At 46.5% G+C, this 72089-nt stretch overlaps 1 protein-coding gene across 2 annotated transcripts; it reads left to right on the top strand.

Moving 5' to 3' along the window:
- The first annotated feature begins 18355 nt into the window (after positions 1-18355).
- On the top strand, positions 18356-67616 carry CXCL9 (C-X-C motif chemokine ligand 9). 2 transcript variants are annotated; one of them, XM_068271114.1, is made up of 5 exons: positions 18356-18864; positions 47510-47794; positions 50889-51015; positions 58128-58211; positions 67060-67616. In XM_068271114.1, exons 2-5 carry the CDS (start codon positions 47734-47736, stop codon positions 67082-67084), a joined length of 297 nt encoding a protein of 98 aa, XP_068127215.1. In that variant the 5' UTR covers positions 18356-18864; positions 47510-47733; the 3' UTR covers positions 67085-67616. The 2 variants fall into 2 exon arrangements, 1 of the variants encoding a protein (XP_068127215.1); XR_011026624.1 differs by lacking the exon at positions 47510-47794.
- The last annotated feature ends 4473 nt before the right edge of the window (positions 67617-72089 follow it).

The raw sequence follows: 72089 nt of genomic DNA, 5'->3' as shown, positions 1-72089 counted from the left end.
TTGATGAGCTTCAAGAGGTAGTCACCTGAAATGGTCTTCCAACAGTCTTGAAGGAGTTCCCAGAGATGCTTAGCACTTGTTGGCCCTTTTGCCTTCACTCTGCGGTCCAGCTCACCCCAAACCATATCAATTGGGTTCAGGTCTGGTGACTGTGGAGGCCAGGTCATCTGGCGGAGCACCCCATCACTCTCCTTCCTGGTCAAATAGCCCTTACACAGCCTGGAGGTGTGTTTGGGGTCATAGTCCTGTTGAAAAATAAATGATGATCCAACTAAATGCAAACCGGATGGAATAGCATGCCACTGCAAGATGCTGTGGTAGCCATGCTGGTTCCGTATGCCTTCAATTTTGAATAAATCCCCAACCGTGTCACCAGCAAAGCACCCCCACGCCATCACACCTCCTCCTCCATGCTTCATGGTGGGAACCAGGCATGTAGAGACCATCCGTTCACCTTTTCTGCGTCGCACAAAGACACGGTGGTTAGAACCAAAGATCTCAAATTTGGACTCATCAGACCAAAGCACAGATTTACACTGGTCTAATGTCCATTATTTGTGTTATTTAGCCCAAACAAGTCTCTTCTGCTTGTTGCCTGTCCTTAGCAGTGGTTTCCTAGCAGAAATTGTACCATGAAGGCTTGATTCACACAGTCTCCTCTTAACAGTTGTTCTAGAGATGTGTCTGCTGCTAGAACTCTGTGTGGCATTGACCTGGTCTCTAATGTAAGCTGCTGTTAACCTGCGATTTCTGAGGCTGGTGACTCGGATGAACTTATCCTCCGCAAAAGAGCCAGTTTCTTTGTAGCATTTGATGGTTTTTGAGACTGCACTTGGGGACACTTTCAAAGTTTTCCCAATTTTTCGGACTGACTGACCTTCATTTCTTAAAGCAGTGTTTCCCAACCGGTGTTCCGCGGCACACTAGTTTGTCGCGGGATGTTGCCTGGTGTGCCATGCGGGGATCCCCAACCTGTGGTCCGTGGGACTGTCCTCTTCCTCCCCCCCCCCCCCCCCCGTCCCCGCGGCCGCCGCTTTTATTACCTTAGCAGCGTACGCTCTCCCCTCTCCGGCGCGTGTATTTATTCAAGCAGCGTATCTCCCAGGCTGCTCTGTGTGATGCGCAGGAAGCAGGGCTCGGTTACCATAGTAACGGCGATGCATATCGCTGTTACAGGAAGCCGCTGCTCTGCTTCCTGCCGCATCACACAGAGCAGCCGGGAGATACGCTGCTTGAATAAATACACGCGCCGGAGAGGGGAGAGCGGGCGCTTTTAAAGTCGCACAAAAGTTAAAATCGCACAAAAGTTAACATACCAGTGCGTTAGGGGACATCTCCTATTACCCTCTGACACAATTTCGCCGCTCCCCGCCGCATTAAAAGTGGTTAAAAACTGTTTTAAAAAGTTTGTTTGTAAACAAACAAAATGGCCACCAAAACAGGAAGTAGGTTGATGTACACATAGAAAATACATCCATACACAAGCGGGCTGTATACAGCATTCTGTTTTAATCTCAAGAGATCATTTGTGTGCTTCTTTCCCCCTGCAGCTATCTTCCACTGAAGTGTTAGGCTGTTTCTTCCTGCAGAGTGCAGACAGCTCTGCCTGTATGTAATTCCTCAGTATGTGAAAGCCCAGCCAGCTCAGAGGAGGATTTATCCAGCTTGTAAAAGATAATAGAGCAGAGAGAAGCTGCACTAATCTAAATAACACACAGGCAGTGTGCAGAGAGGGGTCTGGAGGGGGGAGATGCATCACAGAACCACAACACTGAAGAACTTGGCAGCCTTCCAGACACAGGCTGACAAGTCTGACAAGAGAGAGATAAGTTGATTTATTACAGAGATGGTGATAGTAGAACGTGCTGCAGTAAGCCAGAACACATTAGAATAGATTTTGGAACTTGTAGGATGGAAGAAAACCGGATGAAATTTTTGTTACGGAGTCTCTTTAAGGTTATAACAGCGGCGGGGACGGGCGGGGGGCACCACCCACCCATACTGGCTATACCGGGGCACTATACTGGCTATCCTGGGGCACTATGCTAGCTATCCTGGGGCACTATACTGGGGCGCTATCCTGGGGCACTATACTGGCTATACTGGGGCACTATTCTGGGGCACTATACTAGCTATACTGGGGCACTATACTGGGGCACTATACTGGCTATCCTGGGGCACTATACTGGCTATACTGGGACACTATACTAGCTATCCTGGGGCACTATCCTGGGGCGCTATCCTGGGGCACTATACTGGCTATACTGGGGCACTATTCTGGCTATACTGGGGCATTATACTGGGGCACTATACTGGCTATCCTGGGGCACTATACTGGGGCACTATACTGGGGCGCTGTCCTGGGGCACTATACTGGCTATACTGGGGCTCTATACTGGCTATCCTGGGGCACTATACTGGCTATCCTGGGGCACTATACTAGCTATACTGGGGCACTATACTGGGGCGCTATCCTGGGGCGCTATACTGGCTATACTGGGGCACTATACTGGCTATACTGGGGCACTATTCTGGGGCACTATACTAGCTATACTGGGGCGCTATACTGGGGCACTATTCTGGCTATACTGGGGCACTATATTGGCTATACTGGGGCACTATACTAGCTATACTGGGGCACTATACTAGCTATACTGGGGCACTATACTGGCTATACTGGGGCACTATACTAGCTATACTGAGGCAACTAAACTCCCTTTACTGGGGCAACTATGCTAGCTATGCAGCCGCACCCCAGCCCCCCCCCCCCCCATAGCCTGCTGCGCACGGCACTGTCCACTAGGTCGCTCAAACACCCGCCCCCCCTGCCCCCCCCAGTGTTCCCCGGGCCGGAAAAGGTTGGGAACCACTGTCTTAAAGTAACGATGGCCACTCATTTTTCTTCACTTAGCTGCTTTTTTCTTGCCATAATACAAATTCTAACAGTCTAATCTTAGGACTATCAGCTGTGTATCTACCTGACTCCTCCACAACGCAACTGATGGTCCCAACCATGAGGCGGGGTGAAACATTTGCCTCAGGCGGCAAACTTCAAAGGGCGGCACCCGCCCGGGGGGGCCGGCCGCCGAGCCGGAGGGGTAGCGGGCAGGTCGGGGGTATTGTGCCTAGCGGTGGGGAGGGGGGTCGGACCCCCCCTCCCTCGCCTGGGTCCCCCGATCTGCGCTCCCCTCCAGCCTGTAATTAGTAAGCTGCTGCCAGAAGAGGCACGGGCGGGGAGGACTCACCTTTTCCGCGTTCCAGCGAGCGCTCCACTGACGTCACTTCCTGCATCGCCGCCCACTGTATTGTAAGTGGACGGCGATGCAGTAAGTGACGTCAATGGAGCGCACGATGGAACGCGGAAAAGGTGAGTCCTCCCCGCCCGTGCCTCTTACGATCTGGCAGCAGCTTACTAATTACAGGCTGGAGGGAAGCGCAGATCGGGGGACCCAGGCGAGGGAGGGGGGGGGTCCGACCCCCCTCCCCACCGCTAGGCACAATACCCCCGACCTGCCCGCTACCCCTCCGGCTCGGCGGGCGGCCCCCCCCCGGACGGGGGGGGGCGGCGGCGGCAGCAGCTCTGCCAAATTTGCCTCAGGCGGCAAAAAGTGACGGGCCGGCCCTGGTCCCAACCCCATTTATAAGGCAAGAAATTCCACTTATTAAACCTGACAGGGCACACCTGTGAAGTGAAAACCATTTCAGGTGACTACCTCTTGAAGCTCATCAACAGAATGCCAAGAGTGTGCAAAGCAGGAATCAAAGCAAAAGGGGGCTACTTTGAAGAATCTAGAATATGACATATTTTCAGTTGTTGCACACTTTTTGGTTATGTACTATACTTCCACATGTGTTAATTCATAGTTTGGATGCCTTCAGTGTGAATCTACAATGTTCATAGTCATGAAAATAAAGAAAACTCTTTGAATGAGAAGGTGACTTTTATTTTTTAGTTCAGGTTTGCTTTAAGGTGTCCACCTACAGACACCGAGCTATGGAGGAGTATGTAAAATAAGTACCTAGTCCTAGGATTATCACCAATAGGAATAAGTGTGCACATTTGTATACAGTTTCTAACAATACAGAAAGCAGAGTATCAGCTAAAACACAAAGCAATAAGGAGGCAATGTTATTGTCTGCACATACTGGGCTTGATTTTTGGAGTCGGGTCCTTTTACACTTAATAGTTAACTGAGTTGCTCTCAGTTATAACTGAAGGTACAACTACCTTTCAAAATAATGCCTATGTTTTCCTATGGCTTCGTTTGCAGTATACGCATTTTAACTGGTAGCTTTTTCACAATGCACTGCTGTAGACTGATAAAACGCATCACTTTTTCAGTGTATAGTGTAATAAAGGCCCTAGGATTTAAATTTCAATCCTTCAACTTAGGCCAATGTTGTAGCAGCAATTGGTTCCAGAGGACGGGAGCGCAGCAGGGACACGTGCGGCTGAGGCATGCATATGCAGAAGGCAACAACTGGTAGTGACTAACCGGATTACCAGGAGTCGTAGCACCAGAACGGGGGACCAGAGGAGGATTGCAAGGGAAGTCCCGGTGCTCATAGGGCTGAAGGAAGCCCAAGGTAAGTATAAATAATGGCCAGTGTACCATCTCTGGTACACTTTAATAAGCAATTGAATGAATAGACATCCCCGCTCAAATATAATTGTAAAGTAAAGGGCATGCTTTTTCTGGAAGATCAGTTTTTATTGTTGGAGGAGGAGAGGTTCACTGCATAGGGCTAGTGATAATGGTAAGTGCATAGCAATGGAATAGGAGAGGCACTATTCTGTCATAGAGGCTGTTTTTGGGGCAGTGGTGGTCATGACATAACAGGTGGTACAATAGCACTGGGAGGGTAAGTTGTATTATGTTGCATAGCAGCATTTTGTGGGGAATCATTATGCTGAGGGGAGTACACTGGAGGGGCACAGCTGAAACACAGTGGAGGCTATGATTATGCCACACCCTCACCTCAACCAGGGCCAGATTTCTGGAAAGACCACAAAGGCCCAGGCCTTGAGAAGCTGCAGCTTAAGGGGGCCCCTATAAGTGAAATAGGGGCTGCTACATGTGAAAGAGAAGTCTGAAAATGAGGAGAAACACATGAAAAAGGGAAGCTGATGCCCAAGGGAGCTGTGCATGAAAGAAAGGGTCTGCTCATGGCCGTATCTATTAAGAGGCACTCGTAGGCACCGGCCCCTAGCGGCTCTTTGAAGGGGGCAGCGGCTGCTTGACTGCACTGCATTTTTTTTATTATTTATATCTCCTTCATTGGGGTCAAGTCCCAAGAGGGGTAAGTGGTTGGGGGGGAGAGGTTGGTAGCGTCCCTCATATGTCCCCAATCCAGCGGCGAATCTCGCTACTCTCCTTCGCTGCCTGGGAGTCACCATGGAACTGGATGCCAGGCGGGGAGAGCCGCTTAACGTCCGTTGCCATGGTGACTGTTCCAGGCAGCATGACGTGAGCAGCGCGAGATTTATCGCTGGGCTGGCTAGGGTACATGGCCAAAATCCTGTCTCTCCCTCCCAGGCTCCTAGAACTCCGTTCGCTGCCCAATCGCATAACTGAGAAAGAGCCTGTGGCTCAAAGAGCAGCCGGAGTTCTGAGGCTTTGGCCGCCCCCCCTTTTTCCTCCTCCCCCTCCAGCTCCCTGATGCTGAGAGAGACGTCAGGCGTACTCACGCTGGCCTGACGTCTCTGCATCTGGCACCATGTGTGGCACCTGGCCGGAAATACAAGAGCTGGACAGAGACGAGGAGACCGAGCGAGTGAATGATTGAGCAGCCAGTCATGACAACAGAGAGAGGAGCTGCGGCCCAAGTCTGCCAGTGAAAGCCTCTAGCCTGCCTCACAGACACCCAGAGGGACATAGCTGCCATAGCCAGCCCAGCAGAGTGCACAGAGCCTGCCAGGCACGACAGAGGGAGAGTAGGTAATGTACAGCGCTCTGTCGTGTTCCTTTTGCCCATACTCCTTCTCTCTTTCTTTAACACTGTAACACTTTCTGTACCTGTCTATCTGCTTACCCTATATCTCTCTCTCTCTCTGCCCACCCTCTCTAACCCTCCTTCCAACTCTCACAAAAATGCTGCCCACTGTACGATTATTTTCTGCTGAAATGTTACACTCATTGCGATTATTCTCTGCTGAAATGTTGCACTCATTGCGATTATTCTCTGCTGAAATGTTGCACTCGTGATTATTTCTCTGCTGAAATGTTGCACTCATTGCGATTATTTTCTGCTGAAATGCTGCACACATTGCTATTATTTTCTGGTGAAATGCTGCCCACATTGCGATTATTTTCTGTTGAAATGCTGCACACATTGCGATTATTTTCTGCTGAAATGTTGCCCGCGTTGCAATTATTTTCATTGGTGGCAGAGGGCAGGCAGCAGCAGCAGCAGTGGTGGCAGGTTGACTCACTACCTCCTTCTCGCTGGAGGACTTCCGATCTCTAAGAGCTTTTTGCAAATTCCTGTGTAAACAGGAAGTTGCTCTTAGAGAACGGAAGTCCTCCAGCGAGAAGGAGGTAATGAGTCATCCTGCCGCCACCGCTGCTGCTGCTGCCTGCCCGCTGCCACCAATGATTGCAGGAGGGGGAGCGCTGAGAGGAGAGCCCGAGGTGAGGGAGGAGGGGGGGAATTTTCCCCCTCCCCACCGATCTGCCACACTCTCCTCTTATGCTGCGACTCCTCCTGCCCCCCAAAAGTCCCTGAGCGGGCCCTGGGTGGGGGGGAGAGGGGCCGGATTATTTATTTTTTTTGCAGGGGGGCCTGGTGATTTATAGGTACGCCCCTGCTCAGTGATTACTAGTTATGCCCCTGACTACTACCTAAACTGGGGACACCAATAGACCTGGCTATCTATACTGGGGACATCTATAGTATGTCTATACTGGGGACACCTATAGACCTGGCTACTTTATACTGTACTTATACTGTTTATTTATATTACGCCAACATATTATGCAGTACTTCACAGAGTACATAGTCATGTCACTGACTGTCCTCTGAGGAGCTCACAATCTAATCCTGCCATAGTCTAATGCCCTACCATATTATAATGTATTTACATAGCACTGGCATCTTCTGCAGCACTTTGCAGAGAACATAGTCATGTTACTGACTTTTCTCAGAGGAGCTCACAATCTAATATCTACCACTATTTTGTGCAAGAGAATACTGGCTAATGTGTGTGTGTGTGTGTGTGTGTGTGTGTGGGAGGGGGGGGGGGGGGACATTTCCTACTTGCTTTTTTAGGGTCACTTTACTCATATCAAGGGAGAAAACACGGCCCCACTGACGTTGGGTTGCACTCTTACTAGGAAATTTTAATTGGCCACACCCACTGTTTGTTATGGACAAGCCCACTGCATTCTGTGGCCACGCCCATTTTTGGTGCGCCATGCAAAGTACTTCTGCAGGGGGGGGGGGGGCGTCATACGTTTGATGTGCCTAGGGGAGCCCTGGTGACACCTGGCCTTGGGTGCTAGAAAGTACAAATTCGGCCCTGTCTGCACCTGTCCCTCTACCAGCTCTGCTTCTGGTGCCCTTACTGGAAGATGCAAACTCACAATTGAGTGGGTCCTTTCTTCATCTATTGGCTGGATCAGCAGAGCACATCGCATATTGGCCAGCCAGATTCCGAAGTGGCCAGACTTTAGGCTCTTGCTATAACATAAACTGTACTCATATACTTATAGATTTGCAGGAGATTTGACTGTCAGATAGATTCCTGTCAGATGCCTGTCAGGTCGAATCTGACAGGAATCTATCCGATGTGTGCCACACACTAGGAAGAGATTTCCAATAGACTTCAGTATGAAACTATTGCAAATCCATCTAAATGCATTGCTATGCTATTTGATCCAATGCAATTCTATGGGCCATCGATCTGCTGCCAGCAGACGAACGGCTTAGATTTTCCATCTTGACCAATCAAGTAAATTTATCGAAATTGGTCAGAAATCAAAGTCAGGCGATCATGCTGCCTGCTGCATCAATTTCTAGCCGTTTCGATCAGAGCAGTTGAATCGGCCGTATATCGATGGCAGTAATTGAACAGTGTATTGATACCTTAAAGCTTATACACACGTACCAACAATCTATCCAACTATCTTCCAAGCTTGTCTGTTGAAAGATAAGTTTGGCATGTGTACGGCTGGCAAACAACCAGATGACCAACTGATAACAGATTGTTTGCCAGATCCAACCGTTTGATCAGTCTGCCCAACTATCATGCAGGTTGGAACTTGTGTACAAGTGTTTTGAACAACTTTGTTGTTTTTGAATGCGGACATGTGTGCAGTGTGTCATTTAGCTTGCACGCATAGTATTTAAGCGAGCTGGATGTTTAGTTGGTTGGCGTGTGTGTACGAACTTGTAAGGTAAACAACTTGTGAGGTTGGTCATGTTGTGTGGTCGGTTGTGCATTAACCACTTCACTACTGAGTGTTTTTTCCAGAGCCAGTTCTCTCATGAAGCAAGTGAAACACTTGCATCAGGCATGGAGACTACAGGGGCAGCATGTTTGTACTGTGTGTTTACACTTACAGCATGTAGTCAGAGTAGGAGGAGAAGCGAGAGGCGAGTGAGCGAGGTGAAGAGGTCATCATTGGGGAAAAGCAGCTTGTTGTGCTGTGTGAGGAGTCTGACAATGAGTGAGGATGGGGGAGGCAGGAGAGCAGCAGTGTGTCATTTGACTTGCACAGCAGAAGGGAGGAGGTGGCACTGCTGTCCTGACTGAGGAGGAATGGAGGATGGCCAACTGGTTGGGGGTGAGCAGTTTGTCACAGACTCACAGCCAGAGAGCCATCCAGTGTATTATTGTGTTGAGCTGCAGCATGTCATGTCTCAAGTTGTTGCATATGCTCCCTTGCTGACTGAGACAATTAAATGAAGCAGAGTAAACTGTTGGGTGCTGTGTGATCATTCCAAATTGGGGGAGAGGGGGGCATCCTCACAAGTTTGCCTCAGGCAGCAAAAAGTCTAGAACTGACCCTGGGTTTTCCCCTGTACAAGATCAATTTTCACCTTTTAGCACTCCTTCCATTCATTCACCTATAACTTTATTACTACTTATCACAAAAAAAGATCTATATCTTGTTTTTTTCACAACCAATTAGGCTTTCTTTGGTGGTACATTTTGCTAAGAATTATTTTATTTTAAATGCAATTTAATGGTAAAAATAAGGAAAAAATTGAAAAAATTCATTATTGCTCAGCTTTCAGCCTTTATATTTGTATACATGCTGTCATAATTAAAACCCACACATTTTATTTTCCCATTTGTCCCGGTTATTGAAACATTTAAAATATTTCCCTAGTACAATGTATGGCACCAATATTTTATGTGGAAATAAAGGTGCATTTTTTAAATTTTGCGTCCATCACTAATTACAAGCCCATAATTTCATAAATTACATTGATATACCTTTTGGACATACATATTAAAAAAGTTCAGTCGCTAAGGTAAATATTTATGTATTTTTTTATTTGTCTTTTTTTTTAAATATGCATGTTATTTATTTAGGTAACTATGTGAGAGGGTGGAAAGTAAGGGGTTAATTTGAAATGTGTATATGGGTGTCAGGCTTGTCTGGTCACCTGCTGTGAGTCAGAATGTATGCCCATATGAATGCCATACAACCCAGCCCTAACACCTGCGAAAGCTCCTGCCTAATACAAACTACAATACCCTGCAGGCAGATGTAGCATACAAACTGGCGAACAGCAATCACCAAACATAGCAAGGCAATGTAACTGTAACGATCGGTGTCAGCACACAGAGAGAATCTGATTATTGGTGATCTGCAGTATCACCAAAAATACAGATATATACCTGATTATTGATGATCTGCAGAATCACCGATAATCCAAGTATAGCTAACCTCTGGACACCTATGTAATGTGAGTGTTTTGGTGCAACAGTAATTACTTTGAGTGAGACCACCCGAGGAGCAGGTGGTCTTCGGCAGTATGGGCAATACTGCTTAAGAGAAGAGCAAGAACCTTCCAGCAGCCTGAGACCTCCACAGGGGTGGAGTCCCAGGCTGAAGGTAGGAAGGACCTATGAGTGAGTGACACCTGAAAGGTGGATGTCACTAGCAGGTCTGGAGACTATCTCTTAAGGAGAGAGATAGCTCTCGAGGTCGGGCAAGCCAGGTCGGCAACACACGGACAGATAAAGTACAGAGGCAGTAGACTGATTCGGTATCCAAGGCAGGCAGGGTTGGCAACAGATAATCAGATAGGCGAAGGTACCAAATCAGAGAGCAGAGGGATAGTCAAGAAAGCAGTATGACATAACAGATATCAAACAATGCCTAGTCTTGGATGTGAGGTCCGTGGTCTCTACACCCTGGAATTAGTCTGGAGTATAAATAGTAAGATGGTACACAGTATCCCTAGTCTTGGGTGTGAGGTCCGTGGTCTCTACACCCTGGAACTAGTCTGAAGTATAACACAAGGATAACACAAGTTCCCTAATCTTGGGTGTGAGATCCGTGGTCTCGACACCCTGGAACTAGTCTGAATAATAACACAATGATAACACAAGTTCCCTAATCTTGGGTGTGAGGTCCGTGGTCTCGACATCCTGGAACTAGTCTGAATAATAACACAATGATAACACAAGTTCCCTAATCTTGGGTGTGAGGTCAGTGGTCTCGACACCCTGGAACTAGTCTGAATAATAACACAATGATAACAGAAGTAATCTGGCTCAGTGTGAATTCCCAGGTCCTCCTGGTTCAAACACACACCGTGTGATCTGACTAAGGTCTGAGTGCTTCCACGTAAGTGTTCGCAACGGCAGACAACCTGAAACTGGCCAGCAGTGACTATATATAGGGCAGCGCTCTCCGGCGCCACCCATCAGCGATCAACCAATAGCCACTTGCCTTGAGGGCAGCTGACCGACCTGGTCAGCTGATCCCTCCTTGTTTGTCATAAAGGTTCTGCCTCTCAGCGCGCGCGCGCGTATTCCTCAATCTCTGTGAACTAACAGACCCAGCCACACCAGACGCACACTGCTGCGGACAAACCGCCGCGCTGGACGTGGAATCAGCCGCCTTGCCACCAGTACACGTGGCGGCTTTTCCGCGTTCTCTCACAGTACCCCCCCCCCCCCCCCCCGAGGAGTGGACTCCGGACACTTTCCACCAGACTTTCCAGGGTGCAGGTCAAGGAATTCCTTCTTCAATTCCTCTGCTTGCATACGACAGTCTGGCACCCAAGTTCTCTCCTCTATGCCGTATCCCTTCCAGTGCACCAGATACTGCACGGAGTTCTGCACAAGCCGTGAGTCCAGAATCTTTTAAATCTCATACTCAGGTTAGTCATCAATCAACACAGGGGGGGGCGGAGCGGAATCCACGTGCACTGCCGGCTTGAGCAAGGACACATGGAATGATCTCACACCACACATGCTGGTAGGGAGATCAATGGCATAAGTGACATTATTGATCTTTCTGGTCACTGGAAAAGGGCCCACAAATCTAGGGCCTAGTTTGGGTGACAGTTGCTTCAAAGCCAAATGTCTTGTGGACACCCAGACCAAGTCCCCTGGAGAGAATTCCCACTCTATGGAACGTCTCTTGTCAGCCTGTTTTTTCTGGTTCTGAAAAGCCCTCCCCAAATTTCTTTTGACTATTCCCCAAATCTGCTTCAAGGACTTCTACCAATTCTCCAGGGCTGGAAACGGAGTAGAAGCCACTGGCAATGGGGCAAACTTAGGTGACCTTCCTGTCACCACCTGAAATGGGGAAAATCCAGACGAGGAACTTTTCAGATTGTTGTGTGCAAATTCTGCAAACAGCAAGAATTTAACCCAGTCGGTTTGTGCATCTGCAACATAACATCTCAGAAACTGTTCCAGGGATTGATTGACTCTTTCGGTCTGGCCATTGGTCTGAGGGTGGTAGCCTGATGAAAATGAAAGATCCATATCTAGCTGATGGCAAAATGCCCTCCAAAATTTAGATACAAATTGGACTCCCCGATCTGACACTATATTTTCCGGAATGCCATGCAGCCGGAAAATGTGCTGGATGAAGAGATCAGCCAATTCCTGGGCCGAGGGGAGTCCTTTCAGAGGGACAAAATGAGCCATCTTACTGAATCGATCGACTACCACCCAAATGACCGTCATGCCCTCAGACCTGGGGAGTTCGCCCACAAAATCCATGGACAAATGGGTCCAAGGTTCACTCGGAACTGGTAAAGGCTGCAATGTTCCAACAGGTGGGTTTGCTCCTAGCACACACTGCACACTCTCTTACATACTCCTTACAGTCTGTTGCTAATGACGGCCACCAAGCACATCTAGCAATTAGATCCTGAGTTCTGGTGGCCCCAGGATGCCCAGCATTCTTGTGGGAATGAAACAGCTGTAACAGTTGTAGGCGAAAAGGCAATGGTACAAACATGACCTCCTCAGGCTTCCCCTCAGGAACATCTTGTTGAAACGGACTCAGAGTGACAGTCCAGTCTTTCCAGGTCTCAGTGGCTGCCACTGCCAGGCCCACCTTCTGAGGGATAATGGTCTCAGGGTCTGAGGGCTGTGCTGTCTCTGGCTCAAAACACCTGGATAAGGCATCAGCCTTGATGTTCTTACTACCAGGGGTATACCTGATTACAAATCTGAATCTTGAGAAAAATAACGACCACCGGGCCTGTCGGGGGCTAAGTCTCTTAGCGCCCTCAATGTACTCCAAATTCTTGTGGTCAGTGTAAACCGTAATGGTGTTTTCTGCCCCTTCTAGCCAATGTCGCCACTCCTCAAAGGCTAATTTGATGGCTAGAAGTTCCCTATTGCCTATATCGTAGTTTTTCTCTGCGGGTCAAAATTTACAGGAAAAATAGGCACAAGGATGCAGTTTTCCTTGTAAACCAGAACGCTGAGACAGCACAGCCCCTACCCCTACCTCTGAGGCATCTACCTCCACGATAAAGGGAACGGTGACGTCTACATGTCTACATGTCTCAATATGGGTGCAGAACAGAACAATTTCTTCAGAGTGGAGAAAGCAGCATGGGCCTCTGGAGACCAGTGGTGAGTATCTGCCCCTTTCTTAGTGAGACTGGTGAAAGGCGAGATCAGCGTGGAGTACCCCTTTATGAACCTCCTGTAGTAGGTGGCGAACCCCAGGAATCTCTGGAGGGCTTTCAGTCCTACAGGTTGGGGCCATTCCAAGACAGCTGAAACCTTTCCAGGGTCCATAGAGAGGCCCGGAGGTCGAGATTATGTACCCCAGAAAGGCGACAGAGGTCACTTCAAAAATGCACTTTTCCAATTTAGTATACAGAATATTCTGTCTCAACTTCCGTAACACAAACCCAACATGTTTCCTGTGTTCTGAGAGGTTGGACAAAAAAATGAGTATATCGTCTAAGTACACTAAGACGAATTTGCCCAACACCTCTCTGAAGACCTCATTAAATAGCTCTTGGAAGACGGCCGGGGCGTTACACAACCCGAAGGGCATCACTAGGTACTCGTAATGCCCGTCAGGTGTGTTAAAGGCCGTCTTCCATTCATCACCGTCCCTGATACGCACAAGGTTGTATGCACCCCTCAAATCCAGCTTCGAGAAAATCTTAGCATTGGTGACTTGGGTAAACAAATCGTCAATTAAAGGCAAAGGATAACGATTTTTTACTGTAATCTTATTTAAGCCCCGATAATCAATGCATGGACGGAGGCCTCCATCCTTTTTTTCCACAAAAAATAATCCTGCCCCTGCTGGTGACCGAGAGGGACGAATAAAGCCTTTAGCTAGGTATTCTTGCATAGCTAATTTCTCTGGCCCAGATAAATTGTAGAGATGGCCTCTAGGGGGCATACAACCAGACCTGAGATCAATGGGACAATCAAAAGGACGGTGAGGAGGAAGTTTGTCTGCTGACTTGGGACTAAACACGTCCGCAAATTCTGAATACTGGTCTGGCAAACCTTCCATCTGAATCTTGGTGTTACCCAAGGTTACCTTCGTCAAACAATGATGATAACAATGGGTAGACCAGCTCGTTAGCTGACCTGAAGCCCAATTGATCTGAGGAGAGTGAAATTGTAACCATGGCATACCCGAGAATGATCTTGGAAGTTGTCATCCGCAAGACCAGAAACTGTAGATTCTCTTTATGTAACACCCCCACCGTGACCCTTAACTCTGGGGTCTGAGACAGAGGGTAATTACTCTGCAGAGGAGAGTCGTCCACTGCAGTGACCAGAATCCGTTGATTCAAAGGGGTAATAGGAATCCCCAATTTTTTAGCAAATTCGTAATCCATAAAATTGGCTGCTGAGCCAGAGTCAATGAAGGCCTCAGTGGTCTCTGTTTGATCCTTCCAGGATATAGTACAAGGGAGGAGCAAACGTTTATCGTCTAGAGGTAAAGACTGTGCGCCTAGGGTATTACCTCCAACTACACCTAGGCGACAGCGTTTCCCGACTTCTTGGGACAATTCTGTACTCTATGACCCTCCTCTGCACAGTATAGACAGAGCTGCTCTGTTTTTCTGCGACTCTGCTCCACCCGGGACAATTTTAACCGACCAATCTGCATTGGTTCTGGTGGAGGTGAAACGGGTGGAGATGAGGCGTAGGAAACATATCTCACATTGTTCCTACTCCGAGTCTGTTTTTGGTAACGCAGACGACGATCAACCCTGACTGCTAATGAAATGGCCTCATCAACCGACTTTGGCTCAGGATGACCCAACATTAGATCAGAGACCGCATCTGACAACCCTGACAAAAAACAGTCTAAAAGTGCGAATGAGCCCCATCTAGCCGAAATGGCCCACTTTCTGAACTCAGCTGCGTAAAGTTCAACCGGATCTTTGCCCTGCCGCAAAGTCTTGAGCTTCCACTCAGCGGTAGAGGCAATGTCCGGATCATCATAAATTATAGCCATATCTTTCAAAAATTCCTCAACCGAGGCTAGGGCCTTATTCCCGGGCTGAAGACTATATGCCCAGGTCTGGGAATCCCCTGACAACAGAGTCTTAATGAATGTAATTCTCGGTGCCACGGTTCCCGAAGAATTAGGTCTCAACTCAAAGTACGATAACACTCGATTTCTAAAGTTCTGAAAGTCAGATCTGTGACCAGAAAACTTTTCGGGCACAGGCATTCATAAGTCTGTACCTGGAGGAGATCGCACTGTATTCACAGTCGTCTGTAGGATTTGTGCAGACCCAGACAAAGCCTTGATCTGGGTCTGATGACTGTCCAGCACTTGGATGAAATTTTCCACCGAGGTGGTGAGTGCATTCAGACGGCTGTTAAGTGCGTCCATTTGGTTTTGGTCTGCCGTTCTGTAACGATCGGTGTCAGCACACAGAGAGAATCTGATTATTGGTGATCTGCAGTATCACCAAGAATACAGATATATACCTGATTATTCATGATCTGTAGAATCACCGATAATCCAAGTATAGCTAACCTCTGGACACCTATGTAATGTGAGTGTTTTGGTGCAACAGTAATTACTTTGAGTGAGACCACCCGAGGAGCAAGTGGTCTTCGGCAGTATGGGCAATACTGCTTAAGAGAAGAGCAAGAACCTTCCAGCAGCCTGAGACCTCCACAGGGGTGGAGTCCCAGGCTGAAGGTAGGAAGGACCTATGAGTGAGTGACACCTGAAAGGTGGATGTCACTAGCAGGTCTGGAGACTATCTCTTAAGGAGAGAGATAGCTCTCGAGGTCGGGCAAGCCAGGTCGGCAACACACGGACAGATAAAGTACAGAGACAGTTGACTGATTCGGTATCCAAGGCAGGCAGGGTTGGCAACAGATAATCAGATAGGCGTAGGTACCAAATCAGAGAGCAGAGGGATAGTCAAGAAAGCAGTAGGTCATAACAGATATCAAACAATGCCTAGTCTTGGGTGTGAGGTCCGTGGTCTCTACACCCTGGAACTAGTCTGGAGTATAATAAGATGGTACACAGTATCCCTAGTCTTGGGTGTGAGGTCCGTGGTCTCTACACCCTGGAACTAGTCTGAAGTATAACACAAGGATTACACAAATTCCCTAATCTTGGGTGTGAGATCCCTGGTCTCGACACCCTGGAACTAGTCTGAATAATAACACAATGATAACACAAGTTCCCTAATCTTGGGTGTGAGGTCAGTGGTCTCGACACCCTGGAACTAGTCTGAATAATAACACAATGATAACACAAGTTCCCTAATCTTGGGTGTGAGGTCAGTGGTCTCGACACCCTGGAACTAGTCTGAATAATAACACAATGATAACAGAAGTAATCTGGCTCAGTGTGAATTCTCAGGTCCTCCTGGTTCAAACACACCGTGTGATCTGACTAAGGTCTGAGTGCTTCCATGTAAGTGTTCGCAACGGCAGACAACCTGAAACTGGCCAGCAGTGACTATATATAGGGCAGCGCTCTCCGGCGCCACCCATCAGCGATCAACCAATAGCCACTTGCCTTGAGGTCAGCTGACCAACCTGGTCAGCTGATCCCTCCTTGTTTGTCATAAAGGTTCTGCCTCTCAGCGTGCGCGCGCGTATTCTTCAATCTGTGTGAACTAACAGACCCAGCCACACCAGACGCACGCTGCCGCGGACAAACCGTCGCACCGGACGTGGAATCAGCCGCCTTGCCACCAGTACACGCGGCGGCTTTTCCGCGTTCTCTCGCAGTAACACAGTATACTGAATAGTCACCTGAGGCCTATAGGCTGAGGCAATCCAGATGAAGCCGAGGTGGCAGGGAATGGCTGAAGTATAATCACTAGACAGATGCGAGGTCAATCAGGCCAGGGTCAATGCAGGCAGTGTTCATGCGAAATACAGAAGCATGGTCAGGTTCAAGCCAGGTCAGTAACAGGTAATCCAATCTAGAAAAAGCTTAGTCAAAAGACAGGCACAAGTCTTCAGCAAGACTAGCACTTGGTGTGAGCGCAATTTCAGCAACAAGCCCAGCATAGGCTATCACTGGCGATGACAGAGGGCGCTCACCTTTCATTTATACTAGCACTAACCAATCAGAAACTAAAGGAATCCAAAGTAACCAATCCACAGAGAGCGTGACAGCAGAGCTGCTGACACGCTATGCGCACATGTGGTTATTGTTTACAGCGGCTGAGCGCGTACTGAGAGCGCGTCTGCCGCTTATCCAATGGGAGCTGAATGCCATGTTCTCCAGTGACGTCAGAGACAGGCCGAGACTCAGAGGCTTGCGCCTCAGCGTGGGTCTCAGCGTTCCACAGCCGTGAGTGGCCAGTGGATCTTACAATGGTTTAAAAAAAAAAAATTAATATAGGTGTAATTTTACTATTTAGCCACAAGATGTCCTCGCACATTATTTCATATTGGCATACTATAAGTTTGCTAACAGGAAATAATGCATAGACGTGTTACTTTGGAAGTTACAAACGATTGCGGCATCTTTTTGATGCTGGCAATCATTGACACGAGGATTCAGATTAATGAATGGGAACTGCATTCCCATTCATCTCCACCCTCTAACGTGCGGCAACAAGTACCCGCGTGGGAGCGAGCACGGAAGTGAGCGACGGCCATTCGCGGTAATAGATGTATATCTACACCCCTGGGCAGGAACTGAAGTCCTGCAGGGTGTAGATACATAGCAGCAAACACCAAAAGTGGATACGTTGGACGTGTGTATGAGCCTATATATACTGATTTTCCATATTTCAGTACCAGCTACAACATAGACACTACAAAGGACTGGGAAGTCTCTCAGACAGATGTTCTTAGAACCCTGAAGAGTGTATCCAGATATGACATAAAGAGGGAATTCAGACTTTTGTTTTACCTTATGCAGTTGGTAGAGAGGAAGATGTGTAAAAGCTTCGGGAAATAAATTAACCAAACGTCACAAATTAATATGGGGGGGGGGGGGGATTGGGGGTAGGTTAATGGGTTACTGATACTATAGGAGCAGTATGAGATTTGATTGCTGATAAAACCATTAGACTACCATTCTGACAATCAGGTCTTGCCGCACCTTAGAATTTATTTTTAGTCTTGCATAATAATGATTCAAATTACCTTTCAGTATTGCTATGTCTTTTAGAATGTTATTGTGCAATATTAAACTTTCTGCTTGTCTGTCCAATTACAAGAAAACATAAAAATAAGTGAAAGTGAAACTCTAGTTTCCTGGAAATCACAGTTGTGAGAGTAATTATATCTCCCCTTCATGGATCTCTGTGCTACAGGCGTGTGAAACTGCTCCCGAAAAGAAAACAACTGTGTGGCCTTAGGAAACAGAATGCTTCTTTTGTCTAACCTACACACTAGCGCACGGAAGGGGTGGTTCCGAGTGTCTGGAACCCTCCCCCGAGCCAGGGGCGTAGCTTGGTGGGGGCATTGTTTTGTTATCTCCTCTCTCTGCCTGAGAGTCTGGTGTCAGCGAGCGCACGTCATTACATGCTGCACGCAGCTTACATGCAGCAGGGATGAGGTCACAGGAGCCCCGGGAAGTCTGAGTCAGGCCTGGCTGGAATAGATCACGCTGAGTGCTGATGATCGGACTGGCACGAATATACAGGTGCCTGATTGGTGGAGAGCCGACTCCCATGTCTCCCCGAGTGTCTCTCTCTTTCCTGTTCCGCCCCCCTATACACATGCTGCCTCTTCTCTCATTGCCCTAGCATGGAGTAGCTGTCACATGCTGCCTGGCTAGCGCGGGTGGCTTGAATACAGCAGCATATGAAGCAGCCAGCCAGAACGGGACAGACAGTCTCTGCTCACATGCCAGGCATTCCTTAGTGTGAGCCGCTCTGTTGTGTCGTTTCCTCCTCCGGAGATTCATTCACCTCTCTTCAGCTCAGCTTTCTTCATTAACTCCTTCACTGCTGGTAAGGAGTTAAGATATTTGCACTGACTCACTTTGTGTTTATGGTGGGGGCAGGAGTGTTACTGGGGGGGGGGGAGTTAGGGGATTACTGTTACTGGGAGCATTACTGTTGTTGGGTGGGGGGGAGATTACTGGGGGGGGGGGGGGTGGAATTACTGTAGCTTAGAGGGTCTCATGGTCCCTAACATACTGTACTTGTGTGATAAAATGCTAAATGCTGGAAGAAGCCTGCAGGGACAGGGGTCAGACAGTCAGGAATGGAATCACAGAATGTATGTATGTCATATACACATACTGTACATACATTCCCTTATGCTTACTGACCCTGTCTCTGATCCTTCAGGCTTAAAGCTTTTAGCATTTTATCACACATTCAGCAAGTCATTATCCCAGTATCTGGGGGGGGGGGGGGGGGGAGGAAGCTCTATACAGTGGCTGGATAGAGTACTGGTTGAGGACTCTGCCTCTAACATAGGAGACCTGGGGACATATACCTATCTAAGCTATACTGGGGCATATACCTATCTAAGCTATACTGGGGCATATACCTATCTAAACTATACTGGGGCATATACCTATCTAAGCTATACTGGGGGCATATACCTATCTAACCTATACTGGGGCCATATTCCTATCTAAGCTATACTGGGGGACATATACCTATCTGATCTATACTGGGGACATAGACCTATCTAATCTATACTGGGGACATAGACCTATCTGATCTATACTGGGGACATAGACCTATCTGATCTATACTGGGGACATAGACCTATCTGATCTATACTGGGGACATAGACTATCTGATCTATACTGGGGACATAGACCTATCTGATCTATACTGGGGACATAGACCTATCTGATCTATACTGGGGACATAGACCTATCTGATCTATACTGGGGACATAGACCTATCTAATGTATACTGGGGACATAGACCTATCTAATGTATACTGGGGACATAGACCTATCTAATGTATACTGGGGACATAGACCTATCTAATGTATACTGGGGACATAGACCTATCTAATGTATACTGGGGACATAGACCTATCTAATGTATACTGGGGACATAGACCTATCTAAGCTATACTGGGGGCATAGACCTATCTAACCTATACTGGGGCATATACCTATCTAACCTATACTGGGGGCATATACCTATCTAACCTATACTGGGGGCATATACCTATCTAACCTATACTGGGGGACATATACCTATCTAATCTATACTGGGGGGAGTGCAATTTAGCTTAGAAACTGCTCGTATTTGGCTCCACCCACACCATGTTTTGGCCACGCCCACACGCCGCTATCAGGAACCCCCCCCCTGGAAATCCTGGATTTGCCCCTGCTACATTTATACAGTTGAAAACTATGCAGAAGATGCAGATGTTTTCTTTGGGCTGTGTACACACCGTGATATTTAACCTCAATAGTTTCAAACATTCCTAAAATGCCCTAGGCTGAATATCTCTTGCTTATTTTACAACAAATAAGTAAAATTAAATGTTGCAATGTTGAACAGTGTAATTGTATGGGTTTGTACACACAGAGCAATAATCAGTCCCAATCAACAAATGCATTTTTCTAAATTATCAGCATTTTGCTGCTTGCTGATTGGAAACAACAAAGAAATTATGTTTTTCTCAGTTAATAATGACCACATGTCTTGGTTAATATCGAATGATCCTGCACATCATACATGTAATAAAGGGGCTTTAAAAATAGGGTGCAGGGAATTGCCGCTAGTAGAATATCGGTAAATTCTCCAATATTCTGCTACTTTCTTCCAATAGTAAAGGCACTCATGCTTGAGACTGAAACCTTTCTAGGCACTTATATGGACCTGAGAATTTGAAAGCCTGTGAAATGCGTTGTCTACTGTGCATGAATAAAACATACCTTTCCCATTATTTTTTGGTTTGTCCTTCTGAGAAGAATACGTTACACTTCTCACTCCGTATTATAGTTTACAGTTAAGAATCATCAATGGCGCCACCACCAATGTCTTTTAGTATAGTCCACACCATTAGTGGGTAATAGCCATGGGGACCTTGCAGTCCTCACAACTATAAACAGGAGAGCTACCAACCAGCATTTGCACCGACAGACCTGGGACACCGAACAAGAATTCCCAGCTACAGGCTCAGACAGTGGAAGCAAGTTTTTGCCAACCACCTTTGTGAGTATATTACTTATATACCTTATATAGCAATGTAATCTTCTGAAGAGAAAGGAAGAAGTGTGAAATGGGGAGGGGGTTGATAGTAGAGAATCTAACTGATTAAACTATATTTCTTTTCTGAAAAGATTATCAAACATCCTAGCTTAGACGGGTGATATGAAGGCAGAGCAGCATTGTGATTATAAGGGGAAGAAACATAGAGATCAAAGGTGGGGATGGTACGCTGATGCTTCCTTTTTGTCAGCGATGATATGTAATCAATAACCATGGTCCAAAACAAAATAAATGTGTTAAGTCATGGTTGGGTGAATTTCATCTGGAATAGCTTAAAGGATATGTTAGTCCTTATTCAAATCTAAAAATGACCCCTTGTGTGTGTGTGGGGAGATGCGAGGCTCGGCATCTGCCTTGTGGCCCATACTCATGAGCTACAAATGTAGCTAGTCGCTAGCACACGGGAGCATGTGCGCGACAGATCGGCGACAGCTCGTCGCCGGGTCCCTCTGCATACACACTGCGGAAGAGGGATTAGTGGTGCGACGGAAGCTGTCGCCGACGTTCCTACCCCCCCGCCGGAAACTCAGTGCACTGCCTGTTGGTTGCTGTCGCTAGTCCGCATACACACGCGGACTAGCGACAATTGCGGCGAAGTTGCGGCGGCAATCGCCTGGCGACAGCAGCGACGAGCGACGGTTCGGGGCGTGCGCGCCATACTCATGGGCGACCTGTCGCCACAACACGCGCGTGCCGCGTGATTGCGGCGACAATTGTAGCCCGTTAGTATGGGGCTTTATAGTTCGCCCGCTATGTCTCCAGTTGTCCTCGTCCTAGTCGCAATGGTCAGTGACCTTTTCCATGGACATACTGTGGTAACTGGTAGGGCAGCAGGGGTTAGTGTAGTGAAGTGCAGTGTAGTTGGTGGGATGCAGGGATTAGTATAGTGCAGTGTAATTGTTCGGGCATCATGAGTTAGTGTAGTGTATTTGGTGGGGCAGAAGGGGCAGCAGAGATTAGTGTAGCTGGGCAGTGCAGCTTAGATAGCTTGTGGGGGGGTCCACAAGATGGCGCCCCTGCACCATTGATGCATTAGGTTTAGTATATTTTTTCCCCTGATTTTTGTCCTCTAAACCTAGGTGCATCTTATAGCCAGGAGTGTCTTAACTACTTACTGCACCAGGAGCAATATAATCACGTCCTGGGAAACTTCATTTGAAGTCCCAGGGCCGCAAAGGTTAGTCAATTGAGAGCGCACGCTACCGTTACCACCGGTTAGTGGGGAGATGAATAAATGGGAATGCAGTTAATTCATTAATTAATCTAAGTCCCCAAGTGTCAGGCTCTGCCTCTGCCGGTGACATCTCTGTGAATATGATTCATGAACTTCCTCTCTTCACCAGCAGAGGTCAGTATAAACTCATTGTGAATCATGTTATTTCTCTGCCTGCCACCAGAGGGCATACTCTTCCAGAACTTGTTCTCCTCTATAGACTATTGTTGGGAGGAGATTTGGATGATCACCTAATGTCTCTGCACAAGGATAAATTGTATCTGTTACCTGGCCCTTGTATCTTGTGTCCTGTTATCCGGTGTTCTTGATTACCTGTGTATGACCTCTACTACTTGCTCTCGACAATTCTTTGCCTAGCAACTACATTGTTTGGTTTGATCTCCTGGTTAATGTTTTGCTTGCATGACTGCCCGTTAGCTTGCTCCTTGTGTACTGCGAATTATCTTCTGTATATATTTGTAAAATCCACTGTGTATATTTAAACCAGGTCCTGGGGTCTGTGTGTACACAATTTATATATATATATATATATATATATATATATATATATATATATATATATATATATATATATGTGTGTGTGTGTGTGTGTGTGTGTGTGTGTATATATAATATGCAAATTTTTTTGAGAAGATCCTGTATATATATAGATATATATAGATATATATATATATAGATATATATATATATATATATATACAGGATCTTCTCAAAAAAATTTGCATATTGTGATAAAGCTCATTATTTTCTGTAATGTACTGATAAACATTAGACTTTCATATATTTTAGATTCAAATACACACAACTGAAGTAGTTCAAGCCTTTTATTGTTTTAATATTGATGATTTTGGCGTACTTCTCATGAAAACCCAAATTTCCTATCTCAAAAAATTAGCATATTTCATCCGACCAATAAAAGAAAAATGTTTTTAAAACAAAAAAAGTCAACCTTCAAACAGTAGCGTCGTGACGGGGATGCGGGGGGTGCGACCCGCACCAGGTGGGGTGACCCCAGCCGCCCTAGAGGGCAGGGCCAGATTTACCATTAAATAAACTAGGCACGTGCCTACAGGTTTGTGAGAGGCGGGCATTATTTCCGTCCTCCCTCCCTCCCTTCATACCAGCAGCATTGAAGGAGGAGTCCCGGATCTAGAAAAGCGGCGGCGGCTGCCTGTCACGATTACTATTAGGCATCCTCCAGTTCTTCTGCAGCAGCGAGCGGTTCCAGGATGTCACCCAGCAGTGCCCCCTGCGTCCTCTCCATGGATACAGCGCCTGACTCTGCGTGTACCCATGGAGAGGACGCAGGGGGCGCTACTGGGTGACGTCATGCCATGGAGCCGCTCGCTGCTGCAAAAGGAATAGATGCCGCTAATAGTAATCCTGACAGCCTGCCGCCGCTCTTCTAGATGCGGGTCTCCTCCGCTGCTGCTGCTGGTATGAAGGGAGGGAGGGAGGGTCTCCTCCGCCACAAGAGTCCTTCTTCTGCCCCCTGAGTCCCCCACAGCCATTCGGGATATTTAGGGGAAGAAGGAGTAATGGGACAGCTACCTATCTATCCTATACTGGGGGGGCACCTACCTAATCTAACCTATACTGGGGGCAGCTACCTATCTATCCTATACCGGGGGGCACCTACCTAATCTAACCTATACTGGGGGGCAGCTACCTATCTAACCTATACTGGGGGGCAGCTACCTATCTAACCTATACTGGGGGGCAGCTACCTATCTAACCTATACTGGGGGGGCACCTACCTATCTAACCTTTGCTGGGGGGCATCTACCTAATCTAACCTTTACTGGGGGGCAGCTACCTATCTAACCTATACTGGGGGGCAGCTACCTATCTAATCTTTGCTGAGGGGCATCTTCCTAATCTAACCTATACTGGGGGCTGCTACCTATCTAGCCTATACTGGGGGGCAGCTACCTATCTAACCTATACTGGGGGGCAGCTACCTATCTAACCTATACTGGGGGGGCACCTACCTATCTAACCTTTGCTGGGGGGCATCTACCTAATCTAACCTTTACTGGGGGGCAGCTACCTATCTAACCTATACTGGGGGGCAGCTACCTATCTAATCTTTGCTGAGGGGCATCTTCCTAATCTAACCTATACTGGGGGCAGCTACCTATCTAACCTATACTGGGGGGCAGCTACCTATCTAACGTATACTGGGGGGCAGCTACCTATCTAACCTATAATGGGGAGCACCTATCTAATCTAACCTATACTGGGGGGCACCTACCTAATCTAATTTATACTGGGGGTAACCTACCTAGTCTAACCTATACTGGGGGGCAGCTACCTATCTAACCTATACTGGGGGGCACCTACCTAATCTAATTTATACTGGGGGACACCTACCTAATCTAACCTATACTGGGGGGCAGCTACCTAATCTAACCTATACTAGGGGGGGGGGGGCAGCTACCTATCTAACCTATACTGGGGGGCAGCTACCTATCTAACATATACTGGGGGGCAGCTACCTATCTAACCTATAATGGGGGGCACCTACCTAATCTAACCTATACTGGGGGGCACCTACCTAATCTAATTTATACTGGGGGGCACCTACCTAATCTAACCTATACTGGGGGGCAGCTACCTATCTAACCTATACTGGGGGGCAGCTCCCTATCTAACCTATACTGGGGGGCACCTACCTATCTAACCTATAACAGGGGGCAGCTACCTATCTAACCTACACTGGAGGCGCCTACCAAGCTAACCTATACTGGGGGCAGCTACCTATGTAATCTATACTGGGGCACCAACCTATCTCACCTGTATTGGGGGCACCTACCTACCTAGCTAGCCTATACTGGTGGCAACTATACTGGCTACCTATATTGGAGGCGCCTACCTAACTAACCTATACTGGGGGCACCTACCTATCTAACCTATGCTGGGGGCAACTATTCTGGCTACCTATATTAGCACACTGCCTTACTATTACAGTTACCCCCACCCATGTGATGTCATGTTCACCCCCATTTTTTTGCTGCTGCGCGCTTCACTTTTTTTTGGGGGGGGGGTCGGTAAATTATCCGCACCGGGTGTTAAACACCCTAGCTATGCCACTGCCTTCAAATAATTATGTTAAGTTATGCACTCAATACTTAGTCGGGAATCCTTTTGCAGAAATGACTGCTTCAATGCGGCATGGCATGGAGGCAATCAGCCTGTGGCACTGCTCAGGTGTTATGGAGGCCCAGAATGCTTCGATAGCGGCCTTAAGCTCATCCAGAGTGTTGGGTCTTGCGTCTCTCAACTTTCTCTTCACAATATCCCACAGATTCTCTATGGGGTTCAGGTCAGGAGAGTTGGCAGGCCAATTGAGCACAGTAATACCATGGTCAGTAAACCATTTACCAGTGGTTTTGGCACTGTGAGCATGTGCCAGGTCATGCTGAAAAATGAAATCTTCATCTCCATAAAGCTTTTCAGCAGATAGAAGCATGAAGTGCTCCAAAATCTCCTGATAGCTAGCTGCATTGACCCTGCCCTTGATAAAACACAGTGGACCAACACCAGCAGCTGACATGGACATATTATTGCCATTGCTGTGCATGATATTTATTATTGCATATTATTACCATTGCTGTGCATGAGATTTATTATTGCATATTATTGCCATTGCTGTGCATGAGATTTATTATTGCATATTATTGCCATTGCTGTGCATGAGATTTATCATTGCATATTGCCATTGCTGTGCATGAAATTTATCATTGAATATTATTACCATTGCTGTGCATGAGATTAATGTACATTGCTGGTCACATTCCTTTTTGTTCTTGGTGAATAAACTCTCATTATTACTTTATGCCTTGTCTCAGTATTTCAGTCATTTCCTGAATGGTGACATTTTCCATTTGGTTTCAGGTCTTGTGCATTGCTCACAAAAGTGCTTGTGAAGTGCAATGCACAGTTGGAACGCAAGCCTTACACCGAGTCAATAAACCCCACCATCTATTAGATGCTTGTGTCATAGTATCTTCCAGGTGTTACACTGCCACGTATTTCTTCCTTACGTATGTGAATGGGAAATAATAACTAAAGACATCTTCTGTGGCTAAATAGTAAAACTACATCACAACACATTTTATTTACTTACACTTACATCTAAAATTAACTATTTCCCTCCCACACTCCCCCATAGTACCCAAACATTTTTTTTATGTATAAAAAAAATACATAAAAAGTTGCCTTAGGTTCTGAACTTTTGTAATATTTACGTGAAGAGGGTATAATATAATACTGTTGTTTTTTAATTTGCGGGCTTATAAATTGTGATGGACGCAAAACTGAAAAAAAATGCACCTTTATTTCCAAATAAAATATTAGCGCAATACATTGCACTAGGAAAAAATGTTAAACGTTGCAATAACCGGGACAAATGGGCAAATAAAATGTGTGGGTTTTATCCACAGTAGAACGTTTTATTTGAACACTATAATTTTTTCTTATTATTCCAATTAAAATGTGTTTAGAATAAAATAAATCTTAGCATAATGTACCTCCCAAAGTAAGCCTAATTGGTGGCAAAAAAACCAAGACATAGATCATGTCGTTGTGATTAGTTGGGATTAAGTTATTGGTCAAAGAAAGGGAGGAGCGCTAACAGGTAAAATTGCTCTGTCCTAAAGGGGAAAACCCCCTCAGTGGTCAAGTGGTTGAGGTCCGGAAAATACAATATTTGTTTTTCAAAACTGACAACAAGGAAAGCAGAGTAATGGTAACTGTATGTACTCCTCAAACGTTTTGCAACCACAACCATATACCAATATATTCAATCGCCAGCGGTTTATACGCGTGCATGAAAAAAGGGCGCCGTGAAAAAAGGGCTCGACTTATTAACAAATTTGGCGCCAGGTATTAACGAAATTTGATAACGAGAACCATCGTTGTCAAGCTTTATTAACGATATTTACTGTTGCAAAAAACAAACAAGATATAATAACGAATAAATATTAACGGTAAATGTCATTGCATTATTTATCAATACTGCTTAACCCAACCCTACCCTCACACAGAACCCTTCCCTGGTAATGCCTAAAATTAACCATTCCCCTACTGGCGCCTAACACTAACCCCCCCTGGTGGTGCCTAACCCTAACCCCCCTTCCTCCTGGTGGTGCCTAACTCTAACCACCACCCCTAGTGTTGACTAAAACTAACCGCCGCCTAGGTGGTGCCTAACCCTAACCACTCCCCCTGGTGGTGCCTAACCCTAACCACTCCCTCTGCAGAAACACCCTTTTACATATATTAACAGCTTAACGACCGCCTAACGCCGATAGGCGATGGCTGGTCGTAAGTGGATTTACATGTCAGTTCATGGAGGGTGTCTCCGTGAACAGCCTGCGAGCCTCCGATCGCGGCTCGCAGGCGAAATGTAAACACGCGGAGAACAAATCCCCTGTGTTTACATCCCAGTGCTGTAAAGGAGATCGGCGATTGGCCGGGGATCGCCGCTGTCTGATAGGCTGAAGCCTATCAGAGGCGGTACAGGACGGATCGCCGTCCTGTACCGCCCATACAGAGGAGGAAAACAGGGGAATGAGTAGGGATGATCGGAACGAACAAATTCCGTTCCACCGGAATTTGCGGATTCCGCCAGGTCTAAATTCTGTCACTATGAAAATTCCGCCGGATTTTTACGAAATTCAGCGGAATTCCGGATTCCGACTGAAAAATTTAAATAATCGCAAATGGAACCTTGTTTATGCTATATGGTAGCCCATTGACCTTATACACTGTTCCCTTTGTCCTTTTCTCCCTCCTTCCGGAGGTAGGAGGGTCTCGTCTTCCAGGGAATTTTAGAATTTCAAAAGCCAGCTTACATACCTTGGCCGGGAATTGAACCCAGGTCGAGTGCTCAGTAGGTAGCTCTCTTCACCACTATACCACCACCAACACTACATGCTGAAGCCAGCCTAGCATGTACCATTATGATATATCAAAGAGAAAAATGAGCTTGCTTATGGATTTGTAGGATTTTAAAAGCCAACTCACATATATTGGCCAGGCCCAGGATGTAGCATTATAGTGTGTTGTGTTGGTGGTATAATGGTTAGGATAGCAGCCTACCATGCGGTAGGCCTGGGTTCAAATCCTGGGCCTGGCCAATATATGTGAGTTGGCTTTTAAAATCCTACAAATCCATAAGCAAGCTCATTTTTCTCTTTGATATATCATAATAGTACATGCTAGGCTGGCTTCAGCATGTAGTGTTGGTGGTGGTATAGTGGTGAAGAGAGCTACCTACCGAGCACTAGACCTTTGTTCAATTCCCGGCCAAGACCTGGGTTCAATTCCCGGCCAAGGTATGTAAGCTGGCTTTTGAAATTCTACAATTCCCTGGAAGACGAGACCCTCCTCCTTTCGGGAGGATAACTACCGGGAGGAGGTAGTCAGGGAGGAGGAGGGGAAGGAGTCTACTGAGTAGAAAGACTTCTTATTAGGCAGAAATCAGTTAGGGGGGAAAAAATTTGAATTCCGTAAAATTCTGCAGAAATCCGTTTTGTTCCGCGGAATTCCGAAAAATGGCTATAGCAATTCCGTTCCATTGCTTCGGAACCGGAATCACCGAATGGAATTTTTCCGCGGAATGCAGCGACCATCCCTAGGAAGGAGAGGGAGGGGGAATAGCGCTGCGGAGGGGGGCTTTGAGAAGCCCCCCCGCTACCCACCCACAGGCGGCGGCGATCAGACCCCCCCCCCAGCAGGACATCCCCCTAGTGGGGAAAAAAGGTGGGAAGTCTGATCTTTTACACGATCTGTGCTGTGGGCTGCAGAGCCTGCGCAGCATAGATAACAGAAAAACCACACGGTCCTTAAGTGGTTAACAATAATACCTTTGAAAACGTAAAATCTGTACTTATTAACAAAATAATATGACAAAAACTATAACGTTGTAAACTTCTAAAACGATAACTACCTCAAAAACTATAATGTTCTAATGTTATTAACAAAATTTTTCGTGGCGCCCTTTTTTCAGCTTTTTTCGCCGTATTAACGATAATTGCATTAAAGTCTATTCATCTAGTCTTTTCGTCCACCCTCAACCGGCACCCTTTTTTCCTGCTACCATTTATACACTGTACACAAGAGAACACAAGAGAAACAGCACATCCTCAGCCCATGAGACACAACCTCAGTAGAAGGAAAGTGTGAAAGACGCAGAGATCCCAGCAGTGGAAACCCTCACAGATTTGGGCAAGGTGAGAGTACTGCCCCACTACACCACCGAACTGCTCCACTACACCACTGAGATGCCCTACTACACCGCCGTGCTGCCCCACTACACCACTGAGATGCCCCACTACGCCAGCATGATGTCCCACTACACCACCGCGCTGCCCCACTACACCACCGCGCTGCCCCACTACACCACCGTGCTGCCCCAGTACACCACCGTGCTGCCCACTACACCACCGTGCTGCCCCACTACACCACCGTGCTGCCCCACTGCGCCACCGTGCTGACCCGCTACACCACCGTGCTGCCCCCCTACACCACCGTGCTATCCCACTATGCCACCGTGCTGACCCGCTACACCACCGTGCTGACCCGCTACACCACCGTGCTGCCCCACTACACCACCGTGCCGCCCCACTACACCACCGTGCCGCCCCACTATGCCACCGTGCTGACCCGCTACACCACCGTGCTGCCCAAGTACACGACCGTGCTGCCCCACTACACCACCGTGCTGCCCCACTACACCACTGTGCTGCCCCACTACGCCACCATGCTGACCCGCTACACCACCATGTGCTGCCCCAGTACACCACCGTGCTGCCCCACTACACCACCGTGCTGCCCCACTACACCACCGCGCTGCCCCACTAAGGGCAGTTTCTAGGCTAAATTTCACCCAGTTCGAGAGTCAAAAAATTCGTCCCCCCCCCCAAATATCAAAGCTGCTAAGTGAAATCATGTCAAAAGGCTTCTTGAAACCAACTCACCATTTTTATTTTATTTTTAATTTTTTTTACTCTGCGTCTGACCGCCAGCCCAGGGAAAAAAGAGCGACCCCTCCGCCCCCTAGCCAGGGAGTCACAGTCAGACCATGGTGGTTTGACTGTCAGAACACCATGGTCTGACTTTGACTCCCTGGCTGTGGGTGGTAGGGGGGTGCTCTTTTTGCCCTGGGCTGGTGGTCAGAGCCCACCATGGTCTGACTGTGACTCCCTGGCTGGGGATGGCGGGGTACTCTTTTTGCCTTGGGCTGGTTGGTGGTCAGACTCTGACCACCATCCCAGGGCAAAAAGAGTGCCCCCCTACCCCCAGCCAGGGAGTCATACTGTTAGCCCATCACCATGGTGGGTTCTGACCACCAGCCCAGGTCAAAAAGAGTGCCCCCCTCCCCTTCCTCCAGCATGCACGTCAGAAAGAGAGAGGCAGTGCAGTACATTGACTGCCTGCCTTACTGCCTACTTACCATGAGGTCCATCTCATGGCAGGTGGAACTGGAAGAAGGCGCCAGGCCAGGATCGGTGGGGGTCCGGGCGGGGGACCATGGAGGTGCTAGCGGGCAGTGGCAGCAAGGGCCAAGGCACACACTAGCAGCAGTGGCAGCGAGGAGCCCGAGTCCAACTGGCCAAAAAGACTCCACCTTCTGGGGCTGGGCTCCACCGCACACTGTTGCTGCACACAGGGGTGAGCCTGGGGTGCCTGGCACCTGGGTGCAAGATTTTCTCTGGCGCCTATGGGAGTGGTTAAATTAACCGCGCCCAACCACATAACCACACCCATGTCCTGCCTAATCACACCCACACCTTCCACCTCTTTAAGCATGCATGTGATACCCCATTCCTACCCCTCTTCCATGGGCTTGCTCCTGGCTGGCTTTGGCTGCCTGCCCGTCTGCTAGTCTCTGGACTGACTCAGGTTGAGAGGCTCTGCGAGTGCGATGCAGTCACACACTGCGTATTTATGGCTGCCTGCGGCCACCCTACTCTCGCTTGCTGTCGTCGGCTCCTCCCCCCGCCAAGCCCAAGCGTGAGGTGGGCTGCCTGTATCTTTCCCGTTGCGCCGCGCAGCCTGTCAGTGTTGCCAACCTTTCACGTTATTGTTTACTGACAAATACCTAAAAATTTACTGACAAAAGATTATTTTTACTGACAAAATTTCCCCACTAAATGCACATAAGAGACAGCGTTTCACCAGTAAATGCACGTAATGACAGACAGCTTTTCACCAGTAAATGCACATAATAAGAGACCGCTTTTCACCAGTAAATGCACATAATAAGAGACCGCTTTTCACCAGTAAATGCACATAATAAGAGACCGCTTTTCACCAGTAAATGCACATAATAAGAGACCGCTTTTCACCAGTAAATGCACATAATAAGAGACCGCTTTTCACCAGTAAATGCACATAATAAGAGACCGCTTTTCACCAGTAAATGCACATAATAAGAGACAGTTTTTCACCAGTAAATGCACATAATAAGAGAACGCTTTTCACCAGTAAATGCACATAATAAGAGACTGCTTTTCACCAGTAAATGCACATAATAAGAGGCAGATTTTCACCAGTAAATGCACAAAATGACAAACAGCCAGTGTCCCCAGTACATGTAGCCAGCCTGGACCCCCTTTAGGCAGTGAGTGACAGGGAGCCCCTTTAGGCAGTGAGTGACAGGGAGCCCCTTTAGGCAGTGAGTGACAGGGAGCCCCTTTAGGCAGTGAGTGACAGGGAGCCCCTTTAGGCAGTGAGTGACAGGGAGCCCCTTTAGGCAGTGAGTGACAGGGAGCCCCTTTAGCTAGTGAGTGACAGGGAGTCCCTTTAGGAAGTGAGTGACAGGGAGTCCCTTTAGGAAGTGAGTGACAGGGAGTCCCTTTAGGAAGTGAGTGACAGGGAGACCCTTTAGGCAGTGAGTGACAGGGAGACCCTTTAGGCAGTGAGTGACAGGGAGCCCCTTTAGGAAGTGAGTGACAGGGAGCCCTTTTAGGAAGTGAGTGACAGGGAGCCCCTTTAGGAAGTGAGTGACAGGGAGCCCCTTTAGGAAGTGAGTGACAGGGAGCCCCTTTAGGAAGTGAGTGACAGGGAGCCCCTTTAGGAAGTGAGTGACAGGGAGCCCCTTTAGGCAGTGAGTGACAGGAAGCCCCTTTAGGAAGTGAGTGACAGGGAGCCCCTTTAGGAAGTGAGTGACAGGGAGTACCTTTAGGAAGTGAGTGACAGGGAGTCCCTTTAGGAAGTGAGTGACAGGGAGCCCGTTTGAGCAGTGAGTGACAGGGAGCCCCTTTAGGCAGTGGGTGACAGGGAGCCCCCCAGCCGCCGCCGCCACCACCGCCGCCGCTCCCCCCTCACCTTGCAGACCTCAGGATCAGCGGCGACCCGACCAGTACTACTAAGTGATGTCACTTCCGCATATCAGTGCGGACGCTGGGTCCTAGCGCCCGCACGATTGGTCACCGCCTGATAAAGGTCTGAGTAAGGCGCCAGGAACGAAGGAGGGAGGGAGGGAGAGAGAGGGGGGAGCAGCGGCGGCGGCCACAGGGACGGCCTGGCGCCCCCCAATCTGTCACTCTGATCGGCGCCCAGTTTAGCAGAACCGGCTGAACGGGGCAAGAAATGGCCCTGCTGAGGGGGGAGCACGGAGGGCGGCCAAGGAGAGGGAGGGAGAGGTCGGGCTGCCCTCCCTGCGGCTCCGGCTCCCCCCTCCATTATAGCGCCCCCCTCCCAACAGCGCCCCAGGTGGCGGCACGGCCCTAAAAACGGGCATGGCCCCACTACACCACCATGCTGCCCCAGTACACAACCATGCTGCCCCAGTACACCACCGTGCTGCCCCACTACGCCACCGTGCTGCCCCAGTATACCACCGTGCTGCCCCACTACACCACCGTGCTGCCCCACTACGCCACCGTGCTGACCCACTACGCCACCGTGCTGACCCGCTACGCCACCGTGCTGCCCCACTACACCACCGTGCTGACCCGCTACGCCACCGTGCTGCCCCACTACACCACCGCGCTGCCTAACTACACCACCGTGCTGCCCCACTACACCACCGTGCTGCCCCACTACACCACCGCGCTGCCCCACTACACCACCGTGCTGCCCCACTACACCACCGTGCTGCCCCAGTACACCACCGTGCTGCCAACTACACCACCGTGCTGCCCCACTACGCCACCGTGCTGCCCCACTACACCACCGAGCTGCCCCACAACACCACTGAGATGCCCCACTACGCCACCATGCTGACCCGCTACACCATCGTGCTGCCCCACTACACCACCGTGCTGCCCCACTACGCCAGCATGCTGTCCCACTACACCACCGTGCTGCCCCACTACACCACCGAGCTGCCCACTACACCACCGTGCTGCCCCACTACACCACCGCACTGCCCCACTACACCACCGTGCTGCCCCACTACACCACCGTGCTGCCCCAGTACACCACCGTGCTGCCCACTACACCACCGTGCTGCCCCACTACGCCACCGTGCTGCCCCACTACACCAGTATGCTGTCCCACTACACCACCGTGCTGTCCCACTACACCACCGTGCTGCCCCGCTACACCACCGTGCTGCCCCACTACACCACCACGCTGCTCCACATTACGCCAGCATGCTGTCCCACTACACCACCGTGCTGCCCCACTACACCACCGTGCTGCCCCGCTACACCACCGTGCTGCCCCGCTACACCACCGTGCTGACCCGCTACACCACCGTGCTGCCCCAGTACACCACCGTGCTGCCCACTACACCACCGTGCTGCCCCACTACACCACCGTGCTGCCCCGCTACACCACCGTGCTGACCCGCTACACCACCGTGCTGCCCCAGTACACCACCGTGCTGCCCCGCTACACCACCGTGCTGCCCCGCTACACCACCGTGCTGACCCGCTACACCACCGTGCTGCCCCAGTACACCACCGTGCTGCCCACTACACCACCGTGCTGCCCCACTACACCACCGCACTGCCCCACTACACCACCGTGCTGCCCCACTACACCACCGTGCTGCCCCAGTACACCACCGTGCTGCCCACTACACCACCGTGCTGCCCCACTACGCCACCGTGCTGCCCCACTACACCAGTATGCTGTCCCACTACACCACCGTGCTGTCCCACTACACCACCGTGCTGCCCCGCTACACCACCGTGCTGCCCCACTACACCACCACGCTGCTCCACATTACGCCAGCATGCTGTCCCACTACACCACCGTGCTGCCCCACTACACCACCGTGCTGCCCCGCTACACCACCGTGCTGCCCCGCTACACCACCGTGCTGACCCGCTACACCACCGTGCTGACCCACTACACCACCGTGCTGCCCCGCTACACCACCGTGCTGCCTCGCTACACCACCGTGCTGCCCCGCTACACCACCGTGCTGACCCGCTACACCACCGTGCTGACCCGCTACACCACCGTGCTGCCCCGCTACACCACCGTGCTGCACCGCTACACCACCGTGCTGACCCGCTACACCACCGTGCTGACCCAGTACACCACCGTGCTGCCCACTACACCACCGTGCTGCCCCACTACACCACCGTGCTGCCCCACTACACCAGTATGCTGTCCCACTACACCACCGTGCTGCCCCGCTACACCACCGTGCTGCCCCACTACACCACCACGCTGCTCCACATTACGCCAGCATGCTGTCCCACTACACCACCGTGCTGACCCGCTACACCACCGTGCTGACCCACTACACCACCGTGCTGCCCCGCTACACCACCGTGCTGCCTCGCTACACCACCGTGCTGCCCCGCTACACCACCGTGCTGACCCGCTACACCACCGTGCTGACCCACTACACCACCGTGCTGCCCCGCTACACCACCGTGCTGCACCACTACACCACCGTGCTGACCCGCTACACCACCGTGCTGACCCACTACACCACCGTGCTGCCCCACTACACTACCGTGCTGCCACACTACGCCACCGTGCTGCCCCAGGTTTACTTGAAGTAAATTGTATAACAAAAGTACAACTTTCTATTAAAGTGGATCTGATCTTGTGCACAAGACAGAAGGAAAACATAGAGAAATTCACCCTGGATGTATTTAGAGAGTTTAGCCTGTCTAATTCCCCCTCGTCGGTGACTAATCTTAAGTGTAATTTGATCTCTCAGCTGTGTCAGCTGGTTGCCTTGGCAGAGTAGCTAAATGGTAAGCACAGGATGTTAACCCTATGTCTGCTTCCATGAAAGCAGGAAGTGGACACATTGCAGATTTATTGCAAGATTGGTATCAGCTGTAATAAAGAAATGTTCAGGTTATTGTGATGTTCCTTATCTTTTAGAGCAGAGAGGAATTCTGAGTTCAGAGTAACTGCACTGATGGGTCACCAATTTTCTTTCAACCTCACACAACAGTAGAGCTAAAAAAAAAAACACCCCCCTTATGGTCCATGCAAATAAATCTGTTCCTCCTGCAATGAATGTCAATTAACGTTGTTATTCCTTCCAAAAATAATAGGACATTTAACATCTGTAAAGTAAAATGTTTCATCATTAGAATGTGTTCATTGAAAAGAGAAGCTGAATATAGGATCATGGCTGATTTATTAGAAAACCATACATTTTCCACTACGTGAAACTTGTTATTCCCCGGCGATATACACTTCCTGTACTGTCCTGAGTTGTTGTAAAAATAAGTTAAAGGAAATGAACTTGGTGTTATCCAGTGCTTTATTATTCATTATACTGTATATTCAGAAGTCTGTAAAAACACAGTAACATTACCATTGTATGTTGCTCTTGTAAGATATATAATTCAAACAATTCACTAAAAAAGAGATCACTTTAATGTAGCTGCAGATGAAGAAGAACAGCTTTTGTCTAAAAACATAAATGAAAGTTCAGTTACAGTACAGTTTCAGTACAGCTCACCAACAAAGCTAAACCTCATATCCCAGGTCTGGCACATGCATGTCCTCCAACATGAACACTGGATAAAGCGATACCGAGCCGAAGCTCTGTATAAAACTCAGATACTCACCTGAATAGAGGGAAGCCTCAGGATCCTATTGAGGCTTCCCCAGTGGTCCAATGTCCCCTGTCACTGAGCGTGGCCCCTCTCAACATCGGGCCGCGCAGCTCCTCTTCTTGCAGCGTGGCTGCGCAGTAGACACGCGAGCAAGGCTGCACATGCACATAAGCACTGAGCTACTGCTCTGCGATGCTGCAAGAAAAGGAGCTGCATGGCCCCGATATGATTGGTGGCAATGCCTTGTTGCTAATCTTCTGGGGCCAAGCTCAGCCATGGGAGACATCAGAGCACCGAGGGAAGCCTCAATAGGATCCTGAGGCTTCCCTCTCTTTAGATAAGGATCTCAGTTTGTGCCCGAGCTGGATCCACGCTTGTCTATCAGTTTTCAGTGTCGGTTTATCTGCATGAATTGTCTGATAGTTTTGCATTGCTGTCAATTGTTTTTCTGCATATGAAAAACACATTCATATGTGAACTAGCCCATTGATTAACATTGGTCCTCAGTTTTACTTCGCAGAAAATGCGCAGGAAAACTGACAAGTGTAACCAGATCCTAATTTCAGTGCAGCATGTCACCCCAGCTGCCAGATCGATAGGCATTGCCAGCTTTGGTGGGCAGGAAGCACTGGGCAGATTAGGGTTACTTTGAGAGTTTAGTTAGGGTTAGGCAAAATGTTTGAATATACTTATCATTAGCAATAGTCCATGTGATGGGTTATTGTTTGACAATGTTCATAAGGTTAGGGTTGATTTCGTTTTCGGATTTGCTAATTAAAAAAAGTGCAAGGTTAGGCATAGGCCCACCAAGGCAGAGCTTATTGGAGTGTTAAGTCTAGTTTTAGGAACAGATGAGAAGTTTAGTGTTTCGTATGAGTAAATTGTGAAGGTTAGCGCTGAGTTAGGCCTGGGGTTGGAAAAATCAATCAGGTAGTACCGAGATCAATATATCAAGAACTGGGGAAGCAGAGGAGGGGGGCCTGAGGGACGGAGGGAAGGAAGAGGTCAGGGCCATTCCTACCTACCAGTACCCCCCCCCCCTCATCTTCACGTATCTAGAGGCTGCTCCCCCAGTAATTATGCTACTGAATAATTAATGATTTATAATTACAAATCCATAGATGTGTATTATTAATTTTTGAACACATTACCTGCCTGGAAGGGCTTGTAATAACATAATTGTATGTTATTGTGAGATATCGCTTGGCTTGACTGAACAGTAGTTAAAAGTAAACTCCTCTCACTAGCCCATCATTACCTACATGAGGTATCCAAGGAAGGGGCTGGGAGGTAACATCAGTCTGAGTGCAGGCAGGGGATTTCTTATGCAGGGGATGAAACCCATACTTTACTGGCAGCTTCATACTTTATGCACATACAGTATCTCTAAGTCATGTGACTTACTTTCCAAAGGAAATATACTGTATCTCTTGAACAGCTGCATCAAATATGAAAGTTGTGTGAGTAATGGCATAGTCTTCTATTCATCTTAACTACTTAAAGGGAAGGTTCAGGGAGGGGATTAAAAAAATAAAAATAAATTTCCACTTACCTGGGGCTTCCTCCAGCCCGTGGCAGGCAGGAGGTGCCCTCGCCGCCGCTCCGCAGGCTCCCGGTGGTCTCCGGTGCCCGACCCGACCTGGCCAGGCCGGCTGCCAGGTCGGGCTCTTCTGCGCTCCATTTCCTGGGACTTCTGCGTCCCACGCCGGCGCGCTGACGTCATCAGACGTCCGCCGGGCTGTACTGCGCATGGTCCTTAAGGGGGCAGAGACCGCTGGTACTTAAGTAGTTAACTAACAACAACAAATACTACAGGGTAAACTGGGGCTTTAGAGATTTCCTCTAAACTTTGAATCTATTATAATTTGGGGAACACAAAACAAAAATATTTCATATGAAGTGGGCAAACACTGTTGCCATTCACAAATTCAGTATGATATTATCATTTACTCTCTGTGTTCCTATTTGTTAAAATTCAGCTCTATTGACTAGGGTATTTCCTGTGGTCAAACACTGTTATCATTCACAATAGGTATGAAGGCAACAACAAAGTTGTTTCATGAATTCATATGTCACAAAGGAGTTCTGTGTCACAACTGTACAGTATGATTACAATGTCAGTCCGCACACTGATGATAATAAAATATTGAGCGGATGCTGAAGAGTTGAATCACTCATTGGCTTTTTACATGATTGTTGAATCCCTTTTGGAGAATCTGATCTACTGAGCAGGAAGAGCATAGATGATAAAAGGTCAGTCAGTGAATGAATGAACCTTTAGTTGTGACTGACATAAACATTTAGGTCCACTTAAAACCAATGGGAACTGCTTTATAAAAAAAAGAAACCAGATACTTACGGGGGAGCCAGCACTGCACCGAGGGCAGAGGAGAGGGAAGGCTCATTAGGACCCAGAGCCTTCCCTCTCCTTAGGTAAGTAACTTACCTAAGGAGAGGGAAGGCTCGGGGTCCTAATGAGCCTTCACTCTCCTCTGCCCTCGGTGCAGTGCTGGCTCCCCCGTTCAAATCTTCGCCGCAGGGGACTTCAGAGGTCTTCGGGACCCGAGTCCTCCTGAAGACAGGCGGCTCCATACTGTACATGCGTGATTGCACGATAGAGGGCGCTCGCGCGTGCGCATTATGAAGCGGCCCATCTTCCGGAGTACTCAGGCTCTCGAAGACTTTCCGAAGTCACCTACGCTGACGGGAGGAGTAGTATTTGACCAATTTAGTCAAATACTGCTCCCAGGGACAGCGCAGCACCGGGAGAGGAGAGGGAAGGCTCATTAGGACCCAGAGTCTTCCCTCTCCTTAGGTAAGTATCTGGTTTCTTTTTTTATACAGCGGTTACCATTGGCTTTAAATCTGATCAGAAATCCGATCTGAAATCTATTGGAAATCATCTTGGTGCCGCCCCCTAAGTGTATATTTGTCCCCAGGGCCAGTGTGCTGAGTTGAATGCTCACCTGTCACACACTAGTGTTCAGCCTCAACATGAGCCCCTTTACAAGTGACACTGGCGCATGTAGTGATGTCGCTATATTTGTCAGTGTCACATGGTATAGCTGGACACCCGAGGAGGCCAGGATTTGCATTGGCTTGTGACAGACAGTAAGCCTTCAACACTGCACACAGGCACGGGGGGCCACATATGCACTTGGGGGGGGACACTGGCTGGGGTCCATCTGTCATTGCGATATCAAACACCATTACCACTGCGCACCTGATCAAGCCATTGCATCCAAGGTTGATCGAATAGCCATGTTGCAGTATCGAATCTCCTCTGGCCCAGTAAAGTTATTGAATCGAAAGGTTGATGTATGGTCAACTTACTCTTTATGTTTCATTTGTTTTATTAATTTGCTTTTTTTTGTTTAATAGTAAAAACAGGTTTTCCAAAACTGTGTTTCGTTCATTTCCACCCCCCCCCCCACCCCCCAAAGAAAAATGTATCTCCACATGTTGGTACTACAGGCAAACTTTGTAAATTCAGGAAAAATAATTTGTTTTACAGCTATGTAGTAAATAAAAGCCACACAGAGCATAATAAAGCGTTGTTATCAGTAATAATGGTCATGTCTAGGAGAACTCATGGAGAACCATGTGATTTGTTTGAACAGCTGATGGATTTGTAAAGCTCTGATTTACTGCAATCACATCCTGTTTTAGCAAATGCTATATCACCTGACCAAACTGATCACATGCTTCTCCATCATTTCTCCTAGACATGACCATCAATAGTCTACAGTAAACAAATATGGAACTTTGCTTTTCTAATATCAGAAATATAGGAAAGTCCTGTCTGCTCATAAAGTTGCATTAAACACTTGAAGATGCCTCTGTTCAGTATGAGAGCAGTTCCGAAAACTGGTCCAAGAGTTCCAGATTTATTAGGTCCCATATCTACCTTGAGCCTTTCTGAGCCTTTTGCGATTGATTAGCGTTTTTAAAACTCACTCCCATTCACTTTCATTAAAATTGTGGTAAAAATCGTGGAAAAATTGCCAGGATTTTCGCGTATGCGATCGCAAAATTGCGGCAATTTTTCTGCGATTTTTACTGCGATTTGAATGAGGGTGAACGGGAGCGATTTTAAAAATGCTAATCAATCGCAGAAAAGTGCTTTTAGTGTGAATGTGCCCTTAAAGAGAACCGGAGGTGGGTTTGAAGAATATTATCTGCATACAGAGGCTGGATCTGCCTATACAGCCCAGCCTCTGTTGCTATCCCAAACCCCCCTAAGGTCCCCCTGCACTCTGCAATCCCTCATAAATCACAGCCACGCTGCTGACAAACAGCTTGTCAGAGCTGGATGTGTTTATCTCTATAGTGTCAGTCTGCTGCTCTCCCTGCCTCCTGCAGAACTCCAGTCCCCGCCTGCATCCCTTCCCTCCCTGCTGATTGGAGGGAAGGGACGGGGGCAGGGACCGGAGCTATGCAGGAGGCGGGGGAGCAGCTGAGACTGACACTACAGATGTAAACACAGCCTCACAGCACGGCTGTGATTTATGAGGGATTGCAGAGTGCAGGGGGACCTTAGTGGGGTTTGGGATAGCAACAGAGGCTGGGCTGTATAGGCAGATCCAGCCTCTGTATGCAGATAACATTCTTTAAACACACCTCGGGTTCTCTTTAAGCCCCATTCACATTGCACGCGTTGCTGTCTGTGTTTCGGCAACGCGTGCGGGAGGCAGAAACGTGCAACATCAGAAGTGCATAGAGTGCACTGTCTGATGTTTACACTGCATGTGTTCCGGACCAGTGTGGTCCGGGAATGCATGCTGCACGCATTTTTTAACAAAACGTGTGGCTGACCCATTCAGGATAGTGAATGGGATCAGCCACGCAACGCATGCAAATGCAGAGGGCGTGCATTCGCGCGCATTGCGTTCCAATCACACGGCCATCCGCGTTTGATAATGTGAACATGGCCTTAAAGTCTGAATGAAGGTGGTATACCACTCACCCCCAGGTGAAGACAGTGCTGGAACCTGGACGCTTGATCCCAATAGAAATGTGAATAAAGGGAATGGTCCACACTATGTCCGTTGTAATGTAGAAAATCTTTATTCAGGACGTATCCAATTAGGAACACCAGCAACACAAATTAGCTATTTGTGTTGAATGCAGGGCTGGATTTACCATAAGGCACTGTAGGCACGTGCCTACAGGCGCCTGATGATGGAAAGGCGGCTCACTTCCTTCCTTATCCATGCAGAGTTCTGAGTTGCATGTAAATGAGAGGTTTCTCACTCAGTCCTGGCATTGCACTGACCAGATCTCCCTTCAGTTGGCACCTCTACATAATACTTGGGGACACCTCTGTCTACTTAATACTGATGATAGCTCTGGCTACCTAATACTAAGTTGCACCTATAGAAATCTATGACAGGCAAGGGAAGTAAGGGAGAAGTGACAGCTGGGCCAGCTTGCTGTGCGGTTCTACGGGTGTTTGTAGGTTAGTGGAGGGTAAAGTCTAGGGTGCCAAGACATCTGTGCCTATAGGCTCCTGTGATGTAACTCTGGGCCAGGTTGCTGGTGTTCTTAATTGTATATGTCTTGAATAAAGATTTGCTACATTACGATGAACATAGTGCAGACCATTCCTTGACTTCACTATTAAAGTCTATAAGAATAATTCTTGTGTTTATTTCATGTCTGTAGCAAATACAACTCCCTAATGTAACAAAATGGAAGGCCCACCTCATCTGGGGAACACGTAGCTATGTTTAAAAAGCGTGGCTCCAGGATGGTGAAGCGGAGGAGAAGTGATGGATATGCCGGCTGGTGGAAGTAATGTCAGAGGCTCAGCGTGGCTACAAAATGGTGGGCAAGGGGAAGGGGGGAAGGTGAGGTCAGAGCCGTTGGCCAGCATAGTTGCTTGTGGGTTTCTTGGTCAGAACCCCGTTGCAAGCAGTTTACAAATCAGGTATGCACTGCAGAAAATTTGCTCAACACTATGCAGTCTGTTGACTTTTATGGCAGCTGAATATCACTACTTTGTAAAGTATACTCTGTGGCAAATAGAGTGTTTGATTCGAACATCAGTGTTCTCCACTTCATCACAGCCAATTCAGTGATCTCCATAAGTTCTTAAAAAGTGGCGGATCAGTTCCGATTGCCATTTTATAAATAAGGCTAACAACATGAAAGTGCTGTAAAATAACAGTTCTCATAGAGATTATTGAAAAGTGTAAATGGGGATCAAACAGCATTATTTTAGAAAAAGAAAATTAACACCCTTTGACCCTTATTCAATCCACTTTTTCTCCTAAGTTTTCTTCTAGGTGATATGTTCATTGTTCACACCTTAGCAATGAAATGCTTTTTAAGCCATCAGCAAGCTTTTCAATTGCAGGGTACAGAAAAGTTGTTTTAAACAGAGTATGAAAAATACTGTACCTTCTAAGAGAAAACGTAGGAGAAAAGTGAGTAAGGGTCAGAGAAAATCACATTCACAATATTATAAGTAGGCCCTTCATTTTACAATAAACCTACAGAAGCAAAAGGCACACTGTAACTGATTGGGCCTGATTCACAAAGCGGTGCAAAGTGTTTGCACGCCTGTGAAAAGCCCTTTATCACTCATGCCTAAACTCAGTTTAGGCGTGATAAAATGAAATTCCCGCGCGCAAAGTTTTGCGTGTGCAATCGCCCATTGCGCCCATTAAACCCTATAGGCGCTGCGCACGGAATTGCGCAATTCTTTGCGCTCGATAACCAGCACAAAGCGGTGCTAACTCAGCGGTGCAAAGGTTATCACGCCTAATGTCTTTTAGGCGTGATAACTGAGTTATCACCGCTTTGTTAATCAGGCCCATCGTGTAGCAATTGCAAAACGCTAGAGCTTAGCGCTAGCATATTGCGCGGGTGATTTTACCGTGATTATCACGGTAAAATCACTGTACACTCTCACAATTTTTGAGCGATGACGATTAGTGCTTTTTAAGCACTGTATGACGATTGCTCTAGAATTGAGGTAAAATGATGCATGCATCGCGTTTTGCGATTGCCGCTGATTACAATTGGCAGCAATCACGACAGTGAGATCACTGCCATTAAGTTAGTATTGCGCTAGCACTTTAAAAAGCGCATCGACTATCACCCGCTAATCGAGCTAGTGTGAATGGGCCCTTAAGATTAATAAACCGACATTTGTTTCATTTTTCTATAACTAGTGCCTGTCATAGAGAACTGAAGTAAACAAAGGAAAACCTACTGTTACTTCTAAAACCCCAGGGACATTCCCTTGTGTTGAACATTTCACAACTATTTTAAGAACAGGCCTTTACTGCTTATTCATTTTAAGACCTTGTCCATCCAGCATTGATAGGTGTTCCATTTTTTTTCTGAACGTGAGTCATGCCCTTTCACATTCCAGGTAAACAGAAGAATGATGTGTGAATATCATTAATAAATCATATATACAGTATATGTAAACAGTTTCACACAGTAAAGTTTCGGTCTGTAACATTCTAGCAGAAACACACCTATCTTGTGTGATTACTCAGGTATATTGTATAAGTGGCAGCATTCTCACTCTACTACAGTGCTACAATCTCAGGACAGAACAATATTTGCCTGCAGCTTGTATGCTTTATGTGCTTACCTAGGTTTCCTCCAGATGCTGCTGTTTCCTCTCAAAGCTCAAAAACATGTTGGCAGGTTAATTGGGTTTCCCCAGAAATTTGCTCTAAACTGAGGTAGGAGCATTATGTATTTTTCATTGTGATCTGTAAAGTGCTGAAAAGAAATCTGCAATATATAATTGCATAAAAATAACATTCCCGTGAATGCCATTTTGAGCCAAAAGTTCAAAAACAGTTTGGATAGTATGTTACATTTCCCTGGCCTTTTCTTTCCATTGCAGCCATGGCAATGTGGCTTTAAAGGTGGCCACACATGATACAATAAAGTGATCTGATTTATGGCAATTCGATAAAAAAGATCAGATTTCCAGAAAGAAAACAAAAGTTATAAAAGTCGATAGGGAATGGTGGATTTTCTGATGAATTTATAATAATTTTCATTAGAACTGAGGACAAATTTAACACGTGTGTGGTACACTGGTCAGATTTTTGAAATGCTGCAATCCGAAACATGTATTACTATTCAGGAATTGAACAGATGTGTTATGGTGTGTGGCCACCCTAAGTTGTACAAACAGAGTAACCAAGCAGCTCAGGGTGACCCAAACTACTAGGAATGTATAGGGGGATAAAAGGAACCAAAAAGCCCTCCTACTAAAAAAGCAAAGCTTGGTGTAATTGCCTTCTTAAAACAGAAGGAAATTTGCAATAATTCAGTTATAAGTGAACATTTGTGGTTACCCACAATGCACTACTACTAAATATGCAAATTATCCCTTTTCGCCCTTGTTAAGCAAAGCAAGCATCCAGAACCGCTGGTGTATAGCAAGCCTATAGCTTTAAGTTTTACACAGCCATATCAAACCCACATGTAGAGAGCCTGTTTCTGACTTTTGGTCCTCATCTGTACATGGCAGGGATTGATAAGGTATTTAGTAGTAGTGCATTGTGGGTAACCACAAATGTTCACTTATAATTGAATTATTGCAAATTTCCTTGTGTTTTAAGAAGACAAATTACACCAAGCTTTGCTTTTTTAGGAGGGCTTTTTGGTTCCTTTTATTCCCCTATACATTCCGAGTGGTTTGGGTCACCCTGAGCTGCTTGGTTACTCTGTTGTATTGGTCCAAGCCCTATCTCATACAGCCTTATCAATCCCTGCCATGTACTGATGAGGACCAAAAGTCCGAAACATGCTGTCTACATGTGGGTTTGATATGGCTGTGTAAAACTTAAAGCTATAAGCTTGCTATACACCAGCGGTTCTGGATGCTTGCTTGGCTTACAAGGGCGAAAAGGGATAATTTGCATATTTAGTAGTAGTGCATTGTGGGTAACCACAAATGTTCACTTATAACTGAATTATTGCAAATTTTCTTCTGTTTTAAGAAGGCAATTACACCAAGTTGTAAAAAGAAAGACTAATGGGAGAGATGAAAATTATACATTAGTTCAAAACTGTAGATAGAGGTTTGAACAAGGATATCCATTTTTTGTGCTAGTATGAAGCTGAAGGTATTTAAATGCCACATTTCTTTTCAACCTGAATTAAATATTGTATCTTTCCCACTTTTAAGCTACCTTTTGAACTTGGAATTTACAATCTCGCCACATTAGCCTGAATCCTGGGTATGCAAGACTTAAGTAAACAAAGGTTCTATCGGTCATAAATTAGCAAACATTTTCAAGAACCCTTTTGATGTCCTGTTGTAAATGGCTCATGCCCACAGAATGACAACATCACAGGGAACGAACGGTAAATGACGTATTGTTCCGATATCGGCAGGTGCGTTCAGCCACCACATGACGACTGCTAAAAATCTGTGATGTTGGATCTTTAGCGATGCCCGAGTGATGCCACTCCCACCGCACACCTATTAGCAGTAAGAGCAGCCTTTATGGGGCACTGTTAAAAGTAAGAGAAATGTGTTGCAAGTAAATGAGGCGCGTGGATCCCGGCAGGTGAGTTAACATAAATACTCCTGTTTTGCACACTTTGCATGCCCCCTATTTGGCTAACAGAACAGGGGGCTCTCTGGTTTCAAAAGGGGGGAAACTCTGGCTCCCAAAATGGGGGGCTCTTGGGCTACTAAAATGGGGGGTGCTCTCAGTCTACTAAAACAGTGGCTCTCTGACTACCAAAATGGGGGGCTCTCTGGCTACCAAAATGGGGGAGGGAGAAGCTCTCTGGGTACTAAAACAAGGGCTCTCTGGTTAACAAAATGAGGGCTTTCTGGCTACCAAAACAGGGGGCTCTCTAAGGCTACCAAAATGGGGGGGCTCTCTAGCTGCCAAAATGGGAAGGCTCCCAAAATGGGGAGAGGCTCTCTGGCTACCAAAATGTGGGCTCTCTGACTACCTAAATGGGGGTTCTGTGGCTACCAAAACGGGGGGGGGGCAAAATGGGGGAGGATCTCTAGCTACCTAAACATTAGGGCGGGCTCTCTGGCTTTCTAAACAGTGGGCTCTCTGACAACCTACAAGGGGCTTTCTGGCTACCCAAGCAGAGGCTCTATGGATACCTACAGGGTGGACTCCCTGACTACCTACAAGGGAGGGCACTCTTGCTTCCTGTACTGGGGGACATCTTATATCACTTACACACCTCACACACAAAGCCTGCTGTGAATAGATGAATTGCTTCATGTCAACTGAACTTTTAAATAGCATTTTTGAGATCCAGTAGGTTTACATGACACAAAAGGGTAACATCTCACCACTCTGCTTACTAAGCTATTAAATCATATATTTAGACATGAGCACTGGGCTGAGTTCAGAAATATTATATTCCATAGCTAATAATAACTATTTGATAAATATTAATATTTTCAGATTTTCATGAAATATTTCACGTTTATCCCTTGCAGCCAGTTGGTGGAGCTCTAAACCCTCGGTTTGCTTGCAACACGTGTTAATTGTACCCCAAAGGGTACGTCTGCTGAGCTTAGAGGATACATGAACGTGTCATAATCAACACATTATATTATGTCTTGAAATATAAAAATAATAAATCACATAGAAAAAAAACAGAAGAAGTAATTATAATCCCTTTATTAGTATGTCATGAAATGTAAAAATAATAAATCATATAGAAACAAACCTGAAGAAGCAATTATAATCAATTAAAAAGTATCAAGGAGTGATTGAAAACTATTTATAAATACAAGTCATGGATTATTTTTAACAAATATATTTGTATCATGCGGTAGCTAAGATGATTTTATTAACAAATACTATAATTATGTTGAGAAACACTGGTGTAGACATTTCCAAGACCCTGAACCACGACCCGCCCTTCTGAATGTGCATCATTTCGCCAAGTAAATGTGATGGATGTCACATAAACCCATTTATTTCAGTCTTGTGGAAAGTATCTTCATATCTGTTGCACTACAACCTACCATGAGTGAAAAACAAAATAACATTCTAAATATTTATGTAAAAAAAATATAGAAAAGCTCAATTTGTAATGTTTTAAACTTTGTAGATAAATTGTTACCAACTGGTGATCAAATCCTATGAAAGTTGAAATACCAACAAAGGCAATACAAACAATATTTATGAGACTATTCACATTTTACAGAAACCGAAAACTAGTGAATGTGAGAAAGTCCCAGAGAGCCAGATGACTTTTGGGCTTTCCCAGATCTTATTTCTAGGAGAAGTGGGAGGATACCAGCAATATATATAAAACGATTCACTGGTTTCTTTAATTGCATTTTACCAAACATCTGTGCAGCTCTCAAAGTTTCATAAAAGACAAATAAAAAAAAGTGAAAGGAAGAAAGAAAGAAAACGCCATATAAAATGAAGAAAAAGCTCATCATTGCTTTCCTGTGCTCAGGGCTCATCTTGCAGTGTGTTCAAGGTAAGTGAAGGAATGACGGCATAAATCACCTGACTACAGCGTGCTGCGTGTACAAACACTTCTCACTGACAGATGGTTTTGAATTTTTTACTATTTTGCTTGTGGTGTTCTGTATCTAGCTTCCTCGACATAGACAAACATGCAATCAGCTGTTTAAGGGCAAATAGTGATTTATGTTAGTGACAAATATTGAATTATATCATTATTTAATTATATATAATTTATTATATTATATTTAATAAGTTTTGAAAAATTCATTTTTTTTAAATGTGATATGATAAAAACAAATTTGAAAGTCACACGTTATTATTGTTATTAATAATACAGTATTTACTACTTATGTGTTAATAGTTTCTCCTTAAACTGGTATTATTAATGCCAACATATTATTTATTCATACTTTTTTAAAAAGTAAACTTCAGTATTTAGTTTTTGCTATGAAAAAAACACTCATGTTTCAACGTCACAAAGTGTGGTGCGTTATACACTCATTATAATGGTGCATTGGGCAATGTTCTGTACGTAGGGCTCGATTCACAAAGCTGTGATAAATGCTATCACGGGCGTGATAAGCTCATCGTGCGGGTTGCCACGTGTACAGGTATGCGCGCGCAATAGTAAAGGTTTGCGCGCACTCATTTTCCCATTCACGCTCTAACATATGGGTTACCGCGTGAACGAGGAAAGTTAATGCACGCAAACCTTTACTCTTACGGGCACATACCTGTACACGCGCCAACCCGCACAATGAGCTTATCACGCCCGTGATAGCATTTATCACAGCTTTGTGAATCGAGCCTATAGTGTGAGAATGCACTGCAATGCAGGCATAATGCAAAGCACACTCTGCACGATATAATCTGCACAATATTTATCATCACATATAGAATTGACAATATGTAATATGTTCATTATCACTCATGCTATCCAGAAACGTAGAAAGTGCATTTGGATAACATGGAACATTACGATGCAGAGATGTGATCATGCAACAAAATTGTATGGGCAGTGCAATCACTTGCAGCAACACAGAGTACAGCATATGGATCTGGACTCTGGGGAAAGCCCAGCCAACAATTCAGCATGAACAAACTGGCACCAACCATTTGGCATTTTGCACTTTGTTGTAGGGTGTTTTTGTAGCACAGGGAAATCAGAGCTGGTGGTATCTATCGGAAACATACATTGTTATATTGGAGAAGGGTCTTCAGACATTATTCTCATGTAGGCAGTTGAATAGAAATCAATCCTGTTCATGGAAGATGGAGCTGCTCATGAATCCCATGTCTTAGCGAAGCTTCATTTGTAGTCCACAAAGATCAGCACACTCGAGATTTATAATCCAATTCTCTTGTAATGCAAGAAATATCCATACAGTGAAATTCGTGTTCACTATATGGATATTTCTTGCATTAAAAGAGCTAGAAGATTTGCATTATACATCTTAAATGTGCTGATCTTTGTGGACTACAGATATGTTATTGCCACCTAGCGCTCTGGTGGCTTGATTGTGTTTTGCACCCTATTTGAAGGAAGGGGAGTGCGGCCGGGTAACCCCACTTATCTATGCTTCATTGTCCTTCCAGATATTGTTCACAAAATCCTGGTTTGCCAAGGAGAGATTTTGGAGTGTTAGCAAGCTCAGCAGGTCAAGATCATAGAACTCATGAATTTCATGCCCAGCTGGGTGGAGGCTTAAAGCATACTTGAAGTGATAAAAAACAAGTTATATACTTACCTCAGTAAAGGGAGCCTCTGGATAGTCCAGATGCTTTCCCGTTCTACCTACAGCCCTCCCTTCCCATGTTGAGACCCTTTTTAAAATATTAAACATTAATATTGAATATTGCTTGTGACCATGCTCCCTTCCATGTATGAGTGTGGCTGCACTGGGCAGGGTTCTGCTCTCTTTTTGTTTTAATTTACAACCTGACAGTTATGTAAAAAATGTAAATGTAGTGTTATTATAATAATAATTGCACATTTATATAGTGCCAACACCTTTCCCACAGCAATATCAGGAACAGACCACTCTCTCAGTCTATAGAATGTAGGAATAACACAGACTCACTCAATTGGCCCATGATAGTCCACCTTCCGGAGGACTGGACGAGGTCTGTTTCTGATATTAGTATATACTTTGCATGGTTCGTACAGATCGTGCTGAGATCGAGTACCACATTTTTTTGCCTTTTTTTAAATTGTTTTTGTCCTAAAGCACATCACAGGTTTATGTTTGATTTTAGCTTTCCCATAGCACTTTATAGAGAACATAGATCAATTCACATAACTCATTGAAAATGATCAGGATTTACAATTTAGTTTGCTCACCACTGTCTATAGCCAAGCTTTAGGGCCCTTTAACACTTGAGCGTTTTGCCGGCGATTTCGGCAAAACGCTAGCGCTGTTCAAAGTGCTAGGGTAATAAAAGTTTATGGGCCCGTTCTCATTTGGGTGATTTGCACTAATTGCCACAAATCGGCCAAAAACGCTAAATGCAAACGTGTAGCCTGCACCATTTTCAGGCGATTTCCCGGCGATCGCGTTTTAGTGCTATAGAAGATCCCTAAAAAGTCACCAGGTGTGAATGGTGAATTTTTGGTGTTAAGGTTTATTCAACCAATGTGACACAAGTCAACTCGGACGACTCGTTTGGTTACCATTCTGTACTGTTTTACCTTGACAAAGGGGACCCCACGGGGCCCCGAAACGAGTCGTCGGTTTATGGAGTGGACTTGTGTCACATTGGTTGAATAAACCTTGATTTTGGATCAGTTTGAGTTAGCGGACCTTCCCGATTTTTTGTTTGCAGTTGACAATGGTCCAGCACCTCCATGGTGGTGTGCGATTCTCACTTTGATTTTTGAATTTTTGGTGTTAATCGCCAAAAAACGCCAGAGCAAAACGCTAGCAAAATCACTAGGAATGTATTTGGCAGTGTAAAAGGAAACTTGAGTGTCTTCACTTTCAGGTGAATTCAGTCACATTTTGGGCCATACCAATAGAGATATCCAGTGGTATCTAAATTAATATACACATACAAACTCATTACATATACCTACAGTGGCTAACATATTTTTATTTTATTTGTAGCGCTGACACCTCTGGGGGGCCATTACTGCCTCTGCATTGATGGCTCCACCAGTTCAGTTAAAATCCAGAACATCATGAAACTTGAAGTGTTCCCTGGGGGTCCCAAATGTGAGAAAATGGAAGTTATGTAAGTAACAGGTGCTGTCAATAAATGTCCGAACAGTGTATATGTGCCTCTGAAGCTTTGGCTGCCCTAAGTGCTGACTGAACAGGTAACACAGGCCACCTACATCCTGCTATTACAGTTCAGCACTCCTGCATGTCAATCTACCTGGCCACCACCCAAAATGTAAACTTAAAGAGAACCCGAAGTGTTTTTTTTATACGAAAGATAATAGGACACAGAAGCATGTATTCTGCACAATGACAAGCTTCTGTGCCCTTTACTACCCTTTACTATGTGTTGCTAGACCCCCCTCCCCCCCCCCCCCCCCGGGCTCTACTGTCCCCCTGTAAATAGCGTCAGGCTAGCTACACTCTGCTTATCGCTAGCCTGCTATTTACTTTGCACTAGTCAATAGCCCTCTCATCTCCCCCCCCCCCCCCGCGTTGTCTCCCCGCCTCTTCCATAACATACCTCCCTGCAGTGGCGTACCTAGGGCATTTGACACCTGGTGCTGGGTATTAAATTTCCCCCCCCCCCCCACGCCCCCCGCCATAAAAAAAAAAAGGAAAGAAGAGACTGTGGCATGCTAAACGCACCACGGCGGGTAATGCCAGGTGTAGGTTCCCCCCCCCTAAATTTGGCCTCAGTTTAGGTAGCTACTATAGTTGCCCCCAGTATAGCTAGTATAGTTGCCCCCAATATAGTTAGTATAGTTGCCCCCAGTGTAGTTAGTATAGTTGCCCCAGTAAAGCTTGTATAGTTGCCCCCAGTATAGCTAGTATAGTTACCCCCAGAATAGCTAGTATAGTTGCCCCCAGAATAGCATGTATAGTTGCCCCCAAAATAGCTAGTATAGTTGCTCCCCGTGTAGGTAATATAGTTGCCCCCAGTATAGCTAGTATAGTATATCTAGTATAGTTGCCCCCAGTATAGCTAGTATAGTTGCCCCCAGTATAGCTAGTATAGTTGCCCCCAGAATAGTTAGTATAGTTGCCCCCAGTGTAGATAATATAGTTGCCCCCAGCATAGCTAGTATAGTATAGCTAGTATAGTTGCCCCCAGTATAGCTAATATAGTTGTCCCCAGTGTAGGTAATATAGTTGCCCCCAGTATACATAGTATAGTTGCCCCAGCATTAGTATAGTTGCCCCCAGTATAGCTAGTATAGTTGTCCCAGTATTAGTATAGTGGCCCCTAGTATAGTTGCCCAAGTAGTATAGTATAGTTGCCCCCGTTAGGGGGAAGCTTGGAAGGAGGGGTAGCGGCGGGGAGGGCGGTCAGACCCCCCACCTCCCTCACCTGGGTCCCGTCCTTCTGGCGCCTCCCCCCTCCTAATTAGCAGCAGCTTAGAGAAGCGGGCAGGAGCGGGCGGAGATGACTTACTCACCTGCTTCCTGGCGATGGCGCACAGAAGTGATGGGTCGTTCGCGAACGAGCCGGCTCTAAGAGCCGGCTCTTTGCTGCGAACGACAATAGGCGGTTCTCAGTTTTAAAAGAGCCGATGCCTCACCCGCCCCACACAGCTCTGCTTTGCTCTGTAATAAAGGGCGCTGAGGCATGCTGGGGATTGTAGTCCTCCTCTTGCAGCATGTAGGAGTGTATGGGGCGGAGCAGAGCAGTAGCAGGAGGGATTGCCCCAGTCAGAAAAGCAGTCTGGAGTTGTCATGGAGACGGGGGCTGGGCTTTTACTCCGATTCTGAGTGGTGTCTAGTGATATTTAATGAAGAGCCGATTCAGAGCCGTAAGAGCCGGCTCTTTAATGGGAGCCGATTCAGAAGAGCCGATTCTCTGAGAAGAGCCGGAATTCCCATCACTAGCACACAGCATCATCGTCACGTGACACTGGTCTCCGACTTCTCTGCCACTCACTGTGCTTCCGCTAGTCAGGAAGCACAGTGATCGGTGGAGAAGGCGGATACCAGTGTCACGTGACGATGATGCTGTGCGCCATTGCCTGGAACGCAGGAAGCAGGTGAGTAAGTCCTCTCCATCCGCTCTTGCCCGCTTCTCTAAGCTGCTGCTGATTAGGAGGGGGGGAAGCGCCAGAAGGAGGGGACCCAGGTGAGGGAGGTGGGGGGTCTGGCCCCCCTCCCCGCTGCTGTCCACGCTACCCCTCCTTTCTGTGTTGCTTCCCCCTCTCCTGCACAGGCATTGGTGACACCCCTATGGTAGGAATGCCACTGCCTCCCTGTCTCTTTCTGTTTCCTCCAATTGGAAGCTAAGCCGCGACACAGGAAGTACTACCTGGGTCGCAGCTTAGCTTCCAATTGGTGGAAGCTGAAAGAGTCCCACACTGTAGAGATGGGAAGTTCGGCTCTTTTCAATGATTTGGATGATTCGAATCAGATCATTGAAAAGATCCGGATCTTTGATCCGAATCTCGGATCATTTTACTAGAGAAGCATTCGGTGGTGTAAAGACTAGCAGGACAGGACTTTCCCTGCGGTGGACAGAGAAGGGGAGGGGGTGTACACACAGAGAAGGGGAGAAGATGGACAGAGAGCAGGGAGTGGACAGAGAAGGGAGGAGGGACGAGCAGAGAGCAGGAATGTTTGTTTGCACACAATACCCACATGCTGCAATCATATGCTTTACATAAATTTCACCTATATGTTCATCTGTATACTTTGAATGCAAACATCGCACAGTGAAAGAAAGCATTCTCCAAAGCATTCCCAGAAGTGAAGTGCAGCTGTTTAGAGCAGTGCAGGAGGATCATATTGCACAGCCACTGGCGTAGGAGCAGGGGTCGCAGCAGTCGCACTGGCGACGGGGCCCGCGATCTCCTAGGGCCCGTACCGGCCCCTGCTCCCCGCATTCTCCTCTGTCCCCAGGCCCTCCGTGACAGCCGCTTAGCTCCGCCCCCAAATCGCGGGTAGCTCCGCCCCCAAATCGCGGGTAGCTCAGCCTCTCACAGGATCGTTCCTGTGAGTTGCTTGATTGTTTCACCGAGCCCTGCCCCTGCAAATCCCATTGGCTGGCACAGCAAGGACAGAGCATGGGAGAAGATGGAGATGAGCCAAGAGCTCCCTTCCCCCAGGCAAACAGAGTGGGAGGTATGAGAGGTGAGTGCTGTCTCCCTCTTTATTTCCCTGTCACTGCTTATCAGCCTTTACTGTATCCAGAGCCCGCAACAGTGCTCACTAACCTTCCTCCACCAGACCCCTAGTAATTTCCTGTCTTTCTATCCACCCCCCAGAATTCTCACTAGCCCCCCCTCAACCTCTCTCCCCCAGACTCCTAATAACCTCCCTCACTCCCCCCTCAATATTCTTCACCCTCCCTTTCCCAGACTCCTAACTGCTCTCCCTTCTTACTCCCCCGACCCCTAATAACCCCCCTGTCTCTTCTCACTTCCCCCTCAATATTCTTCACTGTCCCCCGACCCCTAATAATAGCTCCCCTCTCTCGCCTCACTCCTCCCTCAATATTTCTCATCCTCCCTTTCCCAGACTCCTAATAACCCCCCTGTCTCTCCTCACTCACCCCCCCTAATAACCCCCCTTTTTCTCTTCATTCCCCCCTCAATATTCCCCACCCTCCCTTTCCCAGACCCCTAATAATCCCGCTCTCTCTTCTCACTACCCCCTCAATATTCCTTACCCTCCCCCAGATCCAATGCTACCGGCGTCACATGGTGCACACGCCTGTTTGCTGAGGACACTGGCCTGCAGTGACAGCTATATTGGCCTGCAGGTGACAGCTATATTGCTGTCTGCTTCCACATCACTTGAAAGAATACATAGGGCACTGGCAGAGTAAGTATGGGGGGGGGGGCCCATGTCCAAATTCTGCATCGGGGCCCTGAGGTCTGTAGCTACGCCACTGTGCACAGCAATCACAGTGCCTGCCCTGTCCTAGCCCAGCACGCTGTCTACAAAGTTACTGAGCTGTGCCAAAACTTTCCCATTTGTTCACTGTGCACAACTACGGAACAGACAGCCTAAAATTAGCAGCACATTACAGCCAGTACGTGTGCTCTACACATATCTGGCAGTGGCACCCATGTCCCCTCTCTCTGATCCACCTGTCCCTGCAAGGCTGACTCCCCTCCAACAGAGCGATCCATCTCTGCTCTGCTTCCAGGACCCCGCTGCCCGCTGAGAGGGGGGCATGCCGCTCCTGCCCCCCCCCCCCCCCCCTTTGCGATCCGAATCACTCATTTTGATGATTCGGATGATTCGACTCACAAAAGAGATTCGGATCAAAGATCCACTACCACACTGAAGCCTAGCCCAGCAGCACCAGCAGTGACAGCCACTCTCTCTCGGTCAGCAATCACAGGAACTTATTATACGTAAAAATACACATAGGCTGTCCATCCCCAATCAGCAGTGACAGCAGTGCCCCCAACTAGCATCTCCTAGTCTCCAGTCCCCCTGTGCCTGTTTAATTATGTTATTTGGGGAACATATCTGCCTAAATATGTTATTTGTTATTTTGGGGAACATGCTACATTATTTTGTTATTCAAGGGTCTAATTTTATTGATTCGGAACAATCCTTAGATAGTAGCTTAGGGACATGCTGCCTAATTTTGTTAGCTGGGAAACATGCCTTCCTAATGATGTTATTTGGTGAACATGTCGGGGTTTTTTTGAGAGGGGGGTGGACTTGCCAATAATGTTATTTGTGCACTTTATGCTTAATGTTATTTGTGCACATGTTTTCTAAAATGTCACATGGGGGGCATACTTTCTTAATTATGTTCTTTGGGGGACATGCCTATTTGTGTCACTTGACATGCTAATTATTTTATTTGGAGACAAGCTGATGAATAATGGTATTAGGGGGCAATGTGCTTTAAAAATCATACAGATAAGGTATTAGGATTCCCACAAAATTTGCTTTAGACTATAATAGGGAGATATGTATATAGTAGAAATTAGATAGTGAGATTGTGAGCCCCTCTGAGAGATAGCTAGTAACAAGACTGTATGCTGTGTAAAATGCTGCAAGAGATGTCAACACTTTACCAACTCCAACTGAATAGACTGTCAGTTTTGCATCCATGCTGTTTGCTGTATACTTTGAAGGGATCCTTATATTGACTGGATGATAGTAATGCTGGAAACATCCTAAATATGGCAGTATACTAAAACTTCATATTCTGTGGGTTTACCTTTCTTTGTCACGATGTATGAACTTGTTCAAGGTGCGTGAAACATGCGTTAGGCTATGTCATGTGGAACTAAGTGTGACTCAAGGACTTTTTTTTTACTGTGCTGTGTCACATTTGACTATATATGAATATTGTAATTGAAGCTATTTTTTATAACTGATTTTCAACTGATTCAACTGATTTTCAACTATAATCAATTTTTTATACTAAGCCTTTAAAGAGACACTGAAGCGGAAAAAATATATGATATACTGAATTGGTTGTGTACTATTAATAATTACTAGAAGATTAGCAGCAAAGAAAATATTCTCATATTTTTATTTTCAGGTATATAGTGTTTTTTCTAACATTGCATCATTCTATAATATGTGCAGATTACACAACACTCAGCATTCAAAATGAGTCTTTCAGTGCAGTCTGTGAAGTAATAAACTCTCCTCTAGCAGAGGAAAAGTAAACAGTTCAATTACAGTTGAGATAATAAAAGTCAGATAACAGCCCTCTCCACGACTAAGTTAGTCGGAGAGCTTAAAGCCAATGGGTAGCGGATTAAAAAAGAAAAAGTCAGATACTCACCTAAGGAGAGGGAAGGCTCGGTCCTAATGAGCCTTCCCTCTCCTCTCCCGGTGCCCTCGGTGCTGCGCTGGCTCCCCCGTTCGCGTCCGCCGCCGCAGGGACTTCGGAGGTCTTCGGGAGCACTCGGGCTTCCGAAGACGGGCGGCTCCATACTACGTACGCGCGAGTGCGTCATAGAGGGCGCTCGCGCATGCGTAGTATGGAGTGGCCGCGTCATCGGGAGCCCGAGTGCTCCCGAAGGCTTCCGAAAGCTCCCGAAGGCATGCGGAAGTGGCAGTATTTGACCGAACTGGTTGAATACTGCCACGGGGGATCCTGGGCGGGACCGGGCACCAGGAGAGGAGGGGGAAGGCTCATTAGGACCGAGCCTTCCCTCTCCTTAGGTGAGTATCTGACTTTTTCTTTTTTAATCCGGTAAACATTCACTTTAATAGCTTTTTTGCATAGAGATAACAACTGGAGTTTCTCAATTCTTCCTGTACTGGAAACAATTAGACTGATGTATCTGATCTTAATGTTTTATTTCTTAGCTGTACTACACATACAAATCATAATATCATCATTTTTTTTCGCTTCAGTGTCTCTTTAAAGGGGAACTGAAGCAAGAGGTATACGGATGCTGCCATATTTATTTCTTTTAATCAATACCAGTTGCCTGGCAGCCCTGCTGATCCTCTGCCTCTAATACTATTAGCCAAAGCACCTGAACAAGCATGCAGCAGATCAGGTGTTTCAGACTTTAAAGTCAGATCTGACAAGACTAGTTGCATGCTTGTTATTCAGATACTACTGCAGAGAAGTAGACCAGCAGGGCTTCCAGGCAACTGGTATTGATTAAAAGGAACTAAATATAGCAGCCTCCGTATACCTCTTACTTCAGTTCCCCTTTAAAGAGGAACTCCAGTGAAAATAATGTAATAAAAAAAGTGCTTCATTTTTACAATAATTATGTATAAATGATTTAGTCAGTGTTTGCCCATTCTAAAATCTTTTAAATCCCTGATTTACATTCTGACATTTATTACATGGTGACATTTTTACTGTTGGCAGATGATGTAGCTGTTGCATGCTTTTTTGGCAGTTGTAAACAGCTATTTCCCCCAATGCAACAAGGTTCACAGACAGGAAATTGCCAGGAGTATGTACTCAGAGCTTCTTGTGGGAGGGGTTTCACCACAATATATGTCATACAGCGCCCCCTGATGGTCTGTTTGTGAAAAGGAATAGATTTCTCATGTAAAAGGGGGTATCAGCTACTGATTGGGATAAAGTTGAATTCTTGATCGGAGTTTCTCTTTAAACCCTCATCTTTCTTGGTTTCATTAGATTCATTGTCTAATAGGGGACAGTTCTGAGAAAATAGTAAAAGACCTAAATAAGCGCAATAGATGATATAGATAAATGTTACTTACTGTATCTGTATTTATAATTTACAGCGCTACACTGAAGAATGGAAGGAAAAAATGCCTGAATCCTTCCTCCAAAGTGGTGAAGTCAATCATTCCTAAATGGAGTAAAAAGTAAGTCAGATGTTTTAGACACAGGTTATCAGCTCTATAATGATCAATCCCATGAGCGAGATTATTACAGCAAATGAGAGCTTTTCATTTAAAGAAAATCTGTAATGAAAAAAAAACCCCTGGGGGGTACTCACCTCGGGTGGGGGAAGAAGCCTCCAGATCCTATTGAGACTCCCCCCGTCCTCCTCGGTCCCACGGCGGAGAAAATCCTCCCGGAGCGGCAGCGATGTAAATATTTACCTTTTGGCTTCAGCGCAGGCGCAGTATCCGCTCTTCCCATGGAGATAGGTGAAAATAGCCAACCTCCGTCGAACCGTTCTACTGCGCAGGCGCAAGTCTCCTGCGCCTGCACAGTAGAGCGGACCCGACGGAGATCGGCTATTTTCGCCTATCTCCGTCAGAAGAGCCACAACAGCGCCCCCGCTGGAGCCTGGAAAGGTAAATATTGAACAGGCTATCGGATTTGTCGCCTGTGCGTTCCGGCGGCTGCAGCGAGACCGCCGTGGGACACAGGAGGACGGGGGAAGCCTCGATAGGGTCCAGAGGCTTCCCCCTACTGAGGTGAGTACCCACCAGGGCAACTTTTTTTCAGTACAGGTTTTCTTTAACCACTTAAGGACCGCCCCCAGCCGATGGGCGGCGGCAAAGTCCGGGCCCAAACGACCGCAATACGCCCATTGGCGGGGGCGGCTGCGGGAGTGGCTATGCGGCGATCGCGTCATTTGTGACGCGATCAGCCGCCGGGGACTGGCTCCGCCCACCGCTCGCTGTAACCTGCCGGCCGTTCGGAAGCGGGTTACTAGCTGCCCGATCGCCGCATGGAAAGTGTATAATAGGCTTTGTAATGTATACAAAGCCTATTATACTGGCTGCCTCCTGCCCTGGTGGTCCCAGTGTCCGAGGGACCACCAGGGCAGGCTGCAGCCACCCTAGTCTGCACCCAAGCACACTGATTCCCCCCCCCCTGCCCCCTGATCGCCCACAGCACCCCTCAGACCCCGCCCCTGCCCACCCCCCAGACCACTGTTTGCACCCAATCACCCCCCTAATCACCCATCAATCACTCCCTGTCACTATCTGTCAACGCTATTTTTTTTTTAAGTCCCTAATCTGCCCCCTACTCCCTCCTGATCACCCCCCCCACCCCTCAGATTCTCCCCAGACCCCCCCCCCCCCCCGTGTACTGTATGCATCTATCCCCCCTGATCACCTGTCAATCACCTGTCAATCACCCGTCAATCACCCCCTGTCACTGCCACCCATCAATCAGCCCCTAACCTGCCCCTTGCGGGCAATCTGATCACCCACCCACACCGATAGATCGCACGCAGATCCGACATCAGATCACCTCCCAAATGCAGTGTTTACATCTCTTCTCTCCTCTAAACACCCGCTAATTACCCATCAATCACCCCCTATCACCACCTGTCACTGTTACCCATCAGATTAGACCCTAATCTGCCCCTTGCGGGCACCCAATCACCCGCCCACACGCTCAGATTGCCCTCAGACCCCCCCCCCCCTTATCAATTCGCCAGTGCAATATTTACATCTGTTATTCCCTGTAATAACCCACTGATCACCTGTCAATCACCCATCAATCACCCCCTGTCACTGCCACCCATCAATCACCCCCTGGCACTGCCACCCATCAATCAGCCCCTAACCTGCCCCTTGCGGGCAATCTGATCACCCACCCACACCAATAGATCGCCCGCAGGTCCGACATCAGATCACCACCCAAGCGCAGTGTTTACATCTCTTCTCTCCTCTAAACACCCACTAATCACCCATCAATCACCCCCTATCACCACCTGTCACTGTTACCCATCAGATTAGACCCTAATCTGCCTCTTGCGGGCACCCAATCACCCGCCCACACGCTCAGATTGCCCTCAGACCCCCCCTTATCAATTCGCCAGTGCAATATTTACATCTGTTATTTACTGTAATAACCCACTGATCACCTGTCAATCACCCATCAATCACCCCCTGTCACTGCCACCCATCAATCACCCCCTGGCACTGCCACCCATCAATCAGCCCCTAACCTGCCCCTTGCGGGCAATCTGATCACCCACCCACACCAATAGATCGCCCGCAGGTCCGACATCAGATCACCTCCCAAGTGCAGTGTTTACATCTCTTCTCTCCTCTAAACACCCACTAATCACCCATCAATCACCCCCTATCACCACCTGTCACTGTTACCCATCAGATTAGACCCTAATCTGCCCCTAGGGCACCCAATCACCCGCCCACACCTCAGAACGCCCTCAGACCCCAGCCCTGATCACCTCGCCAGTGCATTGCTTGCATCTATTTCCCCCCCTCTAATCACACCTTGAGACACCCATCAATCACCTCCTGTCACCCCCTAGCACACCTACCCATCAGATCAGGCCCTAATTTGCCCCGTGTGGGCTCCTGATCACTCGGCCAAACCCTCAGATCCCCCTCAGACCCCCTTCCGATCACCTCCCCAGTGCATTGATTGCATCTATTTTCCCCTCTAACCGCCCCCTGAGACACCCATCAATCACCTCCTGTCACCCCCCTAGCACTCCTATCCATCAGAACAGGCCCAATACATCCTGTCATCTAAGAGGCCACCCTGCTTATGACCGGTTCCACAAAATTTGCCCCCTCATAGACCACCTGTCATCAAAATTTGCAGATGCTTATACCCCTGAACAGTCATTTTGAGGCATTTGTTTTCTAGACTACTCCTCGCGGTTTAGGGCCCCTAAAATGCCAGGGCAGTATAGGAACCCCACAAGTGACCCCATTTTAGAAAGAAGACACCCCAAGGTATTCTGTTAGGTGTATGATGAGTTCATAGAAGATTTTATTTTTTGTCAAAAGTTAGCGGAAATTGGATTTTTATTGTTTTTTTCACAAAGTGTCATTTTTCACTAACTTGTGACAAAAAATAAAATCTTCTACGAACTCACCATACCCCTAACGGAATACCTTGGGGTATCTTCTTTCTAAAATGGGGTCACTTGTGGGGTTCCTATACTGCCCTGGCATTTTAGGGGCCCTAAACCGTGAGAAGTAGTCTAGAAAACAAATGCCTCAAAATGACCTGTGAATAGGACGTTGGGCCCCTTAGCGCACCTAGGCTGCAAAAAAGTGTCACACATGTGGTATCGCCATACTCAGGAGAAGTAGTATAATGTGTTTTGTGGTGTAATTTTACACATACCCATGCTGGGTGGGAGAAATCTCTCTGTAAATGGACAATTGTATGTAAAAAAAAAATCAAAAATGTGTCATTTACAGAGATATTTCTCCCACCCAGCATGGTTATATGTAAAAATACACCACAAAACACATTATACTACTTCTTCTGAGTACGGCGATACCACATGTGTGACACTTTTTTGCATCCTAACTGTGCTAAGGGGCCCAAAGTCCAATGAGTACCTTTAGGATTTCACAGGTCATTTTGAGACATTTGGGTTCAAGACTACTCCTCACGGTTTAGGGCCCCTAAAATGCCAGGGCAGTATAGGAACCCCACAAGTGACCCCATTTTGGAAAGACTACACCCCAAGGTATTCCGTTAGAAGTACGGTGAGTTCATAGAAGATTTTATTTTTTGTCACAAGTTAGCGGAAATTGGATTTTTATTGTTTTTTTCACAAAGTGTCATTTTCCGCCAACTTGTGACAAAAAAAAAATCTTCTATGAACTCACCATACTCCTAACAGAATACCTTGGGGTGTCTTCTTTCTAAAATGGGGTCACTTGTGGGGTTCCTATACTGCCCTGGCATTTTAGGGGCCCTAAACCGTGAGGAGTAGTCTAGAAAACAAATGCCCCAAAATGACCTGTGAATAGGACGTTGGGCCCCTTAGCGCACCTAGGCTGCAAAAAAGTGTCACACATGTGGTATCGCCGTACTCAGAAGAAGTAGTATAATGTGTTTTGGGGTGTATTTTTATACATACCCATGCTGGGTGGGAGAAATCTCTCTGTAAATGGACAATTGTGTGTAAAAAAAATCAAATAATTGTCATTTACAGAGATATTTCTCCCACCCAGCATGGGTATGTGTAAAAATACACCCCAAAACACATTATAATACTTCTCCCGAGTACGGCGATACCACATGTGTGGCACTTTTTTGCACCCTAACTGCGCTAAGGGGCCCAAAGTCCAATGAGTACCTTTAGGATTTCACAGGTCATTTTGCGACATTTGGTTTCAAGACTACTCCTCACGGTTTAGGGCCCCTAAAATGCCAGGGCAGTATAGGAATCCCACAAATGACCCCATTTTAGAAAGAAGACACCCCAAGGTATTCCGTTAGGAGTACGGTGAGTTCATAGAAGATTTTATTTTTTGTCACAAGTTAGCGAAAAATTACACTTTGTGAAAAAAAAAATTAAAATCAATTTCTGCTAACTTGTGACAAAAAAAAAATCTTCTATGAACTCACCATACTCCTAACGGAATACCTTGGGGTGTCTTCTTTCTAAAATGGGGTCATTTGTGGGGTTCCTATACTGTCCTGGCATTTTAGGGGCCCTAAACCGTGAGGAGTAGTCTTGAAACCAAATTTCTCAAAATGACCTGTGAAATCCTAAAGGTACTCATTGGACTTTGGGCCCCTTAGCGCAGTTAGGGTGCAAAAAAGTGCCACACATGTGGTATCGCCGTACTCAGGAGAAGTAGTATAATGTGTTTTGGGGTGTATTTTTCCACATACCCATGCTGAGTGGGAGAAATATCTCTATAAATAGACAATTGTGTGTAAAAAAAAATAAAAAAATGTCATTTACGGAGATATTTCTCCCACCCAGCATGGATATGTGTAAAAATACACCCCAAAACACATTATACTACTTCTCCTGAGTACGGCAATACCACATGTGTGGCACTTTTTTGAAGCCTAACTGCGCTAAGGGGCCCAAAATCCAATGAGCACCTTTAGGCTTTACAGGGGTGCTTACAATTAGGCACCCCCCAAAATGCCAGGACAGTGAACACACCCCACAAATGACCCCATTTTGGAAAGTAGACACTTCAAGGTATTCAGAGAGGAGCATAGTGAGTCCGTGGCAGATTTCATTTTTTTTTGTCGCAAGTTAGAAGAAATGGAAACTTTTTTTTTTCTTTTTTGTCAGAAAGTGTCATTTTCCGCTAACTTGTGACAAAAAATAAAATCTTCTATGAACGCACCATGCCTCTCACTGAATACTTTGGGATGTCTTCTTTCCAAAATGGGGTCATTTACGGGGTATTTGTACTATCCTGGAATTTTAGCCCCTCATGAAACCTGACAGGTGCGCAGAAAAGTCAGAGATGCTTGAAAATGGGAAAATTCACTTTTGGCACCATAGTTTGTAAACGCTATAACTTTTACCCAATCCAATAAATATACACTGAATGGTTTTTTTTTTTATCAAAGACATGTAGCAGAATAACTTTCGTGCTCAAATGTATAGGAAATTTTACTTTATTTGAAAAATGTCAGCACAGAAAGTTAAAAAAAATCATTTTTTTGCCAAAATTCATGTCTTTTTTGCTGAATATAATAAAAAGTAAAAATCGCAGGAGCAATCAAATAGCACCAAAAGAAAGCTTTATTAGTGACAAGAAAAGGAGCCAAAATTCATTTAGGTGGTAGGTTGTATGAGCGAGCAATAAACCGTGAAAGCTGCAGTGGTCTGAATGGAGAAAAAGGCTCTGGTCCTTAAGGGGCGAAAAGACTGTGGTCCTCAAGTGGTTAAACTTTGTTTTTTTCAGTATTAGGCTTGTGGTTTAGTATTAGGTTTAGGTTTGTGATCCTATGTATTTTGTACAATGTATATATTGCATAATGTACAAAATGTATTACTTTGAACCTGGATTTTAGTTTATTTGTATGTTTTCTGTATTTGATTCTCCGTGTATTATGTATTTAATAGAGTAGATAGTGTAGAGTTGCAAATACTAGTTGCAAAAACTTGGTAAAAACTTTTGAGGCTATGGGGTTGATTCACTAAAAGCCAGTAAAATTTGCATGGGCAGATAGCGCATGCCAGTTTTACTGGTACTTACACCAGTAGATTTTATTATTATTATTTTCTTTTCTTAAATGTAGTTACACCATCTTCCGTAGGGCTGTACGTAGTAGAAAACAAATAGTGGGGAGCATAGATGCATGAGAAGTTCAAAACTCTGTACAATCAGAACATCCAGCAATACAAGTAGAAATACACACACAGTTGGTGTTTGGTTTGACAACACTACTGGTACATGTTCATATGATAACTTAAGAGCAGCATAAGAAACACTAGGAGGAGGTCCCTGTCCTTTCAAGCTTACAATGCAAAATTATAATGTAAGCGCTACAGATAGGTGTTCACACAATATATAAATAACTCCTGCACTGATGAATGCTGGTATGAAATAAATCAAATCAAATCAAATGATACACTAAAAATTCACTTTAAGGCTGCTTACACACAGGGACGTTACAGGCGCACGTTAGTGCGCCTGTAACGCTCCCCCAACGCACAGCAATGTAACACAAGTGGGCTGTGTTACACAGCCCACGTTACGTTACATGTAACGCTGCACGTTCTCTGGAAAGTGCAGCATGCTACGGCGTTAGAGCGGCTATAGCCGCGTTAGACTGTTTGCACATGCGCAGTGGGGGGCAGAGAGGAGGCGGGGAGAGCCAGCTACAGTAGCCGCGCACATGGCTACTTAATATTCACTGCACTGGCGGCTGCTGATTGGCCGGCAGGACCACGTGATGCGGAGTGTCTCGCTCTGCATCACGTGGTCCCGCTGACCAATCAGCGCCACTCTGGGAGACCTTATAGGAATAGAGCCGCCTAACGCGGCTCACTCTACCGTCCTCACTTGCAGCACCATACGTTGTGTTAGGTGCACGTTATGCGACCTTAACGTGGCACCTAACGCAACGTCTTGGTGTGCAAGTAGCCTAAGAGTCCCATATGAGCATCTTTGCTCTAAAAATAAAAATAATAAAGTCCAATAAAATCTGCTGTTAAAAACAGTCTCCTTGTTGGTATGTGCTTCTAGACTGGTGTCAGTTTCACCTTGCTTCAAATTTCCTTTGGTATAATAGACAGCGCTCCACCTTGTATATACACCACTGTAAGCCTCATATAAATGATTGCACTCACCCAATCCTATTGACCACTGTGAGACTGGTCAAAAAACGTTTAGGTATTATCCTCCTCGATCAGTACATCAGCTCCGTTCCTCCTTCTTCCTGATTATCACCGCTTTCATAAGCAAATGTACCTCATTGGATGAGAAACCTCACATAGTACAGTTCCGTTTGGTAAAATGACGTTTAATTTTTAAAATATTACTCACAATTGTGGAATCAATAACAGCGCTCAGAGTTTTAAGAACGGGCTCTCCCCCATGCCTCCCGGTCAGGCTCGTTAGTTCCGCTCCGCTCCCGCTGTCAATCCGCCACTTGTGGGTATAAAAAGTCTCTTCCACGCTGTGCGCTCTTGTGCTTCCTGACAGTCCGAGGTAGCTCCACCCGACTCGTTTCGTCACACCACGTGTGCCTCATCAGGGGCGTCTTTGGTTTGACAACACTACTGGTACATGTTCATATGATAACTTAGAGCAGCATAAGAAACACTAGGAGGAGGTCCTTGCCCTTTCAAGCTTACAGTCTAGAACCTGTGTCGAATTACAGGCCTGGAAGGCCAGATCCATGCCAGTGTTTAGGATGCACTGAGAAAGAAAGGAATGTGTTCTACCTGATGGACCACACCTTTCCTGATTCCTGATTCAGACCCATCAATTAATTTGAGCTGTGTCAAAAATGTGTGAGGATCTTGGCCCTCGTAAGTCCGGTTTGACATACCTGATCTAGAAGGTAGTAGGTTGGAGACATTATGGAAAAGGACACAGGGGTTAGAGGATGAGACGGTGAGCCTGCAATGCTACCTATAGCAAATTATAGGCTTGCCTGGACAGGTCTGTTTTGAGAGCATGTTTGAAGATTTCCAGGCTTAGAGCATGGCAGACTGGCTGTGGGAGAACATTCCAAATTGCCTGAATGTGGGATTGAGAGGAGTTGACCAAGCTAGTGGACAAGAGGGTCTCATGGGAAGAGCAAAGGATCCAGGTGGGATGGTATCTGGAGATTAATGAGAAAATGTATGGGGGTGACAACTTATGTAGAGCTTTGTATGATGGGGTGAGTTTAAACTCGATCCTTTGGGTAATAGGTAGCCAATAGAGATATTGGCAGAAAGGGGCTGCCTCAGAGGAGTGGGAGAAGAGGTGGATGAGATGGGCAGCAGAGTTCAGTAGTGACTGAAGAGGTGCCAGCCAGGCTTTTGTTAGACCACAGAGTATTGTGTTACAATAGTCAAAACAGGATATGATTAGAGCATGTACAAGCATTTTAGTAGCCGCCGGTGAAAGAAATCAACAAATTCTGTAAATGAGATATAAGTAGAAGGAGGTAGTTAATGTCTTAATATGTGGTCTAAATTAAAGTGAAGTATCCAGAGTTACCCACAGACCGTGAGATTAGGAAAGTGGAAGCATTTGGGGTGCAATTAGTGCAACCTGCAGTACATGGGTAACGTGCATTACTTACCATAGCATTGATTGCTAGTAGAGTAGTATGTGTAGCGTAAATATATGGGTTATATATTTACGCGTCACATACAGTACTACTCTACTGAAGGAAGTACCAGTAAAATCTTACTGGCTTTGAGTGAAACTACCACCATGTTTCCAAAATACAAAACTGGGACAGCTTCATCTTTTTCTCTCCATTTAAATTAAACTGAAAAGACTGGAAACATTTGTATTGAAGAACTTAACAGATAATTTGTTCTTGTTCCAGGTATGCTGAGGGAGTCGGAAAATAGAAAACACACAACTGGACATGAGCAGCATATCTTCTAATCAAATATAACCAATATTACATTAATATTATTACAGTGGGGAATTCAACAAGCAAGGTGCACAGAGAGAATCAGCTGTATTTGGAACTCCTGCCCGCTCCATAGTTATTATTACACTTGCAAAAAGGCAGGCAGAGGAATTTCTGATTCAAACTACAAGTTAATTATAAATCAACATCAAATAATAGAATCTGGCTCCTTCTGTGCACCGGTTCTCTGTGTACATTACTTGTTCAATTTACTACAGTAATCAAATACTAAAAAAACATATATCAAATACCCTATGATGATTAACTCATATAACATATAATTAAGGCACCCAGCATTTCAAAGGCAATTTAATATGTATGCATATTTTTATATTTAGTAATATTGTGGGTGACTTGATGCTTTTATTTGCCTTAAAGGAAACCTTAAGTGACATGTGACATGAGATAGACATGTGTATGTACAGTGCATAGCACACAAATAAATATGCTGTGATGCTTTTTTTCTTTCTCTGCCTGAAAGAGTTAATATTCTACTATTCAACTGACTGAGTTTTTCTCCAGTCCCAGTCAGACTACTGGTAAGGAATTACAGCCATAAAATACTTTGCTCTAGGAAGCCCCATTCTCTGCCAGAAGAGGATAGATTAAAAAGGGTCAATAGTTCATATATTTGAGCACTCTGAGGCACAGAAACAGACTGTTAAATACAGCTGAAAGAAAAAATAAATCTGCTTTTTTTGTTACGACTTTAAACAGAACATCAAACTCCGGGATATCTAAAAGTCATGTTTAAGAGTAGGAAGATAGATACAATTGTTTATCTCTTCATGTTGTTTGTACTTAAGTGTCACTTTAAATAATTTATTCCGGTAATGATTTGTTTAAAGAGACATTGAAGCGGAAAAAAAAAAATAATGAATTGGTTGTGTAGTATGGATAATTACTAGAAGATTAGTAGCAAAGAAAATATTGTCATATTTTTATTTTCAGTTACAGTATATAGTTATTTTTATATGTATATGATTTAACCTTCCTGGCGGTAACCCCGAACTACGTTCGGGGTAAGCCGCGCAGGAGGTTTTCTCAGGCCCTGCTGGGCCGATTTGAATAATTTTTTTTTTCTGAACGCAGCTAGCACTTTGCTAGCTGCGTCAGCACTTCGATCGCCGCCGCCCTGCGCTCGATCGCCGCTATCCGCGTCGCAAGACAGCCCCCCCCCTAGACCCCTGCGCTGCCTGGCCTATCAGCGCCAGGCAGCGGCAAGGGGTGGATCGGGACTCCCTTAGACGTCACGACGTACATGACGTCGGTGACATCATCCCGCCCCGTCGCCATGGCGACGGGGGAAGCCCTCCAGGAAATCCCGTTCTTTGAACGGAATTTCCTGATCGCCTATCGCCGGAGGCGATCGGCGGGGCTGGGGGGATGCCGCTGAGCAGCGGCTATCATGTAGCGAGCCCTCGGCTTGCTACATGATATAAAAAAAAAAAATCAAAAAAACCGGCTGCGCTGCCCCCTGGCGGTTTTTAATATACCGCCAGGAGGGTTAAAATAATTGTAGTATACTGTACTGTATATACAAAGTAGTACTAGCAACAGTACATTATATCGTAGCATACATTTATTATTGATTTATATACAGTAGCACCATCAACTTTTATGGCATTGTACAAAGTAGAATACTCACACTGGTGCATAAATGGGATGATAACTATTACAGACAGTATAATGAGCAGCAAATAGGAAATACAACTGACAAGAGAACAATGTAACACAGTACACTATTACACAGAGAATGGACCCCTTCTCTATGTGTACTATGTTACTGGATTGTTTTTTTGCTGATTTGTATACTATTACACAGAGAAGGAACCCCTCCCCATATGTACTGTGCTACTAGTTTATTGTTTACTAATATCTGTCATTTTTACTGTCATCAAACTGGTGCATAATGAGCTACTCAATGTTAGGGCCCGTTCCCTGTTGTGCCCTGCATGTGTCTCTGAGCCGCATGCTGATACTTCCCCCTAGTGCTATGGGCAGGGCCGGATTACCGACCAGGCAACAAAAGCAGTCGCTTGGGGCCCCATTCAGAGTCAAAGGGGCCCCATTAGCACATAAACCAGCCCTCGCCATCCTGTCAGCGGTGGCTGGATAGTATAATGGTTAAAGGGACTCTGAGCAGTGCAGTAACTATGGAAAGATGCATATCATTTTAAAGCTCTCTTTCTCCTCTTTCCAATGATATATAAACCGTCACCCTATGCCTTTTAGTTTTCGCTATTTTCGCGATCGAAATCGCGGCCATGGCAATTTCGATCGCGAAAATAGCGAAAACTAAAAGGCGTAGGGTGGCAGTTTATCTATCATTGGAAAGAGGAGAAAGAGCGCTTCAAAATGATATGCATCTTTCCATAGTTAAATTGTATTACACAGGACGACTTTTCTCCAAAGTCGGCAGCTCGATTCAGCACAATGCAATGAAATATAAGGAACCCAGGGGGATATAATTACAAACATCATGCTGGTAGGTGTGAGGATGTAATTAATTAGTTGTGGGTATGCTTAAAGGCATACCCACAGGCACTGCTCGGAGTCCCTTTAAGGGCTCTGCCTCTGACACAGGAGACCAGGGTTCGAATCTCGGCTCTGCCTGTTCAGTAAGCCAGCACCTATTCAGTAGGAGACCTTAGGCAAGTCTCTCCAACACTGCTACTGCCTATAGGGCGCGTCCTAGTGGCTGCAGCTCTGGCACTTTGAGTCCGCCAAGAGAAAAGCGTGATATAAATGTTATTTGTCTTGTCTTGTCAAATGATGCTGTGCGCTGCTGATTGTCTTCAGAGCCAGGCTCTCCTCCTAGGCCCCCCTCCTGCTACTGTGCGCTCTGCCGCTGCCCACCCCTCCCTCCCTTCCCACAGAGAATCACAGCTGCCGCAAGAATGATAGCAGCAGATGGCAAACACTCACTCACCTATCCATGATCCAAGTGATAGAGATCCCGTCATCTGAAACCCATCTGTCTCTTCTACAGTGCAGCCGCTCGCTCTGAACTTCCTGATTCTCAGATCAGACAGGAAGTAGTAATAGCAGTAGTAACAGAGCAGCAGCACTCTTGAGGAGACAGATGGGCTCTGGATGATGGGACCAATATTGCTTGGATCGCAATAGGTAAATGTGAGTCATCTGGTGCTGTCATTCTCCCCCGCTGCGGCTGCCTTCTCTGCTGGACTACTGTATTCACTGGGATGGAGGCTGCATGGTGGCTGTCTAGTTTGGGAGGAAATCGGTTGTTCAGTGGTGGGGGTGATTATGTAATTCTGTCTGGGGAACGGCTTCCGGTTTGGCGGTGTCCAGAGCTTTCTGCTATTGGCAGGCTGGAGATGCAGGGGGAAAGTGCTGCTGCTGTTATATCTGGCGCCCTCTTCACAGGGTTGCCCCATCCCCTGAGTGCAAATGTCCCAGCCATTCATCTCTCACTCTGCATTTTGCCGCTGCTATTCCCTGCATTCTGCACCCACAGAGGAAAGCGGGCTGTTGCCCATAGCAACCAGTAGCTCGGCTGCCCCTGTGTGTGGCATGTTGCTGTGCAGCTGCATCTTCTGATTCTATTACGACATGATGGGGGGCCCAAATCAGTTACTTTGCTTAGGGCCCCATTTAGCCTTAATCCGGCTCTGGCTATGGGGCATCGCATGCATGATGGGAAATTATGCTACCAACCATTTTTTTCCTCCCGCACGCAAATTCAGAAGAAGCCTGTTGATTTTGATAGGCTGCGGCAATCCACCATCTGAATTTGTGTGCAGCAAATCCCAGAAGATTTGCACAAGTGTTAAACATTTGATGATCTCATAGCTTCTCCAGAAGGATACCATGAGTAGTCCAGCAGAACTGGACTGAGGTAATTGAAAATTGCCTGCTACTATAAAGTGATTTACCACTATAACTTGGGTTTCAATACATCAATTCACGGCTGCTGATAGGTATGTGACTGACATCAATCCAGGGCTGCTGATAGGTATGTGATTTAGTGACTGTGATTGCAGCTCCAAGTAGCGACTAATGCAGAGGTTTTTTTTTTATTATTAAATACGGTAAATCCAAAAAGGTGTGGATTAATTTAAAAAAAATGATCATGGCAGTTGTGTACACGCCGCTCGCTGCTTCGTGCTGCTGCACAGGCCCAAGGTGTCCTGCGCCTGTGCAGTCCAGCTGTGCTTGTTCAAGGATGAGACATGGCTGAAAACTTTCACAGGGCCCCTCTTCCGAGGTAAGTATCTAACTTTTGCTTTTATCAAAATGACAGGTTTACTTTAAAAATGAAAAAAATATGAACTAATGCTCTATTTACCATTAGTATCGCACATACAATTAAAGGATACCTGTAAGGATTGGTGTCAGCACACAGAGAGAATCTGATTATTGGTGATCTGCAGTATTGCCAACAATACAGATGTCACCTGATTATTGATGATCTGCAGAATCACCAATAATACAAGTGCGACTAACCTCTGGACACCTAACACAGTGAATCACAATAACAACAGCACTGATTTCACAAGATCGTGGAAATATCCACCACACGGCGATTCCTCAGAGGTGTGGTTACCTCTGAATGGGAACCCCGTGTGTGAGATCCTCAGTCCAGACTAAGAGAGGAATCTCGGCCCCTGGCAGTAATCGTCTGCTAGGGCAGGCATCTCGGAGAGGCAAGCCTCAGAGATAACCCTACAGTGGGAGACGTTCCACTGAAGGGAGAAAGGTCAGACGAGCAGAGGTTCGGCATCAGAGAAGGCGGCAGCAGTACAGAAACAGATGGCTGATTTAGAGTCGTTAAACAGGCAGGGTCGGCAACTTGAATCAGATAGGCAGAAGTACAAAAGCGATAAGAGTAAAGAGTAGTCAGGGAAAGCCAAGGTCAAAACACAGGCAAATATACAAATACAATCCTAATCTGAGGTGTGACGTCCTTGGTATCA

The sequence above is a fragment of the Hyperolius riggenbachi genome, chromosome 1 (assembly GCF_040937935.1).
Source record: "Hyperolius riggenbachi isolate aHypRig1 chromosome 1, aHypRig1.pri, whole genome shotgun sequence".
Taxonomy (NCBI): Eukaryota; Metazoa; Chordata; class Amphibia; order Anura; family Hyperoliidae; genus Hyperolius; species Hyperolius riggenbachi.
Note: the sequence above shows the minus strand (reverse complement) of the source record. Positions and strands in the feature narration are given on the sequence as shown.

Bases quoted from the DNA above. Each gene is read 5' to 3' on its own strand.
- CXCL9 (XM_068271114.1), top strand. From the start codon at position 47,734: ATGAAGAAAAAGCTCATCATTGCTTTCCTGTGCTCAGGGCTCATCTTG. The intron at 47,795-50,888 runs GTAAGTGAAGGA...TTTTATTTGTAG, and splicing joins CATCTTGCAGTGTGTTCAAG to CGCTGACACCTCTGGGGGGC. The intron at 58,212-67,059 runs GTAAGTCAGATG...TTCTTGTTCCAG, and splicing joins ATTCCTAAATGGAGTAAAAA to GTATGCTGAGGGAGTCGGAA.